This window comes from Triturus cristatus, chromosome 4_2, assembly GCF_964204655.1.
Source record: "Triturus cristatus chromosome 4_2, aTriCri1.1, whole genome shotgun sequence".
Taxonomy (NCBI): Eukaryota; Metazoa; Chordata; class Amphibia; order Caudata; family Salamandridae; genus Triturus; species Triturus cristatus.
In genome coordinates, this window is record NC_140586.1 from 744,007,463 (window position 1) to 744,079,551 (window position 72,089).

Consider the following 72,089-nt stretch of genomic DNA (forward strand, 5'->3'; position numbering starts at 1 on the left):
TTTGAGTGTACAGTGGTCCCAGGAGGGCCTTGTGCTGCATACAGCAGGGCCCAGTGTCAGCTACCTTGTCAGTACTTTGCCAGTCCATGTGCATTGTGCATGGGTAGGTACCTATGCCATATGGGCTGAGGGCATTGGTGTCTGAGTCTCATTTTCACAATGTGTGGTGTGGTGTGGGGCCCACCCTCCCAGCCTCCCGGGCATCCAGTCTTGTGTTTGTGGTTGTTGTAGCCTTGGACATGGCCTTGCCTTGATTTGTGAAGAGTGCATGGAGACGTTAGTGGCATGAGCGTGGTTTTTGAGTGTGGTTGTGTGCGGTGAGTGCTTGGGGGAAGTTGTGTGCATTTGGTGTATATGTGGTGTGGACCCCATTGCCCCCATGTTACGTAAGTTGTTTGTGTACTCACCAGGCTCTGCGACTCTTCGACTCCGTGTACTCCCACCGGCGGTAGCAGGGCCATCACCTTCTCCTCCCAGGTATGGTAGTGTACGGGTCTGCGGGGCAGCCCACCTCCAGTGAGGTTACTCTGGGCATATTCTTCATTCATTTTCCTCTTGACCGCCCTGCGCAGATCGTACCACCTGGCTTGGCATTCATGCCTGGTCCTTCGGATGGGCGCAACAGCATTCACCTTATTGACAATCCTCTGCCACATGGCAGATTTTTCAGATATGCTGGTCTGTCTGACCAATGTTCCAAACAGCTGTGGCTCGACTCTGATGACTTCGTTGACAAGGAGGTCCAGCTCCGCCGTTGTGAACTTTGGATTCTTGTCTGTGGGCATGGTGTGGGTGTGGATGGTTGTGGGTGTGTGGGTGTGAATGTGACGGTGTGTGTGTGAATGTGAAGAGGGGGGTGTTTGTGGAGGAGGTTGTGTGAAGGTGTGTGAGTGAAGGTGTAGTGAAGGTATGAGTAATGTGGAGTTGTTTCTCTGTGGGGTCTGGCAGCAGTGGGTCTGTTGCAAAGGCTCATGGGTTGTGTGGGTGGGCCCTTTTTATTGGTCAATTTTTGGGTGTGGCTGTGTTTGAATTTTGGTGGGTGTGTTATAAGAGGTGGTTGTGATTTGGGGCCTCTGTTTGCCTGTTTGGATGTGCCAGGTCAGTCATTGAGATGTATTTTGTCTTGTAGACGTGTTTTGTGGTGTTGTGCGAGTCGAATTGACCTTCCTTGTGCTGTTTTACAGTGTCCTGGTTCTGTATGAGTCTTTTTCGCGTAGGTACGATCGGTACATACGCGATGCTGGGTGAGGGTGCTGGGGTACGGTGTTTGAGTGCGGCGCGTACATGCGGTGGGGGTACTGTGCGTACACGTGCGGCCCTGGGGTACGGCGTGTACATGTGGAGGTACGGCGCGTACATGGGGGGGTAAGGTGCGTACATGGGGGGGGTATGGCGCGTACAGGTACGGGCCTGGGGTATGGCGCGTACATGAGGAGGTACGGCGCTTACATGCTGGGGTAAGTCGCGTACATGGGGGGAAGGCTCGTACATGGGGGAAGGCGCGTACATGGGGGGGTACGGCGCGTACAGGTGCGGGGCTGGGGTACAGAGCGGACAGGGGGGGTAAGGCGCATACATGGGGGGTACGGCGCATACATGGGGGGGTATGGCGCGTACAGTTGGCGGGCTGGGGTACAGTGCAGACAGGGTGGTGTACGGTGCTGACATATTTGGGGGTGGGGGGGCTGTACGCCTCGTACACGGGCATAAGTTTACCCGTGTACTACAGCGTTGGCTCCGTACCGGCCATTTTACGTGCGATTGTGTATTTGGACGGATGGTCGGGATCGTACTTGCGCGCTCGGACTTGTGTTTTACGATTTGCACGTAAAAATGTCCGGCTCACTCTCGTACACTTTTCCCGACGATATTCGGACGTAAAAACTATCTGACGCACTCTCGTACACTTTTCCCGACGCTATTCGTAGTTATTTCTCACGTACGAATCGTACTTGGCCGTTTGTACGGTACTTGTACGACTCGTACGTAAAAAAATACGGATATGGGTCGTACGCAAAATATTTTTAATGGATCGGAATCGGCACCTAAATAGGATTGTAAATAAAATCATATGCATTCATTCGTAATGTGACTTTTCTGTCTTTGTTCCCTTTAATTATCAGTCATGGATCATTGAGACAGCCCTAGAACACAATTGAGAGTGCTTTCTATTTATATTTGCTGTTCCAAGTACGCACAGATGAGTGCTGAAATATACAGCTTTAGGTGACTGCTTATTTTTGTACCGTCTGGGACATCAAAATAATGAGCAGGCAACCCTAACCATAGGACTGGAAGTGTGTTGCAGGATCAGTATATTATTTATTTCCTCCACCCTCGATCCCTGATTAATGCCAGAATAGCAATTGTTTACCTTGTATCTTAATTCCTACTCCACCGTCAATAATATGCAGAGTTACTTCAAGTGTCTGGGAATGCACCCTGCATTCAGAGAACTCGCTTCTCATTCTCGCACTTCACTTTCACGCTCACCCTGCACTCACAGCGATCACAATGCACTCACACCGATCACAATGCACTCACACCGATCACCATGCCCTCACATCATTCACCCTGTAACCCTGCACTCACAGTGATCATCCTGCACTCACAATGCACTTGCGCAGGTCAACCTGTACCTCACCCTGCAGTCACACAAGCACACTACTCACCCTGCACTCACAGTGATCTCCCTGCACTCACAATGCACTAGCGCTGTTCACCCTGTACTTCACCCTGCAGTCACACGAGCACACTAATCACACTGCACTCATGTGAAACCTCATTCACCTGCCCCCTCACTGCTCAATTTGCAACTCACTCAAGCAAGCCCATCATTAACCATGCATTCATTCGTCCCACTCTGCACTTACATCCGCATCCAAATTCATATGGTCACCTCACTCACCCTGCAGTCACTCAATTTTCCCTACTCTCACACTGTTGCTTCGCTCACCGTGCACTCACATGGGCACTCTTGTCATCCACAGAGTGCAGAGGGTTAATGTGACTGTTACAAAGAACACTTGCTATGCAGATCAAAGAACTGAGTGTGAGTAAACTATGAGTAGCGCTATAAAAAATTTATGGAGGAGGAGGAAACTGGGGAGGGGACACCAAAAAAGACTGTTGCACCATGTGTGACCAGCGCTAGGGCCAGTCCTGCCTGGGAGTGTAGGCCCCCGTGAAGTTTTGGTCTAGTGGCTCCCCTGCTTCTGACTATTACTATTATTATTTACATTTGTAGTGTGTTACTGTTACCAAAAGGTGTCCTTGGGCTAATAGCCATCTGCTGCCTGAAGGCAAATGAGAAACACACAGAAGGGGAAGGAGAACAAGCCAAATGGGGTGACCTAAAGAGCATAGAGCCAGGTTTTTATACCTTTCTAAAGGATAATCTATTCTTGGTGGAGCAAAGCAAAGGAGGGTGCACGTTCCATAACTGTGCGGCCTGCACCAAAACAGCAAGACAGACAATTTGTGCCTTCCTGAATTAGGGAACAATAAGCAGAGTGGCACAGGCCAAGAGAAGCATACGGGTCCAACCTGAGTGCTCGGTGAGGAGAGATGAGAGGATGAGAGAGGACAGCAAGGGAGTGAGAGAATTCAATTAAAGAGGTCAGCGATGAGGAGAAATGTGAAGTGCTGAAGGGAAGTGCAAACACGCAAGAAGTGAGTGTGAGGGTAAGTTGAGGGCACAGAGGAGGGCTACTGTTAAACTGTGAGAGAAGATAGCTGAGAGATTATCTGTGACCTAAAAAGTAATTTGATGCGACATGGGTGAGAGACAGCAGCAATAGGGGAAGAGGGAGTACTGGGGTGGGTGCTGAGCAGTTATTAATTTGTAATAAAACATGTGCCAGGGCCCTCACCAGTAGGCCACTGCAACTTTAACCACCCACCCATTGCCTTGCCTGTGCGGCCAATGACAATACCTATGCAACTACCAACCATAACATTTGTACAAGTGTGACTATTCAGACTATTTCAAGCCCCCAAAGCTATAAGAATGGCATGGATGTCAGGAGTTTATCGCTTTTAATGTATATTGAGTTTATAAACAGCTGTTCTGCTCATCTCTAAATTACACAGACAGAGCCACCATGTGGCAGACGGTCACAGTGCCAGTGTGCACAATTAGGTGCCAGTGCAGAGCACCAGAAACCTCCTGCTCAAATTAAGCACTGGTGCTGAGGTAACAGGGGAGAGGGACATTGGTTCACGAGGGTTTGGAAGAATAAAGGAGAGATGAGAAAGATGAATGGGGGACTGGAGAGGTGTAAGATACAAATAGACAACAATTTGAATGGGGAGACTTGAGGTGAATGAGAAGTAGAGATGTGCACGCGAGGTGACGTGGTCAGAGAGGCCATGAGATAAATGCGAGAGACTGTTAGAGATGAGGGCAGCGAAAAGACAGAATGGCAAGAGGTGATTAAGGGTGAAGTGAGAAGTTGAATGGGGAGAGTTCAGAAGTTGTAAAAAGGGGTGAAAGAACATGGCCTACAAAGTGAGAGAGGGATCCGGAATTGGGAGAGGAGAGAGGGATGGAAGGTAGGGGTGAGAGGAAACCGGCATGGGTAAATTGCTTAACTCTGCACAAGACCGCCAGGGTTTTAAGGGACCCCTGCTGCTCCCGGCCAGGGCCAGGTGAGCTTCTAATGTGGCAGCACGTAATCCTGTGGAGTGGAAGGCCCATCACAAAGGTTGACTAGACATCTTTCTGATGTTAATTGCTGTATTTTGGTTATAAACTGGTACTGATGGGGTGAAATCTTTCCTCGGTGTTACTGTGTGCAAAAAAAGTCAAAATAATGAAGCAATTCTATCCCAAAATAACGCGGCATCACATAACATTATTTAAATGTTCTTCCCACACAATTTAGTCAAGCCTGTTGTGTAATTTGGTCCTCACCTGCCTCATAATTCCAGCAGCCCTGCCTACAGGTTTAGAAATGTTTGTCAGGAGGGGGTCCTTACGACTGAAAATGTTGACAGGGGGTCTTGGCACCCAAAAGTTTGAAGACCTCTGCCCTAGACAAACACCACATTAGTATAGTTGCGTACACTTTTTATTTTTGTTAATATTACCTCCTGTAGGACAGTCAGTCTCTCCTGCGTCCCACGGAGGGCCACAGCCTCCTTCTAAAGGTAAACACACATATCATTCTAAATGAAACGAACATTTCTAGTGTTACGAGTCAGACTTTATCAAAAAGTCTCCACATGATGGCACCCTTGCACCAAAAAAGACACCTCAGTTACTATAGCAAAATAACACTCGTACGCAATAGGGAAATCACCTGGGAACACACAGTAATCACAGAACCACCTTATGTCACTCTGATAAACTCTGCAAGGTCACTAGATCCATGACTGGCAATTCTTTATGAATCACACTAATGTACTTGTTAGGCAGCTTAAAACGGAGTTACCACTCATGTATCTATTGGAACTTATGTAAAACAGACCAACACGACCGAGTTGCCTGTAATTTAATGTTTTGTTATCCTGCGTTGACTTGGAGCAAATCTTCCTTTTTTTTTGCCCACACATTTTGGAAGTCATGCAACTTAAAGCAAAGTTATCACTTATGTACCTTTCGTAACTTATGTAAAACAGACTGACACAAGCCAGTCGCCTGTAATTAGGGGGCCCATTAGGATGGCGGGCGGATTGCCACCGCCGGCCCGGCGGGGGCTATCCACCCGGCATGCTAGCCTAATTGAAACCCCGCCATATTAGTATGGCTGGGGGGTCCGCGGCAGACGGAAAGACCGTCCGCCGCTTTTCCGCGGGCGACTCGTCGACCGGGCAGAAAAAGGGCATGATATGGTGGCAGTGTCTGCAAGACACAACCATCCATATCATGATGTTGGCGGAGATGAGCATTTCCATGGCAGCCTGCTTTTGGGGGCCCATTGCGGGCCCCCAGTGTTGGGGGGTGCAAGCTACATTGGCGTGGACAAGGTGGCAGGCACCACGTGGTGCCTGTCACCTTGTGCATTCCAATGCACAACGTGCATCCACAGCACTGTGGCGGGCGGTGCTGTGAGCCCCGCCCGTCACAATGTTGTAGATGGGGGATGCCGTGGCAGTGGCATCCTAATGGCCACAGCGGGACCGCCGCACCTCTGGCAGATGTTCCCGTTCACCGTTACGGTGGCTTAATAGGCCCCTAAGTGTTTCTTAACCCTGAGTTGACATTCAGCAATTTTGAACTCATAAGGCATATTTCCTTTTTTGTCTACGTATTTTGGAAATCATGCAGATAACCATCACACTTTCCGCTGACTCTCAGATACTTAAACAGATGCTACTAACAATGACGTTATTAACTACTATCTATTTCTAAAGCACACAAACATCATCTGACACTGACATTGATTATCAGTGCACTGTCGAAGATGTACAAGGCTTGAGAACTCACAAAGGCCAAGTCTCAGGTTATAAAGACTTCAGCCTGTTCCGTTCCCTTTTTGTTCCTCTTTTATTTGATTAATGAAAGCAAAATAGGCTTCTAAGTTGACATACAGAAAACTATAATGTCATTTGTGGGACTTTTTAGAAAAGCCTACACAGTGTATTAATGAACAAGTTACTTACCTTCGGTAACGATATATCTGTAACAAACATTAGTTAGTTAGATTCCTTACCTTAGGATATCCCCATGCATCAGGCTGGATCCGGAAAGATTTTGTCAGCAATACCCTTGCGCATCGCTAGGCGTCGTCTGTGGCTCCGCGTCCGTCGTCGGCATCGTGATCGCCGGGATGACGTCGTCGGAGTACATAGACGCCACCCTCGCGCGCTGACGTCAGTTCTTGTACATAGCTTTCCACGCCAGGAACACAGAGCCATGCAAGAAACCGACACTGGTGCCATGAATCTAGGGCCCTGAAAGGGATGACCTTAACCCTAGATATCAATTCGCAGAACGGCGAGGATGGGTGGGGCGGTAAGGAATCTAACTAACTACTGTTTCTTACAGATATATCGTTACCGAAGGTAAGTAACTTGTTCATCTGAAAGAAACACGTTAGTTAGATTCCTTACATTAGAATAGATTCCCCAGCAATACCAACCCCGGTGGTGGGTCTGCGAACCAAGATCACACCAGGAAGTCCTGGAGAATGGCACGGCCAAAGAAGCCGTCTCTCCGGACATGGCTGTCTAGGCAGTAATGCTTGGCAAACGTGTGCAGCGAGACCCACGTTGCTGCCTAACAAATGTCCTGCAGAGGGACTCCCTGTCCCAGGGCAGTAGTAGCCGCCGTGGCCCGAGTGGAATGGGCTCTCAGCCCCACAGGAGGTTCCATCTTAGCCAAGGAATAACAGGCCTTAATGCACAAAACGACCCACCGAGAGATGGTCCGTTTGTGCACTGCCTGCCCCTTCTTAGCGCCCACGTAGCAAACAAAGTTTGTCGTCCACCTGGAACTGTTTCATGCGGTCCAGATAGGAGAGCGCACGTTTTGGGTCCAGACGGTGGAGCCTCTCTTCCTCTTCCGAGGGATGCGGAGGCGGAAAGAAGGTGGGCAATGTAACTAACTGGCCGATGTGAAACACAGTCTTAGGGAGAAAGGAAGGACGAGTCCTGAGAACAACCTTGTCCGGATGGACAGAGAGGAAAGGAGGTTTAGAAGAAAGAGCCTGGAGCTCACTCACCCTTCTGGCAGAGGTGATGGCTACCAGGAAAGCAGTCTTGAAAGTCAGAAGACAAAGAGGACAATTATGAAGTGGCTCAAAAGGAGCACACGTCAGATAGGTCAACACCAGGTTCAAGTCCCACTGAGGCATTACGAAAGGGACAGGAGGAAACATGTGAGTAATGTCTTTAAAGAATCTAGCAACAACAGGGGACTTGAAAAGAGAAGGCTGATCAGGAAGCCGTAAGAAGGCAGAGACAGATGAAAGATATCCCTTGAGGGTGCCCAGAGCAGAGCTCTGCTGGGCCAGGGAAAGAAGAAAGAGGAGAACTTCAGAAAGAGGGGCGGAAAGGGGATCCACAGCCTTTGCTGTGCACCATGCCACAAATTTGTTCCACCTGCAAGCGTATACCGTTTTAGTGGAGGGACGCCTGGCTGCCAGAATGACATCACAGACTTCAGGAGGCAAGTCAAATGGCATCAACTGTCGTCGCTCAATCTCCACGCATGGAGGTGGAGGCTGGACAGGTTCAGGTGGAGGACCGTCCTCTGCTGCTGCGACAGAAGGTCCTCCTGAAGAGGCAGTTGAATTGGGGGAAATCGATGGACAGACTGAGTAGCTCAAGATACCAGTACCTTCGTGCCCAATCCGGAGCCACAAGGATGACTTGGGCTCGGTCGCGCCTGATCTTCTTCAGCACTCTGGGCAGAAGTGGTATAGGCGGAAAGGCGAAAAGCGTCTCCGAGCGAGTGCCACCTTGGAAATTCCAACGCGCAGAACTGATGACATTGCGCGTTCTCTTCGGTGGCGAATAGATCTAACCAAGGCTCTCCCCACTGCCGAAAGAGGCCTTGCGCCACGTCCGAGATCAGACGCCATTTGTGATTCATCATGCACCGGCGGCTAAGTTCATCCGCCCTGGCGTTCAGAGAACCTGCCAGGTGTTGAACCGCCAGGGTGATGCCCTGGTGTTCCAGCCATGTCCAGAGGCGCAGAGCCTCCTGACAAAGGGTCCACGACCCCACCCCGCCCTGTTTGTTGCAGTACCACATGGAGGTGGTGTTGTCCGTGAACACCTGCACTACACTTACCCGTACAGAGGGAAGGAATGCCTTCAGTGCAAGCCGGATCGTCCGCAGCTCCAATAGGTTGATATGAAGCTGGGACTCCGCCGGAGACCAGAGGCCTCTGATCTCCGCCTCTCCCATGTGGCCCCCCCCATCCCAGGAGGGACGCATCCGTCACCACTATGTGCTCCGGTTGGGGTAGGGAGGGGGATCTGCCACTGATCCAATCATGGTCTGTTTGCCACCACTGCAACGGTCTTGCAGTGCCCTCCGAGATCCGGACATGGTCGGACAGGTTGCCGCGATGTTGGGCCCACTGGAACTTCAGGTCCCACTGCAGATCCCGCATCCGCCACCTGGCGTGATGTACCAGCAGGATGCAGGAGGCCATTAGACCCAGCAGCCGCAGAACCATCCTGACCGAAACTCGGGATAAAGGCTGAAAGATCGGAATCAGAGCCTGAATATCCCGAACCCGCTGTTCTGGAGGATAGACCCGAAACAGCGCCGAGTCCAGAACCGCTCCAATGAAAAGAAGCTTCTGGGAGGGACTCAGATGCGACTTCGGCATGTTGATGGAGAACCCCAGCAAATGCAGGAGGTCGGCCGTAGTATGGAGGCGGGAGACGACTGCCTGGGGCGAGCCCACCTTCAACACCCAGTCGTCGAGATAGGGGAAGACTGGAGGCCCCTAATCTGCGCAGATGAGCTGCGACCACCGCCATCACTTTCGTGAACACCCGAGGGGCACTGGTGAGGCCGAAGGGGAGCACGGTAAACTGAAAGTGCTCGTGGCCGACCGTGAACCGCAGGTAACGCCAGTGGGCCGTCAGGACGGGGATGTGGAAATATGCGTCCTGCAAGTCCAACGCTACCATCCAGTCTCCAGGGTCTAGGGCACACAGAACCTGAGCTAAGGTGAGCATCTTGAACATCTCCTTCCGGAGGAAGGCGTTGACGCTCCTGAGGTCCAAGATAGGGCACAGGCCCCTCTTGCCCTTCTTGGGAACCAGAAAGTAGTGGGAGTAGCAACCCCGTCCTACTTCTGGCCCAGGAACGCACTTCATGGCCCCCTTGGCCAAGAGGGCCGTAACTTCCTCGCGTAGAAGTAACAAGTGATACCCCGACATGCGGTGGTACTGCGGTGGCATGGCTGGAGGGTCGCCTCGAAGGGGAGGGAGCAGCCCCTTCGGACGATTTGCAGCACCCACCTGTCCAACGTGATGGTATGCCAGTGGAGCAGGTGATGGCGAACTCTGCTTCCCACTGGCGTGGAATGGGCCTGAAAAGTCAGACTAGGAAGGCTTTGAGGCAGATGCTGCGGGGGCAGATGTGGGCTGACCGGCTCTCTGTCCCCCTGCTCCGCCTTGGCGGAATCCACATCCGCGACAGCGTTGAGACTGGTTCTGCGGCCTGTGGCTAGATGTACGTGTGGGGGCGCCCCTTCCTTGGCCACGAAAGGGGTGAAAAGCGGAAGTTTGCGGGCGCGGGGCAGAGATTCCAAGGACTTGGCCATAGCCCTGGAGTCCTTAAAGCGCTCCTGCGCACTATCCGCTTTGTCGCCAAAGAGGCGACGGCCATCAAAGGGCATGTCCATGAGTGTGTTCTGGACATCCCCGGAGAAATTTGCGGATCTCAGCCAGGCGTGACGACGAATCGCCACCGTCGTCGCAATCGCCCTACCTAGCGAGTCCGTGGTGTCAAGCCCACATCGAATTGAGTACCGTGCTGCATCCCGCCCCTCAGCTAGAGCCTGGGCAAGCAGTGTACGGGCCTCCTCCGGACACTGGGGCAGCACGTCCGCCACCGTATCCCACAGGGAGTGGGTGTAACGGTCCAAAAGGCACGCTGTGTTGATAGACTGCAAACTGAGGGAGGAAAACAGCTTCTTCCCAAACTGTTCCAACCTTTTGGATTCCAGATCCGGAGGAGCGGACGGGAAGGCGGTCTGGGACGTAGAGGTCTGGATAACCAGGCTCTCAGGGGTGGGGTGCGCTGACAGAAATCTGGGGTCGCCCGGAGCAGGGCGGTGGCGTCGGGCCACGTTCCGGTCCACAGGAGTGACTATGGAGGGCTTGGGCCAGGTGTCCATCAGAACGTCAGTCAGTGCTTCATTGAACTGCAGTAGAGGTTCCGAGGAGCTTACTGGCGGTTGAAGCACTTCAGTGAGGAGGTTAGTCCTCACGGCTGCTGCAGGGAGCAGATGAAGGGCTTTGGCAGCCCTGCGCAGCACCACAGAATAGGTTGCACCCTCCTCCGTAGCCACAGAGGGAGGAGAGATGAAGCCAGTGTCAGTGTCAGTCCTGATTAAACTGGCACTGCTGTGCCAGAGGGTCCTCAGACTCCTCCCAGTCGTCCCCGTCATTCGACTCCTGGTAGACAGGTTGAAAGGACGAAGCCGGACGGTATATGAATTGCTCATCCATCGGCGCCGGACACGGCGCCGCTCCGACGCCGGACCGGGGCTAAAACTGGGGACGACGTCGTCCGGAGACGGCGCCGGGGGCGGCACAATAGGGGTCGGCAATGGCAGAGGGGTCCTAAGGTCAACCGGCGTCTACCGGGATCCTGGCCTGGATCCCCAGGGGGCCTGCGGCATCGGGACCGGAGTCGACGACGGCACCGGTGCCGCCGGCTCGCTAGGCCTCCCAGTCAGACCTGCGGGGCCCGAAGGCGCGCCGGCAGGCCTCAACGGTGGAGCCAGACTCCTCATGGCCACGAGGAAGTCCAGAATCTCGCCCGGTGTCGCATTAGGCCCAGGGACCGAAGGGTACGGGCCGGATGCGACTCCTGCGGCTCCGACAGAGCCACACGGGTGGTGCCACCCAAACCCTCAGCCGAGTCGCGCGACCGGCGAGGGGAGTCAGAAGAGCGATGTCGCCTCTTCAACTTCTTACTGTGCCTCAACTGACCAGAATGCGAGGACTTCGACCCTGACGAGCAGTGATGGCTGCGGCTTCGCGACCGGTCCCTCGACCGCCTCCTCGACCGGGACCTCAAGCGGCGCGGAGCCGACTGCCGGATCTCAAGGAGCTTGCGGGACCGCTCCCGCCTAGACTTCGAGGTCAAGGCCCGGCAGTCGGGGCACGACTCGGCATCATGGTCAGCCATAAGGCAGTAGAGACACCGACGGTGATGATTATCCGTAACCGACATCAGTCGGTGACAGGCGTCGCACGGCTTGAAACCGGGCATCCCTACCGGCACCAGGAGTCGAAGTCGACTCGAAAGATGAACCAAAAAAGTCCAAAAAGTTTAGTCATAAAGTGACTAAAGGGTATGCTCTTCCTGGATCTGCGCTTACTGGCGCGGAAAAAAGTGGAACTGACGTCAGCGCGCGAGGGTGGCGTCTAAGTACTCCGTCGACATCATCCCGGCGATCACGACACCGACGACGGACGCGGGGCTGCAGACGACGCCTAGCGACGCGCAAGCGTATTGTTGACGAAAGATCTTTCCGGATCCAGCCTGACGCCTGGGGATATTCTAAGGTAAGGAATCTAACTAACGTGTTTCTTTTAGATCCATCTGTTATGTTTCCTGTTGTGTTTTTCTTTCTTTTTTCTAGTCAAAGGCAAATGTCTGCACCTATGATCACTTCGGCTACGAGCTATTAAAATCAAAGATGAAGAAGGGTAAGTGAATCTACTCACCCTTACTACTTCTTGGGTGCTCTGGAAATAGGACCACCTACTCACACTCTGGCCCTGATGAAGGCCACCTGACTTGTAGGAGCATTCTTTCTGGTCGAACCATGTCAACCTTCCACAAGGTGCTGTGGACCAGTAACTAATCCACTAAGCAACACCATTTCTTTTTAATCATATCCCTCTCCTGATCAATAAACGGTCTTTACAGGAAAGGAGATAGTTTTAACCACGTTTTACGACTGCCATCACCCAGACAGTCTCCCTCTTAGTGAAGGGTGGTTAATCACTAGGAGAACGGAACCCTCAAACGATTTTGACCCTACGATGACACTATCAATCTTACCACACAAGTGGAGAAAAGACATATACAGCGTACTGTGAAAGGGTGGCTGAGGGTCTCCAATACAATTTCTTTGAGCAGGACCTCTGACCTCCTGGTGAGTGACCCAGCTCTCCACCAGTGCAGCTCCGCTGACTGTGCCTCCGCAGCTGCCCCTTCAACCTCTCTGCTGGTAGGGGTTCGAGTCTGCCTGGTGTCCCGATGTCCTTTTGTGGTCTCTTCTATATTTTATTTGCCTTCGTTTAAATTACATTTCCTCTTGCCCTCTGATCCTCTTCTCCTGTTCAGGCCCTCCGTGCCCGTTTTTGCCGCTGCTGCCCCTGCGATCCCTCCACCCTGCCGGTTTCCCGCTCCCGTCTCCCAGCTGCACTTCCCTCCCCCTTCCTCTATTTATTGGCGGCCGAGCCAGAGACCCTGGTCCCCGGGCCACCCACCAGTATGATTCAGCTGCCCTCCACGCACTCAGCGCCAAAAGGAACAACTGGCAGCTGTCCACGCCGAACACTACCCACGGGCAGTTCTACTGCCAACGAACCTTCACCACCCTCCGCACCGCCATGGCCGCTGCCCCCACGCCAGTTGCCAACACCACAGAAGCCCCTGAAGTACATCGTCCTCACCGGCGCTCCCTGCACAGACATGCCGTAGAGATGTGGACCTCCTCGACACCTGTCTCCTTCTTCATGGAAACCTGGACCAATGTTTCCTCCAGCCCAGACTTCGCCACCCGCATTCCTGACGGCTACAAGATACAGACGAAATATAACCCCAACCGCCCAGGAGAAGGACTCGCCATCGCACAAAAGTGCTCCCTCTGACTCTCCCCCTCCACCACGAGCGGCGACTCCACCACCACCGAACACCTTCACTTCCGGATCCAGACCAGTCCTAGAACCACTCTTCGTGGCACCCTCAGCTACAGACCCCCTGGCCCCCGCACTTCGTTCGCCACAACTATTGCCATCCTCGTTGCACCCCATGCCATCACCTCCATGGACTACATACTAATCGGAGACCTGAACTTCCACCTCAACAACCTCAGTGACCCCAACTTCACCACCCTCCTGGACAACCTCGGAGTAAAACAGCTCATCACCATTCCTACCCACAAGGCAGGACAAACCCTCGACCCCATCTTCGCAGGTGGGAAAAATATCCGTTTCAGTCACTCCATGCAGCCCCTTTGACGGACCACCACTGCGTACACTTCGCCTTCAACACCGCCACTGCTCCCAAACCCACTCCTCGCCCTCCATGAAGGAACTGGAGCAAGGTCACGGAGGATCACCCCAACTCCACCCTCAGCCGCGACCCCACCAGCCTCGACCGACGCCAACTCTGCAGCCAAGGAGCTACACCACTGGATCACCAGCTGCGCAGACAAACTCAGACCCCTCCGCACCACCAATAGATGACACCCCCTTAAGGCCACCTGGTTCACCACTGACCTCTGAGATGCCAAACGCTCCTGCAGACGTCTGAAAAAACGATGGAGAAACAGCAAAACCACGGAAGACCTGACCACCTACAAGATCGCCATGACAGACTACCCCCAACGCATAAGATCCACAAAGAAGACCTTTATCCGGAACAAAATCCTCACCAACTCCAGCAACTCAAAGGAACTGTTCAACATCATCCAGCAATTCACCAAGCCCCACAGTGAAGTCACAGACGTCACTCCCTCCCAAGACCTCTGCAACAAACTCCACTCCTACTTCCACCTGAAAATCAAAGCCCTCTACGACAACTTCAGCGAGCAGACTACAGAATTCACTTTTCCCTCCAGCAACGATAGCCGGCCCAACATCACCGCCTTGACCCCGGTCACCACCGAAGATACCACCACTACTATGAAGAGCACCCATGCAGGCACCCCCACGGCCCCCCCCTGACCTCCGCACCTCTTCCACAGAGCCGTCGCCACCAATGCGCCCCAGCTACGATGCACCATCAACGCCACTTTCAAATCCAGCACCTTCCCAGATGACTGGAAACGTGCAGAAGTTAAGCCCCTCCTCAAGAAACCCTCGGCAGACCCAACGTATCTGAAAAACTCCCGACCCAACTCTCTCCTTCCCTTAGCAGCCAAAGTCACAGAGAAGATCGTCAACACCCAGCTGGCATACTTCATCGACGAGAACTCCATCCATGACCCCTCACAATCCAGATTCCGCAGCAACCACAGCACCAAGACTGCCCTCCTCGCCGTCACAGATGATATCTGCACGCTCCTCGACCAAGGCCACACCAAGGCCCTCATCCTACTCGACCTCTCCACAGCTTTCAACACTGTCTCCTACCGCACCCTCGCAGCCAGACTCCACGACGCCGGTATACAGGTTACTGCCCTTGACTGACTCCACTCCTTCCTCGCCAGCAGAACCCAAAGGATCAGACTCCCACCTTTCCTCTCCAAACCCACAGAGATCAACTACAGTGTACCACAAGGATCATCGCTCAGTCCCATGCTCTTCAACATCTACATGGCACCCCTCGCCACCACTGTCAGACAGCACGGACTCAGCATTGTATCCTACGCCGACGACACCCAACTCATCCTCTCCCTCACGAAGGACCCCGAAACCACCAGACTCAGCTTCCAAGAGGAATGAAAGACGTTGCAGCTTAGATGAGCAGCAGCTGTCTGAATCTCAACCCAGAGAAGACAGAAGTCCTAGTCCTCGGACCCTCCCCCTCTGCGTGGGACAACTGGTGGCCCTCTGCACTGGACACCCTCCCAACCCCCACAGACCATGCTTAAAACCTCGGCATCATACTTGACTCCTCCCTCACCATGCCCCGACAGATCATCACAGTCGTTTCCACCTGTTTCAACACCCGAAGCCAGAAAGACAGTCACTCACGCACTCATAACAAAATGACTGGACTACTGAAACGCCCTCTATGCTGGAATCAACAAATCCCTGCTACGCAAACTCCAGGCCATCCAGAACACTGCGGCCAGTCTCGTCCTTGGCATCCCACGGCATGAGCACATCACCCAACACCTGCGAGACCTCCACTGGCTCCCCGTCGAGTAAAGAGTAACCGTCAAGCTGCTCACCCACACCTACAAATCCCTCCACAACTGAGGACCCAAATATCTCAACGAAAGAGTCTCCTTCCACGTATCCATAAGGAACCTCCGCTCCACCGACCTCGCCCTGGCAGAAACCCCGGGCACCCGCAGAATCGGAGCAGGTGGAAGGGCCTTCTTCTAAATCGCAGCCAAAGCCTTGAACAAACTCTCAGTCAGCATAAGACGCTCCCCTACTCGGCACACCTTGAGGAAGAGCCTCAAGGCTTGGCTCTTCGGCTGATGCAGAGCAGCACCCCAGTGCCTTGAGACCCTCATGGGTGAGTAGCGTGCGTTAAACCCCCTGATTGATTGATTTTGAGACCCTGGGTTGTTGACACAAGTGGTTCATTCCAAATTGATTACAAGACTTTATGAGATGCCACATTGCAATGGCTTAAAGTATATCTTGGTAGCAGTTTGCCTGTTATCGAAATGAATCAAGGCATTTCCCACTAGGGGCCCTATGACATATAGGGTGCATTTTCCCTGTTTGCACCACGGCGCACCTTCTAACAGGTCCACTGAGGTAACAGGGTAAGTGCACCCTATTGTGTTGAACGCGCTGCCCTCAGGGCAGGTGCAAACTCCAGTTGCCCTGGGGGTAGCGCATTCAAGTGAAAAATGGAGCTGCTCTGAAGCAGCCGTATGTGTTTCACTGTGCAGACGGCAACCTGCCTACACTTTTACGAAGGGCGAGAGCTCCTTGCTGGCGGGGACTGCAACCGCCTGCAAGGGGATGTCTGGGGTTTCAAAGGACCCCCTTCAGAGAGCGAACTGACAGTTTGCCACCTTTTTGTGGTACACTATCAGTGTGCCTCCTGACAGCTTCTTTGCCACTGCGCCCGCATCTATAATCTGGTGGGGCGCAGAGGCAACAAGATACCCTTATTTGAATATGGCCACATCCCCATGCAAATGAGAGAACACCCTCTTGAGATACCGCTGGTGCTACATGAGCACCAGCGCTATATGTATTACAGAAGGTCTGCAGCCCCTTCTGTAATACCTAAGTTACCCCTAGGAGGCACAAAGCGGGCGCACATGCCTGTTGCACCCCCAGGGCACTTTCAATAATACGGGCCCAGATAGCCTTATAGTTGCCAAATTATTTCTGAGGAAATTAATACCACTATTTGGGCTCCCAGCATCTACTGAAATCTACTGTGGCACTCCCTTGAGAAATTAAGTGTTACAAATTATCAGTACGGCTTTTAGAATCAAGCATAGATTACACTGTAGCTATCAACCACAGTAGTGGAGAGAACACACGGGGCTCTCATCAATAAGCTGACAAAGTCTTCTTCGATAGAATTAAAGTAGCCCTGTGCTAAAAAAATCGGAGAAGTACTCAAAACAGAAAGACCGGTTTGTCACCCCATGACGTGATTATGGGCAGAGCAATGAGGCAGTCACATGTACCTTTAGCTGTATTAGTTTCTATAACTGATGACATTGTATTGATTATTGCAAAGGTCTGGCTGCAGGTGACCGCAGCCACAAAAGACTACAAAGATACATAGTGTCATGGTCTGAAGGCAGGTGATTATGTGTTTTTAACCGTAAGCATGTCCACAAAGTAGGAATACGAAGAGAGTGAGAGAAACTGAATCAATAGATGAACCAAGAACAGATGAACCCAGTGCAGTCTGCTGAGCAGGGTCACAGACAGTTTCAGGTTTGCAGCGTGTATTCAGAAGGGGGTGAAGATTTTTCTGTAACTGGTGAAGTTCAAACAAAAAGCCAAAGAAAAAAGTTTCAACTGAGCAACACTACAGGTAAAGGGAGTGAAACTCCTAAAGTCCAGTTACAAGAAAACCTGCTCAATCATTTACTCATTCACTGGCTTCATTCCTTCCTCTGCCTCTTAATCTGTATGGTCTTATCTTGGAGAAATTGCATCTGGTTTCACTTTAATCTTTACTGGTTCTGCTGTTTTGATCAACCCAATTTCTTTTCCAGTGAAATCCCAAACTTCTTCTCTGACTGAATGTTTTAAATCTGGCGGCAAGTCTTCTTTTGCCAAAACTCGGAGCATTTCTATTCTATTATACTCTAAGCTTAATTTGAAAACTGAATAGTCATCTTGCATTTCCACTGCAACTGCTTTGTCCCTGGCTACTGAAAAACTAGGGTGTGTCTTCAGATTTGAGTATTTTGGCATAATGCTGGATAGCAGATTATCATGGTCTCCACATATCGAGAATGAAGGGTTGCGATCCAACATAAAGCCTTAGCGATCTGTGGGAGGTTCCAGGGAACAGCTTTGAGAGCCTTTCTACCAGCACTTTAGTTATACAAACTAAAGGCCTAATCTGCTGCCTTGTATGGAGCTGAAATTTAGGGATACGCCAACCTTGATTCTCTTACCTCAAGCGAAAACAAGTGTGTTCACTCATTAATCCAACTCCTAACAAGCACTTCTCTAATACTGATGTTTTATGATGTCGACCTAAAAAGAGTGGGAGAGATAGCTAGACTTAGGCCTCTCCTATATTGGGTGAGGCTTTGGACCAATGAGGAGTTGAGGCCGTTTCGGAGGGCAGTTGATGAATTGTTGGCCATTGACAAAGGCTTCACCATTCCATGGTTCAAACATGCCCGCCACTGGTTTTAAAGATTGAACCATGGACCAGTCTGGTCGGAACCTGCCTTGCTGGTAGCTTTTTCTTTTTGTTGAGAGTATATTGAAACCAGCCTCTCTTTGTGTTCCACCCTTGGTAGGCTGACAAACTAATTCTTGCTTACTAAGGAGTATCCCGCTAATGAAACCTTTCTTGATCTCCTGCTCCAACAATTAACAAAATCTCTATACCTGAAATTTCGCTATGATACACTTGAATTGGGTTCATTCACAGCATTATGGGGCCCTGACCGGAGCACTGTCCATTTGTCTGTATGTCAGCCCATTGGCGACACTGGCCAAGCGAAGGGGGCTTTCACTGGTCTCATACGCCGACGATACACAATTAATGATCAGCTTCTCTAAAAAACATTCCGCCAACCTAAACAATTTCACGGCTGATCTATTGGCTATTTCCGACTGGATGGCAGCAAACTGCCTTCAGCTGAACTCCGGGAAATCCGAAATTCTGATTTTCGGTAAGGATAGGGAGTTATGGACTGACCTTCTCTGGCCAGAACGTCTGAAGCCTGCCCCAGTCCCTAAGGACTCTGTAAAGAACCTTGGCTTTTGGTTTGACCGCGGTCTAACCTTCTAAAAACAAACTAAGCTTGTTGCGGGGGTCTGCTTCGGTCTCCTGCGGAGCCTCAGACCACTGCTTGGGTTCTTCCCTCCATCGGTGTGGCAGTCCATCATCCAATCGTCTGTTCTTGCCAGATTGGACTATGGGAACTGCCTTTACTTGGGTATAAACCGCCTCCAGAGGATCCAGAATGCTGCAGCTAGGGTTCTGGTGTCTCTACCCAAGCATTGTTCGGTTGCCCAGGTGCTTCCGAAACTTCACTGGTTGCCAGTGTGTAAACGCATTCAATTTAAAGCACTATGTATCTCACATAAAATTCTTGCAAAGCAGGCCCCGTCAGGCCTCCTGGAACTATTGGAGCCTTACGTTCCCACGCGCTCCTTGCGCTCCGCCGACCATGCTTTGGTCTGTGTCCCTCGGGTGGGGAGGGCCAGGGCAGGGGGCGCTCTTTCCGACACCTGGCAGCTAAATTGTGGAATTCTCTCCCAATTTCAGTTAGAACTATTCCTAGCCATTTGACCTTTCGCAAGGCCCTGAAGACGTGGCTCTTCCCCCTTTCCATCATCTAACCCTCAGTGATCTGCTCCGGTTCTCGCTCCCTGGTTCTCACTGCTGCGCTGGGACGCCTCGTTGCTGAGGCAGCCATGCACATTATAAATTAATTAATAATAATAATATGTACTATGTTTTCTCTGTCAGCAAATTAAACTATACATTGTGCGCTATTTTTCTGTCCAGCATATATAAAGCCAAGAGGTCAATAGATATGGCCACTGTGCAAGCATCATGGCATTCGGAGGAATTTGGAGCAATTGAGAATCTTGAAGGGTGACACATACACTTATACTGTTTTTGCTGTAAGCAAGTTCTTCTTCATAGTAGGGCCATTTAAGGAAAGCTAATGGTGTTAAATTTTAGACCTGGAGAAATTGGCTGCATGCCACTGGTTGCTATTTTGCACATGTATGAGTTTTTACTTCTTGATGTGGTACGAAAATAGTTTTTATTCTTTTTCAAGTGATTTTATGATGCAATGGAATCGGCTTGAAGAGATTTTACCTACCCATAATAATTCATAAAAACTATATTATTTTTTTATAGGTTTTATGGAATCAATTTTTTAAAATAAACTTTTACTTATAACTGCATCACCATAACAGCGTGCAATTAATAACGCAGTTCAGCTCACAAAGAAGATCCTTTCCAAGCAAGTTTACGTGACTAGAATTGCACAATATACAGAGATGTTTATTCTCCACCTGTGTTAGTTTAACTGGGATATCTGCTGAAAAAGCTGTTGCAATGCTAAAGCACAAGGCATAATAGGCCTCAAAAAATCATAAAACTTTTACCGGACTTGTAGGTCAAATAACTTGAATAATCTACCCGACCTAACTGTATTGTACTTGACCCATTAACTGGTGTTATTAAGTCATCCTAGGGAAATATTTTATTTTGCAGAGCAACGTTTTTCTTCATTATATCATACAAGAGCACCTTCCAATATGTGAGTTCAGCATTCCTTCTGTACAAAAAAACTATTTTGTTGGATTTAATAAACTAAATATTTGCTCCATGCATAATAAGAATTTAGCCCACATATAGGGTACACGGGACTCCTGAATTGCCTCTTAGTTCACTAATAGCATTGCCAACAGGGCAGGGGCAGGATTGTTTCTCAGTTCATCTTTAAAAACTCACTTTTAATAAATATATCACTAAAGCATGAGGTGGTAGTGCAATGTAATTTCCAGACAGCACAAGTTCCATTAAAATGGACAAAAATGTTCTCACTAACATGCAGCTTTACTAATAAAACATTACAGTGCATAAACAATCTGTGGAAATTGTGTTCCAGCAAACATATTTATCATTTGCACATCACCAAGTAAAGTGTTCCGATTTTGTTTTCATCCTATTAAAATATTTTTTTATCACACAGAATTGCAAAACAAGATCTTTCATAACTACTGAAATGTATTTTGAAATGTTTATACAGTTAACTATTTAGCTAATTAAATGTGGGTTGGAACAAAACATGACATCCTACATCCTTTCATTTCATACTTTTTGTACATCACATTAGTCAGACACTTCATTTAACAAAATCCTCCAACTTTGCAGTCAGAGAAAGAAAACTAATTGTAGATGTAAACTGACTTTGACCTCAGTCTCTGACAAGATAAAAGAAGATTTAAAGGCATCTTTAATGCTCTTTTCACTGTAAGTCACACACCTGTTTGTCAGCTCACCAGAAGGGGCGAGCGAGTAGGCACTAAATATAGCTCGCCCTGATAAAATCTGACTCTCCATTGCGAGTGGGGAGATCTAGAGACTGATTCAAAAGAACCACTCTGAAAAACAAGCATTTGCAATGCAATCGGTCTCACCTTTGGGACCTTATAAGCGTTTAGCCAGAGCTATTGGCTCTGCTAATGCAGAAGCGTGGTCACTGTCCTACGTGACCCACAATGTGTGATCCTAAGCAAATAATGTTCTTGTCCTGAGCTTTGTTCTTCTTTATTGTCAAACAATGGGTGTTTTTGGAGACTGTACGGATGCATTCGCCTATAGACAGACATACAACGGATTAGACTCACCACACATAGAGGGAAGTATATTTAATTATTTATATAGGTGTTTGTAAGGCGCTGTGTGCCACGTAAATATTGCTTCAAGGCGCCAGGATCAAAGTGAAGTTCAGGTAGGGGTTCGACAGGGGTAAAGAGAGAGGAGTGGAAAAGACAGACGAAAGTTATATGAAAACATGGGATGGCCTCAGGCAAGGAGTGGTAAAGTGGCTCGTGGTAACAACATGGGGGAAGATATAGTATAAAACTATATAGGAGACAAAATGTTGGGAAACAAGAGCTTGTGAAAGGAAGAGAGAAGCAATGAGAGGGAGGGAGGACTGCGGCTAATAGTGAGGGAAATATGGAGAAACAAGAGGGAGCAACAAAGGAGAGAGCAGAAAAAAGAGCGAATAAACCCCGAAAGAAAAAGAGTAAACACTGAGTATGCAGGATAAGACGGTGGGGGTGGGACAAGAGAAACCAACAAAAAGAGAAATAATAGAAAGGTGAAAAGAAGAGGACGAGAGCTCCAGTGTCAAGATGTTGAAGAATGCTGGGTTTCCGTCGAGGATCACACAGGTCCCTTTCTAGTCCTATTAGCCCTGTGTCCCACTGCCCTCAGGTGGCAGAGCCCACATGCCTGCTCCCTCTGCTGCCACACAGAGAGGGTGCAGCATGCCCACCTACCTGCTGTACCCCTGAGGGTGGAGCGACTCTGCTGGCTGCTCTCTGCCCTGGCACACTAAGGGGGGTGGAGGGGAGTACTTCCACCTACTTGCAGTGCCACCGAGAGTGGCACGGCTCCGCTGGTTGCTGACACACACAGGTGAGTCTCCGACACTGTCTGCACGAGGAAGTGATCTTACTACCGGCGTCTGGAAACACGTCTTACACAGGTTTCCTTTGCGGTCCGGCAGGGAAATGGTTAATACGTTTCCAGGGACACCTGCCATGCAGTCGGGTGGGTTTTTCTGCTGCCCAGAACTATAATGATCACTTCCCTCTGATGTTTGTAGGGGCACCCCCACCCGAACTCCTCTTTTCCCAAACTCACTAAATAATAAAGTGGGTGGGGGTTAATCTACAGAGGCGCTGTACACCACTGGTTGATATATTTATTGTGAAGCTATCCCTCCCTCCCCGTTGTGCCTTGCTGTAGAGGAAAGTCTCTTTGAGGCAGTGAGCATTCCGTAAAACATTGGAGACTGGAAAAGTTTACGTGGGTGGGAAGAGAAAAGGAACTGCTGCCACCACTGCCACTCCATTTCTAAACCCACGGCTGCACGTTAGAAAAGAAAAATGTCTGAGGACATTTGCAGTCAAAGTGTTTTTTTGGATCCCTTTCACAGGGGAACAAATCGAGAAAAAAGAGGGTAAGAGCCCTTTTGAGAAGTCATGGTTTTCGTCCAGTGAGCTGAGGAGCAAAGTGTGGCGAGCAGCCACTGGAACAGAAGTGCTGCTCACGTAAAGCGCTCCAATCCAAACTGCAAAGTGCAAATAGAGCGCTACAACTGCAACGTGTAAATAGAAAGCTGAGCCAACCCTGCCTATGAATTACCACCTGGCCTTCAAGTTACCCAGATTATCTTTGGATAAAAGGAGAAGGGTCAATATATCTTGAGTAAACAAACCTTCTGCAGCTGTCGGCCATGTCTGCAGGGGCTGTAGGGATCATGGAGGTTCTTCCAAGCACGGTATCGAAACCCGGAATGCTAGCAAACCTAATTTAGCAGAAAACATTTGCAATTTGTGAACGGGAGGTACAACCTCGGATCGGCGGCACTAGACGGTGTGCCCTGGCAAACAGCCTCACCGCTAGAAACACTTTAGTAAAATTGTAATTAATGGGTGTTACTGTGATCAAACTGAGTTGCACTTATTTTATCGTTATGGCTGCCTCAATCCATTAAGTGGCTGGAAGGTTATGCCAAAAGCGAGTCTTACCCTATTAATCTGTTCAACTGGTGCCTCCTGTGTAAGCAGCACGCGCTGTGCAATTCGTGCGCATCCTACGAAAGTGAAACGTAGCGGGATGCCGGAGCAACTGAGGGTTCTTTTCCGGTGCACCCCAGGGAAGTCAGTTCCGGTACAGTACGGCTTCCTCGGGCGTGCCTGTAAATGACTACGCACTACTTAAAACAAGCATGTGCAATGCATTACGACTCGCATTTACGCGACACGTATTGCATTACAAATGTGAGTGCGTGCATCTAAGAAGGCACGAACGGGAGTGGGGGGTGAGGGGTTGGCAAATATTCGCAGACTGCTTGAGGGGGCGGGGGGGCACAGGGGAAAAAATACTGTTGAGTAAAGGAGCCAACAGCCTCGGAAGCGTACAAATTACGCCATGCCCTACAAGAGGAGGGACTAACAAGGCGAAAATCAATAAGGAGGCAGCATTTAGGCTGTAAGCCAAACAAAAGAAAATGGGTGGAGAGTGGGCGGAGCTTATGCGAAGCTTCCCCGCTAGAGTATATACACCATGCCTCGCAAAGCGAGCAGCGCATGCGCGCTTCAACGCTAGGCGAGTCCTAAAAAAGAGACTGAAATATAGGATTTTGATGAAAATTTTGCTCAAAGACAGAAAAACTGAGTAAAATTGGAAAGAAAGAAGAAAATGCAGAAATGTTAACATTTTTTATGAACTTGACTTTGGTTTAGAATTTTTATTTTCCTTTTACAAGAACTGAGAAGTGAATACATTTTTATTTTAATTATAAACTAAAGAAGAAATTAATTTCTCCCACAAAGATTGTTTGGTCTCGAACATGAAGTTGGGAAACAGCAGATATGCTGTAAAACTGGAAGGATGGTGCTGTAAACATTGATATTAGTATTAGTTGACCTGTTGATGTGCTTACCGATTCCTGTGGGAAATGTTTCACAACTTATAAATAGTAAAATTGTAATTAGGGTCAATGATAAAGGAACTAATCAAGTATACCTTCACATGAAAAATATTTAGCTAATGTTTTTAGAGATAATGTGTATACTAAAATAATTAAAGAATATATTTTAATTTCTGAAATTTAGCAGTTGCTATATTTGTAATTTTCTTCCTAGAGTAGCTGGTGAAGGAGCCACCTTTATCCAAGTGGAGCTTTATTTTTCTATGTCAGGAAGAGAGGCCAGGATTATGCTGTACTTTCTTTACTTTATTATACAGCAGTCATGTTACAGTTAGAACAACAAACTTTATTTCCCATGAACCGCTGGGAAAAAGACAAACATCAGTCCAACCAATCAGTATCCAGGGTCTCTCTTCATAGTCCCGTTGACTTCGCTGACTCCTTTTTTTTCGCTGCTCCACAAGCCTGAGATAATTGGCTGTGGCCCACATTTCTTTGTTATTTTGTGAATGCATTGTCTCTTTCACTGCTAACTGTGCCTTTTTTCCTCAGCGCAGCCATAGGAACGCTTAGACGCTCCTTCGCAGCCTTTACTCTTGCCTTTCCAAAGGCATGCGGGGTTCATGTGCGGTGTAGTTGGCCGGCCGTTAGAAGGCGCCGCATGCCAGGAATTTGCGCTACAGCTTGTCTATCTCCTTGTGACTGACTTGCTCACTCAAATCCTATACAGTGGGTAGTGCAGCCTGCTGACATTTCCTATGAAGCTTTTCTATTAATAAAGCCCCAGCCGTGAGTCAGAAAGCTCCAGAAGGAGTCTGTACACTGCATTTCACTCACGGAAACCAACGCAACGTTTTTTCTCATGGGACACTGACCAAGGCTGGTATTTTCAATGTAAATGCAATTAATTACACGTTGACCCTTGAGTCCTTGTTGGTGTGTGGTTTCCCTGGGTACTGGATTCCTTGACTGGTCCTGTCGGATACTTTAATACTTTGGGAGATACCTGTTGGAAATACTCCACTCCCACACCGGAAAGGGTTGGTGGTAACAGGGTCTCTCCAGACACACTGTGGTAGCTTGGCTCGAGTGGTCAGGAATCAGGCACCGTGCTAAGCATACGATATACCCATACAATAACCATGCGTGCATCCGTTCCAAAAACGACTCTACACCGTAAAAATTATGAAAATATCTCTGTTTATCTTCTTTTTCTCTTAGTTGCTGATTAAATAAATAATAACACAATCACAACATACAAGGCTTTCTAAATAGTGCAGGTCAAATAAATACTGGCTTAATGATTCAATAAATAGGGGTGATCATAAATAATTAAGGCATAAATATAAGTGCAATACATACAGGCAATTAAATATTCTGAGGCAATAAATACTGTAAACCAATAAATATTGTGCGACAATAAATACTGTGGAACAATAAATACAGTGAAGCAATAAATAGGTTAAATACAATAAATACAATGCTCTCAATAAATAATTAAAAGCTGACAGTGACACTTATAGAATCAGATCACATTTGAGTTTACTATGGGCTGATTTGGCCCAGGCACAGCTTGTGGTTAGGTGGATGGCTTGAGGGTGTCTGCTCCCTAGCTTGGTCAAGGCTGAGGCCTAAACTGAGGTAGATCAAGGGGGAAATACTAGAGACCTGGCTCTCTCACTCTATACAACCCCTCTGAATTAGTCTCAGCTCACCCCTGGCACAGTCAAGCTGGTTCCAGCACCTCTCTAACCCCTAGAGTAGTCTCTTAGGATTCCACAGGGCCTTAGGCGCCCTCTATTCCACTTACTGCCCTTTTTCTGAAGCTCCGACGCCGCTGGAGTCGTGTCCACGCCGTGAGGCGGTTCCGGTTCGATGTCGGCGGCCTCGGCACAATGTCAGTTCTTGACGACGCCGGTAGGCGGTTCCGGATCGATGTCGGCGGCCTCGGCTCGATCTCGACCTCCGATTCGATGACGTCGGGCAGTCTTGGCTCGATGTCGACTTCGAGCGGCTCCGGTCCGATGGCGACCTCAGGTTCGATGACGTCGGCCGGCCTTGGCTCGATGTCGACTTCCGGCGGCTCCGGAGTGCGATCCCCACTCCCGACCTCCGGTGCTCCTCTCCTCAGGTTCCGGCGACTCCGGAGTGCGATCTCCACTCCCGACCTCCGGCACGCTTCACCTCGGTCTCCGGCGACTCCGGAGGGCGGACTTCACTCCCCCGTCGACGCTGCTCACTCGACCTCGGGTGACTTCCTCCTCGACCTCTGGTACTCTCTACGACCTCCGTCGGCGCCCTCTCTCGACCTCTGGCGGCTCCGGGTACGACGCCTGCTTTTCCAGTCAGCGCCGCTTCTCCACCTCGGGCTCCGGGTCTCTAGGCTTCTCGACGTCGGACTCCAGGGAAACCAGTATCCAGGTCAGGATCTTGCTGTTCTTGGATTCCAAGGCCTGTTCCTGCTGTCCAGGTCCTTAAGATGGTTTTTCTTGCTTCTTCCCACACAGGGCTTCAGGCTGGGCTCAGTCAGTAGGGACTAGTATCAAGGGTGGGTTTATGGACCCCACTCCAGGCACAAGTTTCCACCCCTGCTGCCTCACTCCTTCCTCCTTCAGGTTTCTGCTGCTCACTCCTCACCAGTCAGGTGCCAACTGCCAGCTCCAACTGCCAACTCTCTGTCTTAGCTTCCCAACATTCTAAACCGCCTCCAACTGTCACAGGGCTCCAGAATGTTGTAGAAGGTTCTAGTAGGTTCCAGTGGGTGCTGGTGATGTCACAGGTGGCCACCATTTTGTGCTCCAGGCCCTCAGACAGAAGTTCCAGGGGTAGATAAAATGGCTCCCTGAATCTGCAGCAACACTAAAAAGTCTGGTGGTTCCCAAAAAGGAAAAATTCAAACAGGGTTTGAGGCAAAAGTGGGACAAAATAAATAATGATGAGGAGGGACCACCCAAAGGGCTGACAGGTCTAACAATACCCAATACTTTGTTGGCCACACCATGATTAGGGAGCATGAGGATTTGTACCTGGAGGAAGAGAGTATCTCCTACCTCCCTAATAATGATAACTTCTGTGATGCTATTGATGCCTCCATTTACTAAGCAGTTTCCAAGGTGGTGGCGTCCCTAGAGCAGAGGCTTGTTCGGATGGCAGAGCGATATTTCGGACCACTCCTTCTGAGGGAACACCCTTATGGACTCCCGATCCCTTTACCTCTGGGGCAGCCTAATTATCTCAACGCAGAGACCAAGTGAGACCATGACCCTGTTGTCAATATAGATGCTTTTCTAGGTTAAAAAGGGCCTTTATGGACCAGACACAACCCTTAGAACCTGAACCCCTGGTTTCTTCCCTGCCTGGCCCCTCAGGCAAACACCCTGCTGACATATTTGCACTTCCTCCATCTTCACCCTTGATGGCCAGGATTTCCCTACAGGCTCAGATGTGGAGAACGAATCGGATAGGCCCAGGGCACACTTCTACTACCCTGAAAAGCCAGATGGCAATTCTGTACTGGGGAAGAATACTCACAAGGCTTTCGACAGGTTGGACCGGTAAGATCTAATGCACTCACGTTCAGTGGAATGGTCCTCTGCAGAAAAGGTTGTCACGTACTTGGGAGGCTTTGAACACCCCTAGACAAAGACCTATGTAGTCACCTCTAAGTATAGTGACATTGCTCGTCCCTGGACGGCAAAGTGAAATCGAGGCCCGTATGGCCACCTTCCTGGCCAAATACATTAGGGATCCTAAAAAAAGGGATAGATCGATCCTGGAAGTCCTGTGAGGATGAGCTCCTCTATATCTCTGGGCCACTTACCAAGATCCTAAACATGACGGAGGACATCAAGGCATCCAGCTCCCTCATCTCCCCAGAAGTGCTATCGAGGGGCGTGGCCAAGATGGCGTCTCGCTAAGATGCACTTTCAGAGCGCTCTACTCCCACCGGTCTACTTGTAGCATTTCCGGCGTCACAGGGGTGCCGATTCTAGCTGCCCTTCCCCCCCAGAGGTACGCCGCTGGCCAGGGAAAGTGCTGTGTTGACGCCGACACCCCGGTGCCGAGCTGAGCCATAGCAGCGGCAACACCTTACAGGACCGCCATTGGCCAGGGAAGGCACTCAGTGACTTCTGCGGCAAAGCGAGTGATCGGCGTACCACGGCAGTCCCCTGTGTGCCTTGAGGGCTGCCGCAACACATCTCCACAGCAGTTTCCTCCACCAAGCGTAACCGCGGCCGATCCACGGCTGGAACAGCAGGTGTCTACTCCGTCCGCAATGATCACGCGAGATCCCGGCGCCACAACAGCGTGCAGGTCTCATTGTTGTGGGCTTCGAGAGTGAGTGGCTACTGCGCCTGCAACCCGGGATCCTCGAGCTGTCCGCCCGCCTCCTCCTTCAAGGGCAGCGGAGGAGCTCACAGACAGTATCTTGCCTTGATTGTTTAGGGACATTGTGGCCCCAACTGGAAGAGGCGGTGGGGTGCAGGCGCGGGACCGTGCCATACCCGTGAGGCCCTGAGACCTGGCCTAATCATCTGCCGGGCCCCAGAGACGAGCGCATGCAGTGGGGCTTTCTGACTGGGCTTGCTTTCCAGCGGCCCGGCAGGGGAAGACAGTTGAGCCCCACCACACCGCAATCAGCCCTTCTCCCTCCTAAGGCACCCCTCATCATCTGGCACTAGACTGAACAGATCAGATGTTAGCATACCGTGTCCTGGGCGCACGGCTACTTCCCGTCCGGAGACGCAGCGGGCCCCTCTGCGCATTGCCCTAACGGCTAAGACTCCACAGATTCCAGTTGCTGCCACTCGCATCCCTTACTGACTACGGAGCCTCTGAAGCATAAGTGCAGCCTCGGGGGCCCTAGCTGCCAGATTGATGCCATCCCTGCCGTGCGGAGGTGACAAGGCCCAGAGGGGGGCCCTCGCAGGTACCAAGCTTCCGCTGTGCTGTGAATGCAGGGCGACTGTGGGGGGCTTTGGCGAGAGGATGTATAGCTGTGGCCCTCCGGCCTAACACTACTCCCTACCAATTCTTCACAGCCCCTCCGGTGGGTGAACCCCTGTACGCTTCGTTCCTACTAAGGCTCTGTGCCCTACTTGTGCAGAGGCCATGGCTGCCCCCAAAGGCAAAAGGGACAGATCTGTGAAGGAGCTGTTGCTCTAGTCTACTCAACAGGCCCCGGTCAGCCACTCCTTCTTGGAGTCCCTCTTTTCCGCCCTCGTGACAACCTGGCACCATGAAGCGCGACCTTCAGGCGGACCTGTGGGATGTGGACTCACTGGGGGAATGAGTGCACACATTGGAAGAGCATGAAGCTGGAAGGGATGAGGAACTGGAGAACCTCCAACAAGGAGGTCCTCCGGCTGCAGGAGCAGAACCTGGACCTACAGGCCCATACCGAGGACTTAGAAAACAGGTCCTGTCGGAGCAACATCCGTATTCGAGGTATGGCGCACAACGACATTGATGGTGATATAGAGGCCCTCATTGCAGGTCTTTTCCTTTCTATCCTAGGAGAGCCCCCGGAGTTTACGGTCAAGCTGGACCGCACACACAAGGTGGGCCCATGCAGAGCAGCACCTGCGCATCCAGCAGACATCTTGACCTGTGTTCATGATTACTATCTAAATGAGAGGATCCTCCGAGTCTCGACAGAATCCAAACTTCACGTATCAAGGCCAGACGCCCACTTTATTCCAGGACTTGGCTGCCTCCACGCTGCTCAATTGCAAGTCTTTTCGGCCGATTACGCTTCACCTCCAAGACTCTGATATAAAATATTCCTGGAGGCACCCTTTCCGGTTGATCTTCTCCTACAAGGGAGAGCTAAGACAAATCCGCTCACTACAAGCAGCCTACAAACACCGGGCATCGAAGAACCCGCAATGGACCAATCGAGCCAGAATTCGCGACCCCGCAGACGCCGAAGCGGTCATGGCTGGACCACCATTAAACGCCCGAGCTCCACGTCGCGCCCCGACCCAGACACTATGGCCAAGGAGTGGCAGGCAGTGCTGTCATCCTTCACGGGAGCATCTTCGGAATGAGGTGGACTCTTGCCATCCACATGATCCTTTGAAGGTGCACCCTCGCCTCTAGCCGATGGTGTTGTGTTTCGATTTAGATGTCAGTTTATAGGTTTTCCTAAATCATGTCCTTATATAGGCACAATTCGTATTGCCCTTATTTAGGCATAGAATCCCAGTCCAGCCCAGAGGCATACTGACCTCAGTCCTATGCCACAACTAGAGTGTATATTATTCCAATGCGCAGAGCCTATAAGGGAAATAGGAACTACACTACAATGGTGTTGATAACTCATTATTGGCCTTCTGGTGGAAGCGGGGAGCTGTGGGCCTCGAGTACCCTTTCCTCTTTTTTCTAAGAGCAGGACGCTGTGGACATTGACTTTGACTTTTTCCACTTCTGTTTTTGTTTCTTATGGGGTTTTATTTCGTACACTGTTGAGGTCTCCTCCCCCTTGCTGAATCCTTATTGCGCGCAAGCAGGTCGGCTACTCATGCATGTTATCAACGCCTCACTTCGAATGCTTTGACTCTAATATGTCTACAGCTTGCCCAGCTTTTAGACCCCTGCAGAGCATGGTCGATATGTAGATAAGTGTTAAGATTCTTACGCTAAATGTGAAAGGACATAACAACCCCATTAAACGTAGGGCTATCCTGTCCTTTCTGGAGAACTCTGGGGCCCATATTTGCCTATTGCAGGAGACCCATTTGAAGCCCAGTGACACTCACAGAATATGTGTTCCAAGGCTTTCCCACACCATTACTACTCTTCCCTTCCCACCAAAAGGGCCGGAGTGGTCATCCTAGTTGCACATACTTTTTCTGGGAGGGTAGGGGCCAAGGTGATGGAGATTAAAGGGCGGCTCTTGGCACACTCTGTGATCATAGGAGGGCACACCCTAACACTGGCCACTATATATGCTCCTAACTAGGGACAGGAGACCTTTTTACATAAAACAATAGGTGACTTAACCTCTAACCCTGACCGTCAAATTCTCCTTGGGGGCGACTTGAATATTGTATTCGATGGTTAGCTCGACCGCTGCGCACAGAGACAGAGATCAACGGGGCCCTCTCTGAAGCCCACTGCAGATGGTTACACTATCTAGGTTTAGTGGATCTGTGGCAGCACCTCCACCCCCACACGCTTGACTATACTTTTTACACTCATGCTCGGGAGGAGGGGGTGACTTACGCAAGACTTGACTCCGTCCTCACGGCCCGCTCTCTCCTCCTAATAGCGCAATCCTCAGGCGCTTTCGGATCACGCAGCCTTGGCCACATCACTAGACCACTATAATCCTGGACACTTAGAGATACGCTTCTCCATCGCCCTGAAGAAGTCACAAGCCTCACAAAAACGTTGTAAGATTTCTCAGCTGTAAACGATACACACAATACTTCCATTGTCTCCCTTTGGGAAACGCTCAAATTAGTAGCCCGGGGCGATCTCATAGCTACTTCCACCGCAGACAATAAGGCCCGTAAAGAGAAGAGGGATGAGCTTTCTGATCATGTGCTAGAATTAGAGGGGATCCATAAAAGGCCGGGTGGCCCTAGAATTTGGAGGAAATTAAAAGCGGCTAGGACACAACTGGCCAGCCTTGACCTCGGCAGGGCGGAATATGCTGCGCTTCAGCTGAAGCATGCATTTTACACTGGGGGGGACAAATGTGGCCGCTTACTGGCCCATAAATTGTGCATGCAGAGAAAGGCAGCAACAGTCCCACTCATTTTGACTGACCAAGGCGACGAGCATACACGGGCCGAGGACATATTTCGTGACATCTATGACACTCTGTACTCTGCAGAGCCCCTACCCGTTCAAAACCCCTCTAGGTACTGCCAGGACGTAACACTCTACATGCTGACAGCAGACCAGGTAGCGGTTTCTGGCTTTAAAGTCAATGTAGCTAAGTCTGAAGCGTTGAGCTTCTCACTGAAGCAGACTACTATCGCAGCCATGGCTTGTGAATGCCGTATTCAATGGGAACCAAAAGGTCATGCCCTACCTGGGCATTCTGTTGTCCCTCTCCATAGCTGAGACGAAGTCCCTCAACTACTCTCCGCTGCTGCGACAGACAAGACAGGAGCTCCAAAGGTGGTGACCATTTAACCTATCATTGCTGGCCCTCAAAATGAGCATACTCCCCAAAATCCAATATCCCTTCCAAACCCTGCCGGTAGACACCCCCCCCACCCCCCGGAACCTTAAGGCAACTACAATCTGAATTGGTCTAATTTGCTTGGACGGATAAGAGACTGCAAATGAACAGAGACCTGAGCTACAGGCCTCATGTTGAGGGGGGGGTTGGGGTCCCTGATCTTGCCTGCTACTACAAAGCTACACAACCGCCGACTCTCTTAGAGTGGGCTCAACCGGAGTCTTAGAAGAGCTGGCTATTCATGGAGCGAGCGCTTGCGAAGAAGGCTCTTTGAAAGATATCTTTCCTCCGCAAGGCTAGCAGACCTCCAGGACTATACAGCTCTCCTGTGGCCCGCATCACACTGAAAGCCTGGGACACAACAGCCACCCGCAATGGCTTGACAACTTTCCCCTTGCCCCTCACTCCCATTACAGAGAACCAGGATTTCTCCCCGGGCCTTAATTGGGATGCGTTTAGCCACTGGGATGAAGCAGGACGCAGGTCCGTAGGGTATTTTTTTTATATTGATGGTCCCCGTTCCTTTGAGGATTTCAAGTCTGATTTCCATATGCCTGAAACAGAGCTCTACCATTATTTGCAAATACGACATTGGGTCATGCAATCCCAAATACGCCTGGTAGCAGAGAGGTCCCTTACTAAGTATGAGAGCTGGCTGCTCTCCAAACAGTCCACAAAGCGAATCATCACTACCACATTCTGCAACCCCCTGAACAGTTGGCCAAATCAGCAAAGACGATGGAAGGAAGAGTTAGGCCGGACCCTGACCCCCCCCCCCCCAAAGAATGGACGGATATCCACTATCGAGCCCGACACTCAGAACGTAATATAAATAGCTTTGAAACGGAGACTAAGATCATGTCATACTGGTACCTTTCACACTCCCGACTTCACAAGCGTGACCCTGATTGCTCTCCCACTTGCTGGAGGGGGTGTAACTCTGAAGGCACACTCTTGCACCGGTTATGGGAATGCCATGCGATCGCTACTTATTGGACACAAGTGCTGGACGAGATTGACAGCCACTTTGACACCAGGCTACTACGTTTTTCTGCGTATGTGGTCCTGGGGGTGTCTGGCAGACTTACCTATCCCCTTAAGTCTCGCAGAGGTAGGCAAACAGGCATAGCTCTAGGGGCAGCATTGCAAAATATATTGCCACTCTGGGGCACAGACAACATACCAAACGCACAAGGCTGGCTACACCTATTATGGTATGTTGTTGGCATGGAACGCATTACCACCTCGCTTCAGGGGGGTGGGGCCTTCTTTGCTGATGCGTGGCACCCCTTTGTTTCCCTGCCGTGCACTGAATTTCGCGAGCTGTCCTGCCCTAGATACTTATGGCTGCTTCGCCTTCCAGAACTGGGTCAAAGCACAAGCTAAACATTACCTCTATGTGCTATGGAGTGCTAAGTCTGGTCTTCACCTTGCTGCTCAGGCATCTAGAACGAGGGAGGAGACGTGAGGTTGGGATGGGGATAGGGCGAGAGGTGGGGAAGTTCTTATTTTATGTTATGCTGATGCTCTGCGAAGCAACACAACATCTACCAGCCTATGACCTAGGCCCCATGTCTCACTGCATCTTGTTTGTTGATAACTCAATAAAAACAGATTTCAAACTAGAAGTGTTATCGAGATGGGCCCAGAGGGCCATTATCTTTTTCGGAAACACCAACTGTGCCCTCTCTACTACGAGGCACAGGCATTTGCTCATCAAAATAGACTCTTAGTGGGGCGATTAGGCCACCTTGGAGGTGGGTCTGGTCACACAAGAGGGACTCTTTGGCGATCCTTTTATAAGGTAATTGGGCAAGTTTGTGGTCACCTTTAATTAGCTCAACAAGGCAGATGCCACCATCAAGAGACCTTTAGCATCCCGGGTTCTCACCGAGGCTGGTCGTGGCAGGGGGTTTTCAGCCGGCAGACTCCAGTCCCAGTCTTCCGCGAGAGGATATGGCTCCAGAGGGGGGAAATGGCAGTACCCCACCAGAGGCTACCCCCCTTAATCGAGGCTTCACAGGTGCTCACAGAGGAGGCAGTAGCTAAGGCTCCGCTCAAGGTGAGAGTACTCCATTTTCCGCTCAAGAGAGAATAGGAAGCAGTCACTTCGGACTCTTGGGGGTCCTTAAAATGATTCAGGGATTTTCAATCGAGTTTCACAGATCACCATTCCAGAGGGTTTCGCCCCTCCTGCTTTCCTTCTCTGAATCAGAGGCCGCACTGGTAGACGCAGAAGTGAAAGACCTGCTCTCCAAAGGGGCAGTCACGCAGATGTCACCCCACACCCCTGGTTTCCTGAGCAACCTCTTCTAGGTAGAGAAAAGAGATGGAGAGCAATGTCCTGTCATCAATCTCAAATAATTGTACGAGTGTCTGGTCGTCTGCCACTTCAAAATGTAGGGGAATCCACGGCTTAAGGAACCTTCTACAACCAAATGACTGGATGGCACAACCTGGACCTCAAGGATATGTATCTTACCATCCCCATCTACCCTCCACATCATCACTTTCTTCAGTTCCAATGGCGTCCTCAGAACTTCGAGTTCATGACTCTTCTCTTCCGGCTATCTTCCGCACCTTGGTGTTTCACCGAGGTCATAAAACCGATGGAGGGACACCTCAGGGCCAGGGGCATGCGACTCATCGTGTATCTAGGTGACAGCCTCCTGATGGATAAATGTCCAAGGACCCTTGGGAGGAGTTACTACCATTGATCTCCTGGAATTGCTGGGCTTCATTATCAACGGGAAAAGTCAGTAATGTCCCCCACACAATCCATTATATTCCTGAGGTTTGTGGTGGAGTCGAAGAAGATAGAAGATAGCCAAGATCAAACATGAGTTGCGGAGGACAGCAGCCAAGCCATCCACCTCTAACAAATTGCGCAGATAGTGGCGCTCCTAGCCTCAATATAAGCCATCTTCCTGGGACTCCTGCACTACCAGGCATTGCAGTGTCTAAAAGCCTTCCATCTCGGGCGAGGACTCGTCTACTCACAGAAGGTTCCATTGCCTGAAAAAAGGCCCAGAGGGCACACATGGAAGGCAGGCGATGTTCAGATCCCACTCGGACCTTATTATCGAGTCTGAAAAAAACTGTACACATCAACTGTCTCAAACTGATGACAGGCTTGTTCGCAGTCAAATGTTGAACCAAAGAAAAGATGCAATGCTGCGTCCTCCTGAAAATGGACTACATAGCGTTGGTGTGATATGTCAATCACCTCGGGAGAACGCAACCCAAAACCCTCTTAGCTGTGACCAGACATTTTTTGAGAGTTCTTCCTCGAGAACCACATCTCTGTGATAGCAGAGCACCTCCCTTGGAAAGCCCACCAAATACCGGATTGGAAGACCCTGTCAAAAGCCACTTGCCTTAACTCCAAGTGGTTCCAATGGGGTGGCGACAATTCCTCAATCCCAAAAAGACTTAACAGTGCAGCACTGATATAAACAGCGCTTCCAAGCTAATTTTCATGGGGAAGGGGGATAGGGATGAGAGAGACAGAGAGAAATATTGGATCTTTCCTGCTTCCTATTCTCTATGTTGGGGATTAAGTGGAAGGGAGTCAGCATATGGACCTCAAAATACCAGGAATTGTTCTTCAGTTTGAATTTCTGCAAGTAAAGCACACAGATTACCTTCGGATAAGCCTTCCATTCAACACTGAAAAAAGTGTATGTGCGTATATATATATATATATATATATATATATATATATATATATATATATATATATATATATATATATATATATATATATATCTATCAAAATATGCATAGGTCTGTAACAGAAAAACATGATGGTTCAGTATACACAATGAAACTTAACCCTTCACATATGTGTTGTCCTACTGTAGTAGAGCTTATGAGTCCATTGTCGACATTTGCTAAGTTAGCAAGAGCTTCGCTGCCATGAAGATACTTTTGTGCACGACACTGCAAGCATATATTTCGCAAGACGCTGTTTGTTCACCTTTGACATGAGAACTGTCGGCTTTTCGCGTTCTCTGCTGTGCTCTGAGGTTTAGTCTGCACACGAGGTACAAGGTCGATCAACAATGCCCCTTGTTATTCTGTTCTGGTCAGTCCCTCACACCTAGACATAACATACTATTCATAGCTGCACTACTGGAAATCGTATGCTTTAATATGCCAAGCAAAACATGTTTTGACACACATGGAGAGACACCTTTCCAGTGAAAAGAGCTGTGCTTGTCCTGTGATGTGAAACTTTCATCTAGGCCTTTAGGTATGGGGTCTGCTGACAAAGCCCAGAGGTCTTCTTTTTTATAATAATCTATTCCTTACAACGGGGAGTGTGGTTAGGTCTTTTGGTCCTTTTCCACGGTATTTATAAAATGATATCCCCATTTGTATTCTATGGAATTGTGACATTGTTGACTATATTGTGTTTATGCATTTTGCTGCTAGTAATGGAACGTGTACTGGACCCCAGAGCGCGTTATTTAAAATAAACATTTTAAACTATACAGAGTCTCTGATTACTCACATTGTGTGAGTGAGCGAGCAAAAGAGTTGTCTGGCTCCCACGACTCCCAAGAGAGAGTGACGTGTTCTGGGTTGTCGCTGTAGTCGGATAACGAATGAGACACTATAGCTAGTCGGTTTGGGATTTTGGGTACTAATGTGGTAGGATGGTACACCCCTATTCACTGAGGTCCTGTTTTCTTGTGCACAGCTCTGTATATGTGCAGAATCCCTGCAACATGGCGCCGCCAACGTCTGGTCTGGTTCTTATCTGCGAGACGCTTGAGTAGTGCTTGTGCTTGTCCGCAATTCCCTCACTTCTGCCTCCGGAGACAGCTGTGACGGTGTAGCCTCCTATATTGAAGTTTTTATAGGTTTTTCAAGCTTGAAATTTTGAAAAAAAGTTTCTCTCTTTGTTCCTAAACCTTGTTGTGCTGCTGATTTTTAAGTTGTACTTCTTTGCTTAATGGCGCATAATATTTCGCCACATAATCGCACTCCGCTCAGGGATTATTTACAACTCCATGGCGTCCCTGATGCTCGAGGAGACCTGATTTTTGTAGTAGAGGTGGATCCAGCATACCGCTTCGAAGTATTTTACTCTTGGGTCACATTTCCGGCGGTGAACGGGACAGATAACCTGTTCCATGAATACACTGACACGCGTATCAGCCCTATCAGACCCTTGAGGTTCCGCTCACATCATGGCAACATCGAATTTGGTTTAATGGCGCCATTCCACACTCATACATGCCAGTCCGTTTAGGTTTTTTGTCAATTGATGGGGCCACCTGGCCGGTGTTGGCTGGGTATACCTGTCACCCACGTGGGTTGACGACAGCAATGCTGCCCGAACTCCACATGTTACATGCTTCTTTGATACAAGTGCATAGAGCTGTTATACAGTTCATGTCATGCAATTACCAGGTAGCTCCACCTGGGGTAGCCGCGCAGCCTGCGGGACCTGGTGAAGTAACAATCAGTCCTGTCATGGTTAATTCGTTGATGGGCAAGTGACCTACAAATAAGGATGAATTACCTTATTGGCTTGCCGAAAAATTTGGACAGCTTGAAGCTGTTTTTCCTAATATATCTCTTGTAGAGAAACACCGCATTTTGACTATTAGTTTGCCTAAAGACTTACTTCCTGAGTTGGCTGATTGTAACACCTGGGGCAAGGTGATCCCAGATGTGTATTTGAAGTGTTTCAGTACTCCCTCTATGACCGTATTCCCCTGCATGATTAAGCGTGTTCAAGAGGAAGATGGTGCTGAAGCGGCTGTGGAATTGGGGATAAAACTGGTGGGAGTATTCGACGTGGTTGCTGATCTGATCCTTGCCAATGTCAAGGACGATGCAGTAAGCTTTCAAGTCGCTAATGGCTTAGAGGCTATCCCTGATGTGGAAAAACCATGCGAATTACCAAAAATTATTGCAAAGGCTTATAAAACCATTGGCCGCAATAGTTTGGGACACAAACACAGTCTCAAACACAACAAAAAGCTCAATCTGACACAGATGGGCATCCAGTCTTTTTTAACAAGAACTGGAAAAATAAAAAACGGCGACAGAAACAACTGAAGTAGGGGTCGCGTGCTGGGTCACCGACTCCGGAGTCTTCTGAGCGTACTTATGACTTGCATGACCGCGTGAAAATTAAGACTCCTGATAGATTTCAGGTCCCTGATCAGCGTTCTCCTCGTTCTTCACAGGACTCATCTGGCTTACTGGACGGTGATGGGGAGCGCCAGGATCGTGGCAAAAGTCATCCTGCGCCACAGGGACATGAACAGCCTCGTCAGTTTGATGGCAAGGGGGATACAGGAGGAACAACCACGCTTCCGTGCCCCGTTGAAAAAGAAAAAAGATGCTGCTTTGACAGCGAGATATGCCTCAGACGGTGAGAACACAACGACTGGACTTGGGCGGTAACCCTGCTAGATAGCGCAGCGGAAGTTATAATAGTGCGGGAGGCCCTGCGTCCTTGTCTGGAGGCGACAGCAACTGAAACTTTCATTACTGTAGAAACAGCTGACACGCAGGTTGCCCCCCGGATCGGCTGTATAATATGGTTTTTCGCTTTGAGGGTGACAGTGAGCGTGTCGTCACAGGGATTTCTTGGGAGAATCTGACTGCTTCCTATGACATTTTGTTAGCGGAGGCAGATTGGCCCCCCTTTTGTTCTGGCTGCAGCGCGGGGAGAGAACTTGATACTTCCAAGTTTTTCGTGTTACTTCTCCAAAGAGCATGCAAAAGCTTTTGCAGCTGGGTGGCCTTTAGCCTTGGCGCCTGCACTGTACCATAATCAAGTGGGCTGGGATAAAGATTCACTGCCACATGAGATTCCATTGCGGTCTATGCCTCAACCCCAATATCCCATCCGGCGGGAAGCCAAAGGTCCCGTTTCGGATGTTCTTACTCAGTTAGAGTATCAAGGAGTGATTGAGATGTGTGTCGTCAAAGAATAATCCTCTGTTTACTGTATGCAAACCTGATGGGTCTTACTGCTTGGTTTTAGATTACGGCATTTGAACTCTTATTGTCTCATTGTCGTACATTTGCGGTACAGAATATCCATAGCTCTGCTCTTGTTGACAGTATTGTTCGTAAAAAATATAAAACGACACTTGACATTTCCAATGGTTTTTATAGCCATAACCTATCCCCTGACTACAGTCAATGGACAGGATTCACGACCAGTGGAAAACAGAAAAAAGTTTTGGCGTTTACCTATGGGGTATAAGAATAGCCGTACGTGTTTTCATCGCTTGTTATGCGGTGCTCTTTTTGGGCTATGAGCTCAATAATGCTTGGCGCCCCACTTCCTGGAGAAATGTGCATGTTTGCAGTCTCTGACTACCCTGAAAGAACTTCAGTCTTTGCTGGGATTTTAAAATTTCGGGCGGTCCTACATTCCCGACTATGCCCAGCATATCATGCCTCTTTATGCCCTGATACAACCTACCTTTTTAAAAGCCAGCTGGCTCCCGGAACATTCTGCTATTTTGCATTCCTTGAAATCTGATTTGCTTGAAACGAAGTATTTGTTGACATGTGATAACCACACAAACCTGGTGATACGAATCGTGCCAGGAGCAGTAGGTTTCACTTACTTGACGTACAATGAAGAAGACACAGTGCCTATCGCTAACAAATCACACTTGTACACTTCGGCCGAGATGCGGTTTTCGACTGTTGAGAAAGTTTTAACAGCTGTGCAGATGGCAGTCCTGAAGGAACGCGCGTTGGCACAGGGAAAACGCATTTTGGTGGTTACACCTTACCCTGCTTTAGAAGCAGTGACAAAGGCAAGTGTACCAAACTCCAAAGCCTTACATCCTCGTTGGCTACAATGGGCTACTTCTTTGACGTCTCTGATGTCACGTTTACTTTTGACCCCTACCTTCAGACACAAGAGTTCTTGCAGTAGGAACATGTTCATCCGCCTCCTCTGTCTTTGGAAGAATACGTGTGTATCATTTACACAGATGGTTCGGCGAAACCGGCTACTGGTTCTAAACATGCTTATTCGGCGGCTTGTGCTATTGTGGCTGGTACAATGGTGAATGATGAGTTCAAGTCTAATATAGGGCATACTCAGGCACTTGGAGACTTTACCGCTCAATTGTCCGAGCTATGCAAAGGGGTCAACTCTTATTGTATGTGCCTCGTATTACTGTGTTCAGTCTTTCAATGACAACTTATTCTTTTGGTCTCAAAATGATTATCGAGATTCTAAAGGCTGCAGAATTAAGCATAAAACGCTTTGGGTTTGAGTGGCAGATCTTAAAGGACGTCTGCCACTCACATGTTATTCATACTCTTGGCCATCAGCGTGTGGGAGCACATGCTCTTGGGAATTGTTTGGCTGATGAAGCAGCCAAATCTGCAGTAGCCACGTGTTTCGTAGCAGCCGATACAAGGTCCATGACTAAGATTGATAATGATATTTTGGCAGCAATTGCTGCAACATCGGAAGGCTCTAATTATCCACAGGATTTCCCTTCAAAGTATTCTTATCAGTTAACTCTGCAGACACAGTTTAATCAAAACCGCACACGAAGGTATGGCTTCGGCCCATGCCGGAGTTTCTGTGACTGTTTCTATCTTGCAACGTTATTGGTGGCATGGTTTATATAAACAGACCCATAATTATGTAGATTCATGTGACATCTGTCAACAGATCAAGCCTTCTACGGTAACACGCCCACCACAAACACCACTTTGCATTGCCTATCGCCCTTTTGCTTGCGTGTATCTTGATCACTGCGGTCCATTTTCTTCTGATACTGCATATAAATACATTTTAGTTACAGAGGATTCGTGCACTAGATTCCTATGAGTTTGGCCACAATGCAGTGCTGACGCTCAAAATGTCATCAGGGATTTGCGTGTCTTTGTAGGGATTTTTGCCTGTAGCACCTTTCATTCTGACCAAGGTCCAGCATTCGTCCTCTAAGGCGTACAAGGATGCGATGAAGTCGATGGGGGTTCTAGTGCAGTTTTCGTCTCCATATAGGCTTGAGGGCAACTCAATTGTGGAGCGAATGAACCGTGACTTAAAGCAATCCTTGACAGCTAGAGTCTTAGGTACTGGCAGGAACTGGTTACCCCATTTGTAAGGCGTCCAACTTGCACTTAATAATCTCCCTAGAAGACTCGAATAGGTCAAATCCTGAGTCGTATTATTTTAAACTAAGTAGTTCTTCCTCTCCAAAAGTCATGTTGACTCCTAGTAAATTAATATATTCCACTTCTTTCAGACATGACCTGTCTCTCAAAGGTTATGATCATTGGAAGGACAAAGTTGATTTGAAATCCATCTGGGATTCTAAGAACTGGCAAGTGCGTGGCACTGAGGCCTTACATCATGCCTGCCTTATCCCAACACAGATTTTATTTTTAAATAATACAGTGTACCAAACTACCTGCTTTGGTTTGGCTACTGCAAAGAAAATGAACGCCCCAGCCATTCCCTCTTTGGCTGAATATAATAATTGGCGCTCACACACAAATTATACAATTGAGTCGTGAAAGGCTTTATTTCAAAACAATTCTTTTAATGTATTTGAAATTGATCCTCTAGGGTGGTTGGTTTGGCAGTCAAATTCAAATGTCTGCCAGCTCCGTTATCATAACACTACTGTAGGCTATATGCAAGACAGACTTGACCCAAGATTTCCTGATACCCATTCGGTAACGACTTATTCGGTTGGTAAATTATGTCAACAGTGGTTGCAGCACTCTACGCTATCGTATGTTAAACATCACTTATTGTTGTTATCCATCAATATTAATTTGGCTGATTTTTTCTTAAGACCTAGGGTTCCTAGGACAAAAAGATGGATATACGCTACTTACAATGAAATTTGGAAATTTTCAAAAATTGAAGCAGCTTCTCGTTTGCGGGAAATAGACCAAGATAACTTAGAAAAGGTTTTAGCTGTTGTCGACAACAGTATTAGTACACTGTCTTCCCGCACATATACCTTAGAAAATATTGTTTCCTCTGTTATTGATATTGTACAAGAAGATGTGTCTCGGTTATATCATGGTCAAAATCAATTGTGTTCTGTAATGCAATTTGTATGGACTTTGCAAACTCTAAAGATGGGGAAGGTACCGTGGGATTATTTGAACGCAACTGCTTTGTTTTTGCCGTTTAATTTAACAGACAACCAGCAATTTATGTCCATGAAGGATGCTATCTACACTCTTCTGCACACTGAGAAAATAGATCCTTTAACCTTTTCTGTCCGAGATACTGACTCTGCTGTTTGGCTAATCCATGGGGTTATATATTTGCCTTTCTCGCTGTTTCAATTCAGTTCTTGCATGAAACATTACTGTTTAGGCCGCTTTGAACCCCTTGGAAGCGCTTTTCTGCATGAACTGTGGTCTTTGCCTTTCACCTATCAATGTTTCAGGGACGACACAGAGGTATATCTTACCGGGGAGGACTGTGATTCCAGAGTAGGTCATTACCTGGTATGGAAAAAAATAAAGCTGCACGGAGCATGTAACCTGTCAGCACCGAACCTTGCATGTGTTTTAAAAGGTAAACCAGTTCCCACAACAATTCCCACGTTCACTTTGCTTACTAACGGTAGTTATCTTATTTTAAATAACCAAGAATGCTGCGGCTTTCTTACTGTCATACCATACATTGTTACGGTTTCACAGCGCTTAATTTGTTGCAATAATGTGCTTTTTCCGCTCCCACATGGGCTGCTGGATGGTTCTGTTTGGCCTTCAATACCAACTTTGAAAGCAACTTTGAAAGCAGATTTCAACAAGTTGAGCAGATTAAAGGCGCTTTTAACCCAACAAGAAGTACCCCCTTACTTCTGCACGAGAAACCTTCAACCTGCAGGTGGCTAGCGCCGCTACTAAGGTGCAAATGCTTTTGAATACTAACCTCGCACTACATTTTGGGGAGCTCATCCATCGCATATTTAATGCGTCATCTACTCAAGGCCAGGCACATATTTTTAAGGCTGTCGGCTCTGGCCTTGTGACTTCTTTTCAGACTATATTTGGTGTAATACCTGCATTCATTAATTCTATCTTTTCCAGCGTCTTTGGTGGGTTTCCCTTAATATTGGCGTTAGTTGCTGGAATCCTGCTTCTGCTGGGCCTCCTGCACAATGGCTGCTCCTCTTATGGTACCACACAGACCGGGACCACAACAGTTACTCCGTGAACGAATGCATGGATGCTTCGCTACATTACCACTGGCAACACTCAGCGTGTCTTATGGGTTGTCCTTCCGTTTTGCATACTTCACTTACGCGCAACCCGTGTTTCGTGCTTGAGATTTCAGTTTACATGGGCGTTGGATTTATGCCTTTCCAATACGTCATATCTGGACCCAGATTTCGACCAGCTAATGGGCCCCTTAGTGGCTCATGAGCAGGACTGTCCTGGGATTGGCTTAATGGCAAGTGCAGCTGCACTTGGAACTTTGGCTCTGGGATATCTGTGCGGCTGCACAGAATCTCCTACTTTAAAGTTATACTGAATATCACGTAAGTTATCCAGCGATGCTAATGGAGGCACCAGACTATGAACTCTTGTTCATTCACCTTGCTAAATTGGATGGCGTCTCTTTTTTCTACTGACCACAATGATGTCCTTTTGGAGGGTGTTGCATTCTTTTGCACCTACACTCTGATTGATTAACCGCATAAATGGCCTTCAGTCATCATTTTGGGTTTTGGATGCCTTTACCGCACTATAATATTTTTCGCCTCTTCCAGAAAGAGTTTTTTTTATTTAGACTCGCGTCTTTGATTTGCTCCAAATTTATGGACATGGCTGTAAATCCCTGCTCACGCTTTTTGAACTCTGTTTTCGTCCTCTGCTTACATACGATGGACTTACGAGGGGGAGGGTGTAGTAGAGCTTATGGGTCCATTGTCGACATTTGCTAAGTTAGCTTGAGCTTAGCTGTCATGAGGCTGCTTTTGCGCACAACACTGCAAGCATATATTTCACAAGACGCTGTTTGTTCACCTTTCACATGAGAACTGTCGGCTTTTCGCGTTCTCTGCTGTGCTCTGAGGTTTAGTCTGCACACGAGGTACAAGGTCGATCAACAATGCCCCTTGTTATTCTGTTCTGGTCAGTCCCTCACACCTAGACATAACATACTATTCATAGCTGCACTACTGGAAATCGTATGCTTTAATATGCCAAGCAAAACATGTTTTGACACACTTGGAGAGGCACCTTTCCAGAGAGAAAAGCTGTGCTTGTCCTGTGATGTGAACCTTTAATCTAGGACTTGAGGTATGGGGTCTGCTGACAAAGCCCCGAGGTCTTCTTTTTTATAATAATCTATTTCTTACAACGGGGAGGGGGGTTAGGTCTTTTGGCCCTTTTACACGGTCTTTATAGAATGATATCCCTGTTTGTATTCTATGGAATTGTGACAATGCTGACTATATTGTGTTTATGCATTTTGCTGCTAGTAATGGCACGTGTACGGTACCATAGAGCGCATTAGTTAAAATAAACATTTTAAACTATACAGCGTCTCTGATTATTCGCATTGTGGACAAGTATGAGTGAGTGAGCGAAAAAGAGTTGTCTGGCTCCCCCGATTCCCAAGAGAGAGACGTGTTCTGGGTAGTCTGATCATTTGTATCTTCGCTGTATTCGGAGAACGAATGAGACACTGTAGCTAGTCGGTTTGGGATTTTGGGTACTAATGTGGTAGGATGGTACACCCCTATTCACTAAGGTCCTGTTTTCCTCTGCATAATTCTATATATGTGCAGAATCCCTGCAACACTACATAACCCTATACATATGGGTTGTCTTACATACCAACAATACTCTAGAAACTCTTCTGACCAAAGATATCTGTACTCATATGGCTTTCAACAGCACTTCATATGTCCCAAAAGTCACTCTGCAACGAGGTATGCATCTCGTAGAAAATGCATTGATGAAGTTATTTTTTTTGTGTCAAATTCTTACAGCTCCTCTTTTAATGGAAATATGTCTTTCCTAAAACAAGTGTTTCTTTATTTACAGATCAAGTATTTCTAGTATTAATTTGCCAATCACAGAAGCACAAAATCTCTTTTGTTAGTTAAAATATTGTTTTTCCCTTGAATGATCCACAAGAACATTGCACATGCATAGCGCAATGCATTTGGTGATAAAAAAAAAAGAAATGAGCCCCGGGTGGTGTCTTGTACAGAGGAACGACTGGAACATCCAAGAAGGAGAAACCTGAAGATGAGGAGTAGTCTAGGGAAGCACGGTGGAGACAACAGACAGTACTCTGTCCAAGGGAGCGCCAACAAAACTGGAGTCAGGTAAGTGCTGACTGCGATGAGATGAGGCAAAGCCCCGAAGGCAGAAACTATGCAGTTTAAATTGCCGCTGCCACATGTACCGACTACACATGCACCTCTCCAGCGGTTGGTGCACGTTGGCAAGAAGTGTTTTCTGGAGAGTAAGTGTTCACGTGCATGATGTTTGGATGTGACTGTGTGCCTGCTGAATACTGCTCTAAAGGGAATACGTGCTGGCAGTTTGGAAAGTACACATAATCAAATCAGTGTGGCATGTGTCCTCGTACACTTTGAAACAATAAACCACGAAGAAGCATTATCATTACATGCATAATTTGTCAATTTGTGTATCACACTGGATTTAATACCCACCACTGCCACCAGAAATATACACAAGTAAGGAATGGTGCATATATATTGGCAGTGTCCAACAATTAATATATAAGGCATATGTTCATGGCACAGTATACCTCATGGAGATGTCCATATAAATAGTTGAGATAACATACGGCAAAAGTTATTAGATCCTAAGCCCATGACAGAACCGGTACCTGCAGGATGAGAACCTTAGGAAACTGCGCCCATCAGTCTTCCAAGCGCTTCTGACCAGGTTGGGCCTGTTCACGGTGGATCTTTTTGCTTCTCGTCTGGATCATCAGCTAGTCAGGTACTTCAGTTGGAGACCAGATCACAACGCAGTAGCGACGGATTCTTTTCCACAAAACTGGCAAATTGAAGCGCTATATGCATATCCCCCATTAGCAATGATCATGCGGCTGTCCGCCAAGTATCGGAGACAGCAAACGAACTTGATGGTTGTGACCCAACATGGAGATCTCAAGTATGGTATCCAGTTCTAATGGAACTTTCTTGGGTTTCTCCAATCGGTCTGTCCCTTTTTACAGGTCTCCTCCGGGACCCTGAGTGGAATCCTCACTGGTTAGTACTGGAGGGCTCTCTACAACTTGTAGTCTGGAAGATTACAGGGAACTTTGGAAAGTCCCAGAATTTTTGCGACTGGCTGCGTCTTTGCTCTCAAAGGCCTAAGCACTCAGCATGCTCAAACGTTACAGATCGGTTTGGTTGCGATGGAGAGGTTGGTGTTACCAAAGACACCTGGATCCTGGCGGGACTGATGTTGTCCATACAGCCATTTTCTTGCTTCCTGGTTTGTAGAATTATGAAAGGGATTAGTTTGGGAAAAAAACACCTGGTTCAAGGTGTAGTTTTCTATGGGATGTATGTTTGATTTGGAAACTTTTTGAAGGATGGCAAGGTAATAGATTTTTGAGTCTGAAACATTTAAGTTGGAAGTTAGCTACTTTACTTCGTATCATTTCTTTTAGAAGGGTTTCAGACGTGAAAGCCTTTGATCTTTCAGGGAAATTTCTTTATCCAGAGGGAGTGTTTTTTTAAATAAAACATAGAATAAAGACTATGACAGAGAAGATATTTTATCCAAGATTTGATGAACATCCTAAATTAAGTGTGTAAAGATGTTTACGGGAATATGAGTGCAGGGTTAGTAAATTTAAAAGTGTAGGAGAGGATCAGTTGTTGATTTCATATGCAAAACCACACAAGGCGGTCTCTACAGCTACTATTGCAAGATGGGTTAAGGATACTATGCATGAGTCATTCTATTCGTGGAGCTATGGCTTCAAAAGTGTACGTTTCAGGAGGAAGTTTGTGTGAAATTTTGAAGGCAGCGGATTGGTCAAATGATAAGGTATTCAGGGATTTTTATTTTAGGCCAGTGGAACATGTGACTGAGAAAGTTCTTAAAGAATTTAAAAGATGCATAATGCTAGCCTCCTGTCTTGTCATTAAATGTCAATTCTCAGAGGTTAAATGCATTGTGAATTGGGATTTCATCAAAGACAAGGAGGCTAGCATTATCCCACCCTCCCAACCCATTGGTGGGTGAGGAAAATTAAGTTATAGTTAAAAAAATAAAAACCAAAAAAGAGGATTGGGAAATTTGAAGTTGTTTTACTTTCTAGGAAGTGGATTACAGAACAGTATAATTGAAGTATTAAGTTTATTTTTTATTCTAGATGCTCAGTAGAAGAGTCGTAAGAAGAGTGGGGGAAAGTTGGAAAGAGGAACTTTTGAGAAGAAAGAAGACAAACAAGAGAGATAGAGCCTAGAATGTTGAAGGCTTATGTTATGTTGAATGTTCTATTGTTTTAGGACTACATTCAGAGATGTTGGTAGCTTTTAAAGCGCTGCTCAGAAGTTGGTGAATAAAAGGTGATGCACAATGTTAGCATCCTTGTCTTTAATTAAATCTCAATTCTCTATGCTTTTAACCACAGAGAATCGACATTCAATGAGCCATTGTTTCAGAAATGTTTCATAAGATCAACTCCGGAGCGCATTTACTCTGGGAGTAGGTCGAAGAAGATTTCCCTTACTTTAAGAAACAGGTTAGTACAAATGACTTTTTTAATTACGTTGCTGTTTCTGATTTGCCAATGCGACCCTAACCATGATCATACTATGCTGAATTTTCAGAATCTGCTAACAGAATGTTAGATTTGTGTATAAAAACTCTTGGATTTTAGAACCGGGGTCTTTTTTGGCTTTTCGAAACTCTTTCTTCTTTTGTTTTTTGGGCTTCAACTTACAGCCGTCAGTAAGTCTGCTATTGTTTAGAGATTTCTATTTTTCGATGTTCATTTGACTTAGATTCTTTTATGGGGATGTTGTTGGTACTCTTTATAAGTCTGACTTAGCTTTTTGCTTAAATCGTTTAATTATGGCTAAGTTTTATGATTCTGTATTTCTGCAATCGAGCCTTCAAGGCATTTCATGCATATTCTTCTGTACCGAATGTTTCCAAATTTTGTAATACATCTATTTATAAACTATTTTCGGTTTAGGACTCAGTTGTTGGACTTTTTCTCAATCTATTATGCTTTATTATAATGTGCATATAGGATAAGGAGTGTAGTTTCTAACTTCTAGATCTACTGGAGAACTCAAAGCTAAACTTATCAGGGAAAGCCCGTGTTGTTTAAAATATTGGGGTACAGATGATTATTGGGGTTCTGCCCCCACAAAATGATACATTTGCTCACACCACAGTGAACCTGCCGTTTCTGAAATTTCATACGTGAAAACAATGTATAAAAACCCTTGATTTTGAAGGTAACCTAGAAGACTTTAGTGCTCTACAAGGGATGTTGTTCCGTATTCTTACTATTGGGTTTCCCACTTGGGACTTAGAATAATTCCTGATTTAGTATTTCTCTGTTTTGTCATTTTTTTGACAGCCTTCACTGAATATTTTCTGTATTGCTTGCTTTTGAAATTTTTTAATAAAACCTTTTAACTATTGATCTAGAACTCAATTGTTTTCCTGACTTTTGATGCATTGGGGGTGCCCTAATGTGGGACACCCCGTCTCATGAAATTGAGGTTCAGCACTGTCTCTGATCCACTGAATGTGGGAATTTTGGCTGAGGTAAAATTTAGGAGTGTCTAAAATTTCGAAGTATCCAACAGCCACATTTGCCTTTGTCTATTGTCTTGTTTTACTAATCACTTTATCTTCTGTTTATGGCTTTTTGTATTGTTGCGTTGCAAAGTCATCCTGTGCCCTGGGCACTGTTGGTAACTGACTCCGACTGTCCCAGGGCTCTGCCTAACCAGGCCCAGGCCCAGGCCATTTCTATGCCACAAACACACTTCGAACACAATGAAAACATCTACATACACTAGGGTACACTATGGGTTAGGGTACCCCTGTTATTGGCATGACCTCCCCTATAAGGCCCTAGTACATTATAGGGCAGGGGGATTAAAACGATCTTTAAGTCCCTAGTATTTAATAGGGCATGGCCATTTAGAGGCCAGCAGCCCTTTCTGCACTTGCATGTGTGCACTCCTGAGGCTTGAGGTCAGATTAAATGCAGCCCTGTGTTGCAGGAATGATTTTAACATGTAATATGTGCCAAAACCCGACTTTGGGGCACTTAAAAATTAATACACTACAATATTTTGGCATATTAGGTACTCCCAGGGTCTTTCCCAGGTGTCCCAGTAGTGGGTGTTCAGGTATGTATAAAGAGAGCCCTTAAACAATAGGTTTTAAATGCCTTGGGAAATTGCACATTTCACTTCCCACATTGCAGTAAAGTGTTTCACAAAATCGAGTTTTGTGGTAGGAGCACTGTGGATTGAGGATATGTAATATTTTTGCATAGTCAGAACTCCCAAAGTCGCCTCTAGGTGTTCCAGGGGTGGGGTGTTCTGTAGATATAGGAAGGGTTCTTATAAAAGATGTTTTATAAGGCTTGGTATTGGAGAAATTGCCCAGTCCATTTTCCCCATTACAAATCCCCAGTCACATAGGTTAACATGGCAAGAAGTTATTAACTAATAATTCACGCCAGGAAAACCCCCAAAATATAATTCAAGGACTCACTAGAATGGTATTGATAAACCTGACAATATGCGATTGTTGAATTTATACTAAAATGTACAGACAAGTAGTTATAAGACCTTCTTGTATGTAAGCAAAAATTCAGCCACCCAGTGATCTGCCCTGAATGTTCAGAGTTAAGTGGATTAGCCAGGATGCTTTGATAAGGTGATAAGTAGCCCTTGGGAAGAGAGGGTTCTTCTGCATAGGAATGCCAGAGTAATGGGGAGGGGTCGTAAAAAATGATCTTCAAATGAAGGAGGAGACAGGTAAAAGAAACCAGTTTCATATACAGCTCTACCCTCTGAAATCAGCCAGATGGCAGGCTTAAGGAAGGAATGTACAGATGCCAGGGGGAGGGAGTCTATGGAGAGGAGCCATCCTGTAGGTTGGTTTAGCCAGCTCTTGCCTCTCTGCTGAGACTTCAGCCATATTGAATTTTGGAGAAACTGTGCTTTCTGGAAGACCATTGTGCCACATTTTGGAGGAAATGTTCATGCTATGGGGTGTTGTCCTGCACCTCATTGGACAGTAGTGCCCTCCTGTGTGACCCCAGAGAACACTGAATAAGTATCTAAGAGGGGCAGTGCTTCTCAGATCTGCTGCTTGAAACTAAAGGAAGACGAAAGGTCCATGCTGGAAGTTTGAGTTGCACCAACCAGGCCCTGACTGACTACGCCTGCTGCACAATCTGTAACTACAACCCTGTCGATCAAACCGGCTTCAAAGGGACTAAAGAGTGGAGTCCCTGCAAGCTACAGTTCAATAGAGCTCACCTGGACCATTACCTACAAGAATCCCCAGTCTGGAGTATTACCAGTGGATTTGTTAGGGTTTTCTCCAAGTGGATTGTGGGGATTGAAGTCCCAAACTTTCAAGGACCATCTTGGGGCTTCTAGACCCTAGAAGTAAGTTTTGGACACTTTGGGACCCTCAAAGGAACTTCAGGGACAGGTTCTAGAAGTTTGAAGAAGTATGGAACAACTTTGGAAAAAAGCTCCATAAGTGGCCCGCCTCGACCTGGCCAGCAAAGCTGGTGACTCTCAACCGCGAAACAGCTGGCCCTCAAGGTTTGTCCCGCTGAAAAGCTCCAGAGGTCCGACTTTTAGAGTTTGACCGGGAGTTGGACAAAACCCAAGCCAGTGAACCCTCACCGAATCCAGCCTGGTGAAGAGCACTGTGGGACCAAGGGAGAAAAATCTCCGTAAAGGTTTCCAAGTCCGAACGTAGCAAAGGTGACCAGGACTGACCGCGAGAGTCAAGCCGGCCACCTTCAATCGCATGCCGGCTTGGATCTCCGGTTCGTCCCGCTGGAAAACTCCTGAGGTCTTGCTTCCATAATTTTGACCAGGCACTTTTTGTAAGGCAAGCTGTCGAGTTAGGGCTGGCTGAGAACTTCGAAGAAAAATTCCAGAAAAGTTTATGTCAGAAGGTAAAAACTTTGACCGAGACCTACCAAAGGGGGCAGGGGTAGCCATGCAGGGATCCATCGCAGTCGGCCTGAAACTTTGACTTTGTCTCGGTATAGTGCGGCCAGATGTCGTAGTAGGCGCTATAGGTTTCTTTGTGCTATATAGTGCTAAATCTTTAAAAGTTCATATCTCTTGTTTCCTACATTGGATTTTTTTCGTTTTGGTGTAATCTCAAAGATAAAAAATTCCTATTTTTAAACATTGGTGTTGGATCTTTATTGAGTGTCTTGATTATTTACTGAACTGGTGTTATTAAATGCATTTAACATAGGGATTCTACCATGTATTATGTGAATATATATGCACCCATGTGCGTGCTGCTATTTTTATTTGAAGTGTTTAGTCATACGTGAAAAATGGTGCAAAAGGATCAGAGCTCCTCTCAATTTGTGGGAAGGGCAATGTTTAAAAAAATGGTAAAATACCCCTCACATACTGAAACCTGATTCAGTGTCATGCTTCATCACTGGGGTCTTCCCGCCCCTCTACGTAGACACAGTAGCACTTTATTCAGTGATTGGTGAGTATGTGTAGAGCGTGGGATGAAAATGTGAGATGGTTAAAAATTCTCTGGCTAGTGGAACGAAAATACTTTGTCTTCCCTGGCTGAGAATAGTAAAAGTGGGGAGGTGTAGATGGTGTACTTTAATGAGTCACCTCCTCCAAGGTGGACATGTTTCAGAAGCCATCCCCTTGGCTTTCTTCCTCAGGACCAAAAAAAAAGATCCCTGTTACACCTCAATGGGTGATAGAATAAATGTACATATGCCTGATAGTCACAAACACTGTCCTTTGTTCCCTGTTATGGGAGTAGAAAAATATACCACTTTTATATCTTAAGAACATATTTTGGATACATCATGGCTTTCATCATTTATCTTTATCTATTCATATCACCATCACGTGGAAAGTTTTAAGCTTTTTTGTGATATATTTCTCTTGTGCAACTCTGTTGTAGTTAATGGTACCATTTGGTAAATAACCTCTACTCATAAATCATCTGAAAGAACACTCCTTGTGATTTCTAGTGCCCAGTATCACATTTATTCAACATTCTTTCATACATATGTATCTCCTAGCAAGATACATCTTATGTTACAATACATTCATACATAAAGGAAGTACTTGTACACTCCTATTGTGCCCCAAAAGGTTACAGATTAATGTTCACAGCAAAACGAGCACTCGCATTCATACTCCCATGACGAGCCTAGGAAAAAATGGGAGATGTTTGGCAAAAGTAGGTGCACTCCTCCTTTTTAAACTGTGATCTCATGGTGTATCTTTTTTTTTTTTTTTTTTTGTTTTTTTTTTTAATCCTCATTTTGCGATTGAATTGATAAGGAGGTTTCTGGAGTCTGATGATCTTTTCTTTCGTTAATGTTTGCCTTCACAGTCCCGTCACTTTCTGAAAGAAACGTTGGAGGAATACCCTTTTGTTGTTTGATCCATCAGTTTTACTCCAATTACCCTTTATCGTTTCCCATATTACCATTGGTTAATGGAGAGGAGCTAGCCAAAAAGACTACTTGGCAGAAATCATTTCTGCCTGGTATTATGGTTTTACGCATTAATCATTGGATTTATTATTTATGACCCAGAAAAACGTTTAAATACTTTGGAAGTGATTTTCCCAGATTTCCCAAAAATCTGTTCTCTTCGTACGGCCCCTGTTTCTATCAAGGTTATTGATTTTAATGATGTAGTTTAACCAATTTGTGTAATTTGGAGTGATCGGTTTAACCCAATTAATACAGATTTCTCTCCGGGCTAATAGCATTAAAACAAAGAGTAAATCTTCCTGTTTTTTATTTAATTTGTTGCTATCCGCATCTATACCACTAAGAATCCCAAAAAAGATAAGAGAAGTACTTACAGTTATGTTGGTTCTTAGAATCTTATTCACGGTCTTACCAATCTCCTCCCAGTAGTTGGTTATTACGGGGCATTTTTGAAACATATGGATGTCATCCGCTCTTGCTTCTCCACACTTGGGACAGAGCTTAATACTGGAACCTTTAAATTTAGACAGCTTCTTTGGAGACCAATACGCTCGATGTACTGTAAATAGGTGATTTCTTCTTAGTGGCGCTGATTTTATACAGGACCAGCATTTCCCCATAGATTCTTGCCATATCCTTTGTAAATCTATCTCTTGATCTGGTATAACTTTTCTCCAAGTTTTTTCCGGTATTAAGAAATCTTCTTCCCCTGATTCAATTAATGTCCAATACCACTTTGATATTTCTTTTCTGATTGGTGTAATTCTTATCATTTCATTTTCAGTAGTCTCATTTCCGATGTTTTCTTCTTTTAGGGACTTTGCCCAATTTGATAACTGATAATATTTAAATTTCGATATCTTACCATCCGTTTGTTCATATAGTAAGTTCCAAGGGATTATCTCTTTACCTTTTAGTAGCTGTCCCCATAGTATTATTCCTGCTGTTTTGAGTGGTACTGCTAGGGAATCTTTTAAGCATTCCGGTAAACCTGGAGAATCCCATATTGGTGCTTTTATACTATAATACGGTATATTTGCTAAACTTCTTATTTGAAACCAAAGTCTAGTTGCATTGTGTAGAATCTTTAGTTTTATTTTTTTGAAAAATTTTGGGTGTCCAAATTTATACAGGAAATAATCGGTGTTCTCCGTCATACTTTGCAGGAAACTTGGGTAATATTGATACTTCCTTAGTAAAGATCTAAAATTCTTAAATTGGAAGGACCTGTAATATTCAAATAAGTCAGGACTTGCTATCCCTCCTTGCTCTCTCTTCCTCCTTAGTCTGTTCCAGGCTATTCTCGTTCCTTTGGAGGCCCAAATGAAACTTGTAATTTCGCCTTGTATTTTCTTCATGGGTTCTTTTTTAAAATCCAATGGTATGGTGTTAAAAAGGTATGTAAACTTTGGAATAATCGACATTTTTATTACGTTGGATCTTCCCAGGAATGTTAATGGTAAGCTTGACCATGTTTTTAATATTCTTCTCATTTCTTTAGCGATTATCATTAAATTTAGCTGCGGGACTTTGTCCAATTCTTTAACTAAAATGACTCCTAGATATTTTAATTTATCCCTACTATATGGCGAAATTGGATTGCAATTCCAACTCATTGTTTCAGTTTTTTCTTTGTTTGTTAAGTAGCCAGAAATTTTTCCAAAGTCGCTCATCATCTTGTCCAGTGCTTGGTAGGTATTTTCATAATCGGTTGTGAAAACCATTAAGTCATCAGCATATAATGCTATTTTCTTGGACCAATTTTGATATTTAAAAGGAAGAATCTGCGGGTGATCTCTAATCAAGGCGGCCAATGGTTCGATATAGAGGTTAAAAAGTAACGGCGACAGTGGGCACCCTTGCCTTGTGCCACGTTGTATTTTAATGTTGTTGGTAAGGTTGCCATTGACTATTATTTTAGCTCTTGGGTTCTTGTATACCTCTTTTATGGCATTTGCAACGTTCTCCCCTAGATCATATTTTCTTATTGCTTCATTTAGGAAGGCCCAATTTACCCTATCAAACGCCTTAGCCGCGTCGTAAGTGATTATAGTTAGAGGAAGTTTTTTGGAAGTGGCGATATCAATTGCCGCGAACAGCTCATCTTATGTTACAATACATTCATACATAAAGGAAGTACTTGTACAGATTAATGTTCACAGCAAAACGAGCACTCGCATTCATACTCCCATGACGAGCCTAGGAAAAAATGGGAGATGTTTGGCAAAAGTAGGTGCACTCCTCCTTTTTAAACTGTGATCTCATGGTGTATCTTTTGTAAAAAATGGTATTCATGCTCTCAAAAGGATGTGCCATAATAATACATACTTTAGAATTTAATCGTTATCGCTCCATGAGCTCACACGAGCGGTGTAGGGTGCCTTCAAATAGACACTGTGGGTATTTTAAAAGAACAGAAGCAAAAGGAATATGCTACTTACCAGTATGCATCTGTTCTTGGCATGTAGAGCTGCAGAGTCACACACTGAGGATAAGATCGCCATCTGGTGTTGGGCTCGGATGATTGCAGGTTGTTGTTGTCTTCGGAGAAGTCTTTGGTCACGAGGTTGGTGACTCCTCCCCTGGACAACAGTGCGCATGGGCATCCACTCCATCGGCAGATTGTTTTTCGCCATGATGGGAAAAGATGGAGTATATAGAAAAGAAAGAAAGGATGTCCATGTGTAATGTCTAAGTAAGACGGATGCTGGAACAGATACAGGTCCCGGGGAGGCGGGCGGGCGTGTGTGACTCTGCAGCTCTACATGCCAAGAACAGATGCATACTGGTAAGTAGCATATTCCGTTCGAGGCATATGAGCTGCAGATCACACACTGAGGATAGATTATACAGCAGTGCTACCCTTAGCGGTGGTCGCCTGTATCCGTTGCAGCAGTTTGAAATAAAGTTTTTAGGACAGCCTGGCCCACGGAGGCCTGTTGTTTGGCCTGCACGTCAACACAATAGTGTTTAGTGAAGGTATGCGTGGTAGACCATGTGGCTGCCTTGCAAATGTCTTCTAAGGGAATATTGCCTAAGAAGGCCATAGAAGCCCCTATTTTACGCGTGGAGTGCGCCCTAGGGGGAACTGTGAGTGTACGTTTAGCCTTGAGGTAGCATATTTGGATGCATTTAACTATCCACCTGGCTATTCCTGATTTGGAGATCGGGTTGCCTTTGTGTGGTGGCGCGAAAGCAACAAAGAGTTGTTTTGTCTTTCGAAAAGGTTTTGTTCTGTCGATGTAATAAAGCAATGCTCTTTTAACATCTAAGGTATGTAGGGCCCTTTCAGCTACCGAGTCTGGATTTGGGAAAAAGACCGGTAGTTCTACTGATTGGTTAAGGTGGAAAGGGGAAATCACTTTTGGAAGAAATTTAGGGTTTGTCCTAAGAACCACTTTGTTACGGTGTAGTTGTAAGAAAGGTTCTTCAAGTGTAAGGGCTTGTATTTCACTTACTCTGCGCAGGGAAGTGATTGCGATAAGGAAGGCTACCTTCCATGTTAGGAATTGCAATTCACATTTGTGCATAGGTTCAAATGGGGGGCCCATGAGTCTTGTTAGAACCACATTGAGATTCCACACTGGGGCAGGTGGCAATCTTGGGGGAAGAATCCTTTTGAGACCTTCCATAAACGCTTTGATGGCTGGTACCTTAAAAAGGGACAGGTGTTGCCTATTTTGCAAGTAGGCTGCCAAGGCTGCTAGGTGTAATCGTATAGAGGAATACGCTAGATTGCATCTTTGCAAGTGTAGTAGATAGCAAATGATGTTTTGGATGGAAGCATCCAATGGATGTATGTCATTATTAGCGCAGTAGATGGCAAATCGTTTCCATTTAGCGGCATAACACGCTCTAGTAGTAGGGCGTCTGGCTTCTTTTATGATATTCATACAGTCTGGAGGGAGATTGAGGTAACCGAACTCTAAGACCTCAGGAGCCAGATCGCTAGGTTCAGTGTTTGAGGATCTGGGTGTCTGATTTCTCCATGGTTCTGGGTTAACAGATCCGGGGAGAGGCGTAGCTTTTGATGTGGAACTAAAGATAGTTCCAGAAGTGTGGTGAACCACGGTTGACGTGCCCAAGTGGGAGCCACTAGTATTAGTGTTAGTGACTGTTGTTTCAGTTTGCGTACCACAAATGGAACTAGTGGGAGAGGCGGAAAGGCGTACGCAAATCTGCCTGACCAGTTCATCCATAGGGCATTGCCCTTCGACTGTGGGTGTGGAAACCTGGCGGCGAAGGTTGGGCATTTTGTGTTTTCGGGAGTGGCGAACAGGTCTATGTCTGGTTGTCCCCACTTTTGGAAGAAGGGGAGTAGAACCTTGGGGTGTAGTTCCCATTCGTGGATCTGTTGTGAGTGGCGACTTAGGAGGTCGGCCACTTGATTGTGGATCCCTGGGAGATGTTCTGCTAACAGGTAGATGTTTTGGGGAATTGCCCATCTCCAGATTTGCTGTGCCAGTTGGGACAGTTGGAGAGAGTGTGTCCCTCCCTGTTTCTGTATATAATACATTGTCGTCATGTTGTCTGTGCGTATGAGGACAGTTTTGTTCTTTAGGTGAATTTGAAAGGATTTTAGTGCTAGGAACACTGCTAAGAGTTCCAGGTGGTTGATGTGGAGCAGTTTTTGTTGACTGGTCCATCTGCCCTGAGTGGTATGGTGAAGGAGGTGGGCTCCCCACCCCGTGAGAGATGCGTCTGTAGTTAGCACAACTTGTGGAAGAGGCTCTAAGAACGGTCTCCCTTTGGACAGGTTGATGGTGTTCCACCATTTCAGTGATCGAAGTGAGCGACTGTCCACCAACACCAGATCGGTAAGTTGTCCGTGAGCTTGGTTCCACTGTTGTGCTAAGCATTCTTGTAAGGGACGCATTTGAAGTCATGCGTGTGGGACTATGGAGATGCACGACGCCATCATGCCTAGGAGCTGCATGAACACTCTTGCTGGAAGAGATGGATGAGTTTGAAATTGAGAGATGAGATTTTGTATACTGGCTATCCTGGCTGTGCTGGGATAGGCAATGGCTTTGGATGTATCTATGGTTGCTCCTAGATACTGATGTAAGTGGGAAGGTTGTAGGTGGGATTTGGGGTAGTTGATAGTGAATCCCAAATCGTGGAGAGTTTGAATCGTGCGATGAGTGTGGAGAACGCATTTTTGGTATGTATTGGCTTTTATGAGCCAATCGTCCAGATAGGGGAAGACATGGATCTGTTGTCTTCTGAGATGCGCTGCCACGACTGCTAGGCACTTGGTGAACACTCTGGGTGCTGTTGTTACTCCGAATGGGAGAACTGTAAATTGATAGTGTTGCCCATCTACCACAAATCGTAGATATTTTCTGTGAGCGGGATGCATAGGGATGTGAAAGTATGCGTCCTTGAGGTCCAATGTGGCGAGGAAGTCTCCCTGTTGTAAAAGTGGGAGGACTTGTTGGAGAGTGGTCATGTGAAAATGATCCGAATGTATATACTGGTTTAGTAGTCTGAGATCCAGTATGGGCCTTAGTGTTTTGTCCTTTTTGGGAATGAGGAAGTATAGAGAATATACCCCTTTTCCCTGATGTTGAAGGGGGACTGGTTCTATCGCATGTTTTTGTAACAGGGATTGAACTTCTTGTTTGAGGAGAGAGAGATGATGCGAGGACATTGGACGTTGTTTGGGCGGTATGTTTGGGGGGGATTGTATGAGTTCGAGGCAGTAGCCAGACTGGATAATTTGTCTTACCCACCTGTCCGTGGTGATGGAAGTCCAGACAGGCAGGAATTGTTGGAGTCGCCCCCCGACCGGAGTGGGATGGTCTGGGGGGAGTGGTGGCAAGTCACTGTTTGGTGGCTGGTGAGGTGCGGGTGTTGTTGTTGTTGCCCCGTCCTCGACCTTTGTTATTGTTTCCCCTATAACCTCCCCGGAAGTAACCTCTGTTAGGGGATGTTTGTCCAGAATTTTTAAAGGTGGACGTGGTCTCAGTTGATGTGTTTTTGGAGCCTCCTCTATAAAAGGAGCGACGAAAGGAACCCCGGTTTTGATGAGACTGCAGTGCTCCCATAGACTTGGCAGTTTCATTATCCTTTTTCATTTTTTCTAATGCAGTATCCACTGCAGGGCCAAATAGCTGCTCTTGGTTGAAAGGTTGAGCTAGAATTGCGGTTTGAACCTCCGGTTTAAAACCGGAAATACGGAGCCAGGCATGTCGTCTGAGTAAGACGCCAGTATTGACCGCTCTAGAAGCAGTGTCTGCTGCATCTAAGGCGCATTTAATGGAGGCATTAGATATTAATTTGCCTTCTTGGATGAGGTCAGAGGCCTGGGACTTAAAAGGTTCAGGCAGATGTTGCATAAGGTCCTCAAGTTGGTCATAATGCGCTCTATCATACCTGGCTAACAGGGCCTGGGTATTCGCAATACGCCAATGGTTAGCCGCCTGCGCGGCGACCCGTTTGCCCGAGGCTTCTAAAAGCTTAGACTCCTTGTCTGGGGGAGGCGTTTCTCCAGTTGTCTGTGAGTTAGCGCGCTTCCTGGCATTTGATACGACTAGGGAGTCTAAAGGGAGCTGGGCCTTAATGTATGCAGGGTCTTGCGGGGCTGGTCGGTACTTTTTTTCGATTCGTGGGTTGAGAACCCTAGCTCGAACAGGGTCCTTAAAGACTTCAGTAGCATGCTTTATGACCCCTTTGATCATGGGCAGTATGTGAACAGTCTTTTGTGACTGCTCAAAGGTATCAAGGAGGAAGTCCTCTTCAATGGCGTCTGTGTGCATAGTAACGCCGTGGAATGTTGCTGCCCTATTTATAAGTTGGCCGTACCCTAGGTGGTCATCAGGAGGGGAGGGCTTGGAAGGGTAGGTAGTGGGGTCAGGCATGTCAGGTATAGGATAAGACCAGTCATCCATGGGTGCTGGGTCTGGGAACGTAAAAGGGTCGTTTGGGTCAACAGGATCATCAAATAAATCAGGGTCCGCCCCTCCCCCTAAGTCATCATTATCATCCTGTGGAGGAGGTGAATGATAGGGAGATGGTAAAGGTAAAGGTAAAGGTAAAGGAGAATCAGGAGGAGGAGGGGGGGACGGGTTAGGAGGTAAAACAGGAGAGGAAGGACGAAGTGGTGAAGTAGCACAGTCCTTTTTCCGTATGGGAGCTGGGGGAGGTGTAGTGTCCAGCTTCCGCTTTTTATATGGGATGGCAGTCACATGTCCCGTTTTAGGATTGATATAGATCCGCTTCTGAGTAGGATCTGGTCGAAAAAGATCATCTGGCTCCGAAGGTGGTGTCTGTGACGTCCGCTTCGGGTCTTTATGAGCTTGTTTCGGCGGGGACGCAGTTTTCGGCTCCGATGATTTTTTCGGTGTCGACTGATTTTTCGGTGTCGACTGATTTTTCGGTGCCGACTGATTTTTCGGTGCCGACTGAGGTTTCGGTGCCGACTGAGGTTTCGGTGCCGATGGACTTTCAGGCATCGATGTTGAAGAACGTTTCGGTGCCGGTGGAGACTTTGGTGCCGAGGAACGTTTCTGTGCCGAAGGAGATTTCGGTCTTGGAGCCTGTTTCGGTGCCGACAATGGGTGTTTGGGTGCCGAGGGTGTTAAAGGCACAATTAGGTGAGGTTTGCTCGAGCCCGAGCCACCCACAGGCTTAGATGTCTTCGGAGCCGGGCCCGATGGCGGGGCTTCTGAAGAGGATTTCCGGTCGCGACTGGGCCCAACTGGCGGAGTCTTGACCAATGCTTTTTTGGATGGGGCAGGGGCAGGGGGGGTGGTACTCACACGCTGCCCTGGAGTGATGAGGTCATCGGAATCGTCGGCTTCGGATACGATCTCAAGATCTTCGGTGTCGTCTTCGGGAACATCTTGAGCAAAGATGTCCTCCGGTTCTGGAGCTGGTTTGGCCATAATATGGCGTCGAGCTCTTCGGTCCCGGAGGGTCTTCTTCGAACGGAAAGCGGAACAAGCTGGACAGGTGGACTCGTTGTGTTCCGGCGACAGGCAGAGGTTGCAAACCTCGTGGTGGTCACTGTGGGGGAACTTCGCTCCACACTGGGGGCATTTTTTGAAGGGTGTCCTGTCCATCAGCCGCTTCCGGAACCGGTCCGAGTTGATGTCGACGTCGATGAAATGAAGATTAAAGAGTTAAATTGATTGCTGGAAGTTTTCTGCTGGAGCGGAAAAAAAGTTCATCCGAACCCAATGGCGGAAAAAAACAATCTGCCGATGGAGTGGATGCCCATGCGCACTGTTGTCCAGGGGAGGAGTCACCAACCTCGTGACCAAAGACTTCTCCGAAGACAACAACAACCTGCAATCATCCGAGCCCAACACCAGATGGCGATCTTATCCTCAGTGTGTGATCTGCAGCTCATATGCCTCGAACACAAGGTTTTAACGCCAGGGTCGTTTTTAAACTAACAAGCGTGGTCTCTTTGGCTTTTTTAAGGACATGCCATTGTCCTACTTACATGCTGGAAGGAGTGCGATCACCAAAGGAAGTACCTTCTCGTGGCTCATCAGAACCTAACTGAATCAGTTGAAAAAGCAAGCATATATTTGTTTGTTTTGCGGCTTATTTTGGAGGATCAATAAAAAGATATAAACCATAAAATGACAGCGCCAAAATGTTTTCCATTTCTGACCCACATCATCAAGCATTATGACCTCCTCCTGGGTGTGGGTGTGTGTGTGTGTGGCAGGGGGAGGGTAGGTGTCTCCCCTCTTCCACCCTCACATATATATACATGTATTTTTTGATGAGGTCAAACAACTCATTACAGCACAATTTACAGGTTCAATGCTTTCTAGGGAGTTGTAAAGAGAAAGGTGTGAAATATTCCAGTATTTCCCGATATGGGCACTATTCTGAAGTGTTTTCTTCACGGCAGCAGACTGTATTCAGTGTATTTATACAGTGCAAACCATGGGCACACAGCAACTCATCGATTCACATGAAACAGGAAGTACACTGGGCGCCATTAGTTGCAAAGCAGGGAACAACGATAATTAAGAAAAAAAAAGTTGTAAGTGCCCGTGAGTCGGAGGACGGGCTGGGGGGAGTGTGTGCTCCGGGCTGGATGGACAGAGGAACTCACTGCCCATAAACGCCACCAGAGGATGGCCAGTCCAGTCGTTTGATCAATCAATCAATCAATCAATCATTACATTTGTAAAGCGCACTACATACCGGTGAGGATCTCAAGGCGCTGGGGGGGGGGGGCTGCTACTGATCGAAGAGCCAGGTCTTGCGGAGTCTTCTGAAGGCCAGCAGGTCCTGGGTCTGCCGTAGGACGGTGGGGAGCGTGTTCCAGGTTTTGGCGGCGAGGTAGGAGAAGAATCTGCCGCCGGCGGTGGTTTTTTGGATGCGAGGCGAGGGTGTGATGTCAAATCTCATTTGGAAGCATGCCTTCAGGGTGACTTTCAGACTGCATTGATCTCATCCAAAGGCTCTAAACACGGAGGCCTAAGCTTCGAGCTGGAAAACTGACAACAATTCACTCTAAGCTCATATGTATACACCACACGTGCTCATCACTGTATGCACATAATCCTCCAATTAAGGGGCTTTTGTTGCAATCTATTTGGAACATACTAGATGGTAAGGAACATTTACATTTCATCCTCAAAGAGACCAAAGTTCATGAAGGATATACATTCCCCCAACATTGCTTTTCCACGGGAAACATTTTTGTGCAAAATTGTAGATGCAAAAAAAACTAGTGATTCTAAATCTCCGCTCACACATCCACTGTCACCCAAATGTCCTCGAAATATGTAAAAACAGACCACTTACCACCCTAAAACAAAAGCCATTGCAACACAAATAAAACCAAATGAGCAGAAATGTTAATTTGTTTCCCAGAATGCTGTGTGTCTGAAATCCAGGCGCAGAGCTGTTAAGTTTCGCAGCTTCATGCGTATGGAGTTTATCCAGTCCAGCTTTCTTCTTTATATTTTGGTACTTGTAATTACGATTTTATGACTGATCAGCAGACCACATATCCAAGGATGAAGTGGAAATAACCTGGCCTGCTTGAGAGGCTCACGCTGCATGGAACTAGGAAACTTGAGCGCCGCAGATAATATCAGCCGAAGTATCACTTTTCTATTTCTGCTCTACCACCTGTTAGTGCAGATGAATTCCACCACGACTACATTTCCCAGAGTGCACTTAATTGGGACCTAAAAAGTCAGGAGTTGAATACAAGCGTCAAGGTGGCAGGGGGTCTATCTGTTAACCCTCTAAAATACTTACACGCTGCCCGGACAACAAAAGACCATTCTTTTGAACCTTAAACGCGCAACCCGATCTAAATTCATTTAAAAGGATATTACTGATGTTTGAGCAGGAGGGGAGGGGCGCCGCTGGACCACTGCACAGCTCGCGACTGAGCTGATAAAAGCCAGCAGTCATGTGGAACATTAGCCGAATTGCTTTTAATCACCGTTAAAGCCTCATACACCGGTCACTTAAAACATTCATTGGTAATGTGAGCGCCTCTCCTTTGATAAGTTGGAAAGTTTAGCCGTAAAGCCAGTGTGTTGTGTTGGAAACGTTTATACATTGTCTGCGATGAAGCAGGCACTCACAAGGCAGGCTTAAAGGTATTTCAACTTTTTTAAGTATAGAGGGTTACACCCCCACATTAGGCTTCGCTTTCAAGTCCTCCTTGTCACAGTGGATGTGTGAGCAGAGATTTAGAATCAATAGTCGATAATGCAAGCAGTAATTCACGTCTGGCTCTGGGGCTAATCACCCAGTGATCAAGTAAATAAGTGTAAATTACATCATGGTCAAGGTAAGCACGATAATAGTTATACGGGTACCTAATTCACTGCCCTTTTCCCTCAGTGGCAAAAAAAAAACCACGTTTTGAAAACAAGTCCTTGCGAAAGAAAGCCACGCAGCATACTGCTACTTCGATGCCATTTCTCGGGAGAGGCGCAGGGCTGTGAGGGAATCTGTTGGATAAAACTCAGAGCAGATGGATGACGTTAACAATTAGTGCATAATTTTGTTTTTCTTCCTTTGTCAGTACAATTCACAAACAGACGTAGCCCATTTTGCTAACATTGCTTTCATTCTTGTGCACGACTGTGTAACGTTTTTAGTTAATGAGTTAAACATGCCTCGAATGAGTGACAATGCAGTACACGATTTGAGAAGCCTAGATGACGAATAGCGCTCCAAATACCCTAAACGTTTATATAAAATAATCTTCCTGTGGTGTATGGCACAGATCATTGCGGAGGTTGAGAGTCAGAAATTCCTGACCATGCTTTCAAAATCTCAAAGCATAGAACAAACAAGCCGAGAACGGAGAAATAAAAAGCGCGTCAGCCGTTGTTGAAGGCAAACTTGTAATACGATAAAAAAAGTGCTTAGTGGCTAATTGAGAGACACTGTCTCCCGCCGCAAGTAAAAGATCAAATCCTGGTGGGCGGGGCCAAAAGAGGACAGGGTGGCAACCCTCAGTGTAATGATTGCCTCCGGTGCAATCATTACACTGTGTTTTGCCTAATCTATAACGCAAAACAACGCGCACCAATGAAAATTGGAGGCGGAGCCGCGAGATGACTTCTGGAATCGTATCGATTCCAAGAAGCCCTCGTATGACGAGAGCAATGCATGCGCTGCTCACGTCAGGTCGAAACCTAAAAAGGAAGAAAAAGGAAGAAACCCAGTTTTAAAGGGCATAAACCTCTTTGTTCAGTATTAGTTATGGGGGTGATTGTAGTATTGTATGCTCATTATGAGTCTGGAAACTTTTTGGTTGATCATTAGTTGCCAGGGGATTCCTGTGTTAGATTTTGTATGCATCAGAGCTGGTTCCAAGGAATCTCATCGTTCAGGCCTTTCTCATGAGTCCTCAAACGGAACACCCACCGCTGTTCTTTTTTCGAACAAATATCCTTCGTTTTGGATTTGTTCGATTACTGTCCACGAGAGATCTTCCCGTGATTTGGTGGTACACACCAGACCAAAAGAAAGAAGAACAGACAATGCAAACCACTTTAATGCTCCCAATCTCTGGGCATCATCCCTGTGGAACGAGCAATGTGTGCAAACTAACTAAGAAAAGCAAAGAAATCTTGTTCCATGATGGAACCAAATGGGACCAAAGAAGATTCACAACCTGCAATTCAAAAAATGTGGTTTATCTGATCACGTGCCCGTGTCTTTTGGAATACGTAGGAATGACCACACGCCCTGTCAAGGTAAGGATAGGAGAACACAAAAGTAACATTAAATGCAAAAAGAGTACCACCAAAATGGCAGCCCATTTTTGGGAAAAAGGCCATAAGTGTAAATATACATGGTTTTTGCTTTTCAATCCTTATCCTCTGACATGAAATGTTTTCCAGTTAATATTTTTCCAGCCTCTAGCATTCTACTGCTGGGATTTATTCTTTACCTTTTTTTCCATTAGGTTTTCCATTTTCCATAATCTGGCCCCCGTGTTTTTTCAAAAAACCACATACATGAATGCTCGTCAGCGATGACTCTATCCGTGCATCTCTAGCGCAACAATTTGTTTTTCTTTTTTGTTTAATAATTCCTTTGAATTCAACCTCCATTTGGCTGCCTTTTGAAACTCCTCCAAAATAAGCCACAAAACAAACAAATATATGCTGGCTTTTTCAACCGATTCAGTGTTAATCGTTCCAACAGGAAGTGGATCAAAATGAACCCTGTTTTCGGTCCATTTACCGGCGGCCATCTTTAAAAATTCCAAGGTCTAGTGTTTTTTCAACCGATTCAGTGTTAATCGTTCCAACAGGAAGTGGATCAAAATGAACCTTGTAATGGGTCTATTTACCAGCGGCTATCTTTAAAATTTCAAGGTCTAGTGTTTCCAGCCACACCCGTTTCCTATCAAGCATGCCTCCTTGCACTTTAAAAGACCGGGCTCTGGCAAACCTCAGTTAGGTTTCGACGAGCCACGAGAAGGTACTGCCTTTGGTGATCGTGCTCCTGCCAGCATTTAAGTAGGACAATGGCATGTCCTTAAAAAAGCCAAAGAGACAACGCTTGTTTGTTTAAAAAGGACCCTGGCGTTAAAACCTTGTTTTTCCTTCTGTTCTTTTAAAATACCCACAGTGTCTATTTGAAGGCGCCCTACACCGCTCATGTGACCTCATGGTAGCAATAACGATTACATTCTAAAGTATGCATTATTATGGCACATCCTTTTGAGAGCATGAATACCATTTTTTTTTTTAAAACGACACACCATGAGATCACAGTTTAAAAAGGACAAGTGCACAGACGTTTGCCAAACATCTCCCATTTTTTCCAAGGCTCGTCATGGGAGTATGAATGCGAGTGCTCGTTTGCTGTGAACATTAATCTGTAACCTTTTGGGGCACAATAGGAGTGTACAAATACTTCCTTTTTGTATGAATGTATTGTAACATAAGATGTATCTTGCTAGGAAATACATATGTATGAAAGAATGTTGAATAAATGTGATACTGGGCACTAGAAATCACAAGGAGTGTTCTTTCTGATGATTTATGAGTAGAGGTTATTTACCAAATGGTACCATTAACTACAACAGAGTTGCACAAGGGAAATATATCACAAAAAAAGCTTCAAACTTTCCACGTGATGGTGATGTGAATAGATAAAGATACATGATGAAAGCCATTATTTATCCAAAATATTTTTCTTTTCAGGTTCTTAAGATATACAAGTGGTATATTTTCTACTCCCATAACAGGGAACAAAGGACAGTGTTTGTGACTATCAGGCATATGCAGTGCTTAAAATGGAAAAATAAAAGTGCAGGTACTCTGTAGCTGAGTACCTACTTGTTTCTGAGAAGTGCCGGTCCTCTAATATTAAAGGTATTGCATTTCTCTTGAGAAGTGCCGGTACTCTCCTCGTTAAAATAAAGAAGTGCCGGTACTCCGTACCGGACAGTGCCGGCCCATTTAAAGCACTGGGCATATGTACATTTATTCCATCACCCATTGAGGTGTAACCGGGATCGGTTTTTTGATCCTGAGGAAGAAAGCCAAGAGGATGGTTTCTGAAACATGTCGACCTTGTAGGAGGTGACTCATTATAGTACACCATCTACACCTCCCCACTTTTACTATTCTCAGCCAGCGAAGACAATAAAGTATTTTCGTTCCACTAGCCAGAGAATTTTTAACCATCTCACATTTTCTTTTCACGATCCCACACACTACACATACTCACCAATCACTGAATAAAGTGCTCCTGAGTCTACGCAAGTCGTAACACGCCCAGTCCCGTAGAGGGGCGGGAAGACCCCAATGATGAAGCATGACACTGAATCAGGTTTCAGTGTGTGAGGGGTATTTTACAATTTTTTTAAACATTGCCCTTACCACAAATTGAGAGAAGGAGCTCTGATCCTTTTGCACCATTTTTCACGTATGACTAAACATTTCAAATAAAAATAAAAATAGCAGCACACACATGGGTGCATATATATTCACATAATACATGGTAGAATCCCTATGTTGGATAACAGTATCAAGAGGAGGACGATTCTACCTTTTTCCTCTTCACTCCCTCCTTTGATTTTTTGATTGTTTTTAAATGCATTACATACAAGTCTTTGAAGTTAAGCCTGCCTGCTTGCAGCCAAGCTACCAAGGGTTGAGCAAGGGGATAATTTTCTGGAACTTATTCTTAGCCCTATATTGTGTTAGTGGCATTATTGCCAGTGGTAGATGCATTCTTACCACTATTAATAATCCACTTTCCAACATCTACCATTCACCAGCGCTCTGTGATTTCACCCCCTCCATCCACAAAGCCCTCTTATTTCTGTAGACCTAATGTACAAATTCAATAATCATGTCTTCTAGTTGTTTTTTGTCTTCATATACTTATGCTCATTTAAACATGGTTTCCATAGAATAGTATATACATGCAATTTTGCAATATATAGGATTCATCACCATTGACGAATTGGTTAAACTTTGAATCTTTAATGACACCTGGTGGGGCCTTTGTCTTTTGCACAGTCCCCTTGAGCCATTTCAAATACCCTCTGTGTGTAGGGACTGCAGCGTTTGGCTTGGAGGTGAGTCATCCCACTATGTTGTATACAATGTGTCTCTGATCTGACACAGCTGCTTTAAAAAGCAAATATGATGTAAGAATGTAAATGCTAAATTTGTTTAAATAAATCAATTGCTTAGTATTTTGGACGAAGTGTACTTCTGCAAAAAAAGTATGCTTTTCATGAAAAATATCACTTTGCAAATACACTTAACATCATTCTTCATGTAAACATTACCTTATCACACGAATATTCGTTTTTTTAATTAAGTGTATTAGCATTTTTATAGCATAACAAACAATGACCCATATGGGCATATTTTGTAATATTGAGAAAACAAGAGGACATTTCAAATTGAATAAAACGGAATATGAAAAGAGTACAGCGCTAAAAAAGAGAAAACGTCATTGCTATTAGAAGATCCATTATCAATTATGCTTTGGGCAGATGTTACACCAATCATATCTCTGCAAGCAAACAGTTTGCATTATATTTCACAACATTTAACAACACATGAAAACAATGTCGCTGTAAATCAGAGGAACTTAACTGCCCATTCAAGTATGAAGAGCTGTTGTCACATAAGTGAATTATGCTACATTGCGAGGGGAAGGGTGGCAATGTACAGTGTGTTACAATGACAGAGGGATAGGTTGGGTTGATGGAGGTGTTGAATCTGTAGTGTCGCGGGGTTCCCAAATATTTCTAGGATGGGACCTTGGCAGCATTATGCCCCAGAAGTGTGATTAATTGGTCGGAACAGTGAGCAACGTCTTGTAGCTAGTCCTGCACTTTCGGCGTCAACCGTCTGCCCCAATTCATAGCCTCTCTGCGCTTGGCCAGGAGAAGGAGCATGGCCTAAAGTTTGCAGTTGTCTGTTGGCACGTCCTTAACATAGCCCAGTATCCTACCAGTGGTGTGCACTCGACGTGTGTTTCGATATATAGACTGGATAGTTAGGAAAACTTCCTTCAAATAAGCTGCTATTCTTGGGCAGTCCTATGCCAAATGGAAGAATGCCACTAGTGGCGTACTACATCTGAGGCAATTGTGGTCATCATCAGCCCCAGTTTGTGTAACTGTAGTGGGGTGCGATACATCTAGTGGAAGAATTTAAGCTTATGAGTCGGAGTCTGTAATTCGGTGATAGCATTTCCATCTGCCTGCAGCTAAATTTCCAGTGGCGTCTGTCAGTTCTGGGCCTATATCTGTGTCCCATAACCTTCTGGCTCAAAGCGGTTGTGTCGGTGAACTTCGCTGAACCACTGCGTATAACCGTGTTATCAGTTTGCGAGAAGATTCCGTGGTGGGGATATATTGCTTGTAGGAATTTGACATATAGGAAAAGGTCTGAGAAAGTATAAATATGTAGGCAACCAGCCCTCTGCTTTGCACCGGAATCTAGAAGTGGCAGCATCATGGGGTTATCATGCAACGGAATTGACGGAGCGTATAGCTGCTCTAGCCCAGCCCTATGCCCTCCCATGTCCACCTGATGCATTATATTGTGTTAATTTCAACTCTGGGCGCCTTGTAGGGAGCATATAAGGCTTTGGTTAGGGGCCATGGGTCCGCACTGTCTTTTTCTATTGCAACATGAGGCTGGAAGGGGGTTGGGTGAATCCATTAGAGTAGAAATTATGCCTGCGCACAAAAAGCTTAAAGGGTCATGTCCGGTGCACCCATCCCACCCTGTGCAAGGGGTAATGTGAGTATTTCCCATGATATACGAGGTTGCCCGCTTGCCCAAGCCAAAGTGTTGCAGTTGGACCGCACGAGTCGCATATATTGGCTGGTTTTAGACGCAAAATAAATACAGCTATGTGTGGGGGCGGAGGATACCCTTATTAAGGGAGTCTTCGAACATGGTCAGCAGGAGGAGTGGCTAAGAGAGCAGCATATTCCTTATAAGAAGTAGTAAAGCCATTCAGATTACTATCTCCTAAAGAACGGGGGTGTGGTCCGACAGTGTACGAGCCATATGTGTGGCCTTGCTGCCACAAATCTTTGCCTCTTGTGATATAAGCTAATAGTCTATTCTTGACCATGTGTTGTAGTGTGTGGAGACACAGGTACCCTCACGTTACCCACCCCAGGACCATTCCCATATGTCAAGTAAGTGACTGTCTTGTATAATTGTGTTAAGCGTGGATGCTGCACCAGGTGGTTGTGGGTGGCACGACAACGGTCATCGAGGATTACATTGAAGTCCCCTCCCCAAAACGGCGCACCATATGCCCTTCCCGCCAACAGTCACCACAATTTAGTGAAGAAACCCGGATCATCTGTGTTTGGACCGTATACTACCACTAGGGCTAGGGGTTTTTTACATGGTGTTCATGTCGCGATGACATAATGCCTGTCTTTATTTACAATGACATCTTTGGAGCGCCATGGCAGCCCCTTACAGAGTAATATGGGTATTGCTCTGGCATAATTAAAGTATACAGAGGTGTATGCCTCACTATACCATCTGACTTTCAGTCCCGGAGCAGTGCGTGTTGTGATGTTTAGCTCTTGTAGGAAGCAGATATCTATACAGTGACGAACAATATACGCATGCACAAGTCGGAATTTATGATAATCATTGAGACCCCTAGTGTTCCATGTAAGACATTTTATAGACATCTAAGCTGACCCAGTGTATTCTGCCAAGTGTTGTGCCGTCGTGATCATATAATACACAAGACATGCCTTATGACCCAAGTAGTGAAGCAACGCTGAGTGATACCGAAAAATTCAATAACAAAAAAACAAAAAAGACATGTAAGAGGCTGCGTAACCATTCCACCCTCCTCCCACTCCAACCCCCGAATATGGTTGAGCTGCAGAAGCCCGCCCTCCCAAAATCCCTCAAAACCCTCAAACAATATTCCGGGAAATATCCCTGGAGTCAGAACTGGACCGGGCTAACTGCCCCACTGTAAGAACTGGGGGTCTCTAGTACGCAGAGGTAGGTACCTTTGACCAAATAGGGTCCCTTGCTTCTAAGTCAGGGAAACGGTATTACACTACTGGATAACCCCTGCTCACCCCCTTGGTAGATTGGCACGAGCACACAGGCTTATCTCAGAGGCAGTGTGTTAAGCATTTGTGAACACATACAGTAATACAGTGAAAACACTACAGATGGACACTACACATGTTTTATAAAAATAAGTATTCTTTATATAGACTTAACACAAGACCGCAAATGACAAAAATCCACAATACTGTACTCAAAATTGACTTAAAGATGGTAGAATTAGCTTAGTTCAAGTTGTTCGTAAATGCGAGACAGTTCTCACAAAGAGACCTGGATGCGTAACGCAAAATAAACAAAAGGCTCGCAGCGTTGGAGATGCGTCGGTTCCTTGCTTCGGGGGAGACGATGCGTCGCGCCTCAATGCTTGCGCAGAGTAGGGGAAGCGTCTTGATCCGTACCGGAGAGGAGGTGATGCGTAGATACTCGTGCGGCAAGATGGCGCCGAAATGCAGCAATCTGGTGCGAAGCGATAAGCTAGCGCCCTTGATGCAACGACGTTGAGATGATGCGACACGCCCTGGCAGCCTTGCGGCGACTCTCGTACTTTGGAGCCGCGACAGGCCCTGCAACACGCATCTCCGATGATGCGACGGCGACACTCGCGATTGTGACGCGCTTCGCTGGTATGCGGCAGCAGACAACTACGACGAAGGCACGCTTCTGGGAGATGCGGCGACGGCACGCTTCTCCAGCGATGCGATGACTACAGCTGCGGCGGCGAC